General features: G+C 35.7%; 4 protein-coding genes, 1 long non-coding RNA gene and 2 pseudogenes across 5 annotated transcripts; 4 read left to right on the forward strand and 3 right to left on the reverse strand.

Annotated features, from left to right (window-relative positions):
- Window positions 1–9,268: 9,268 nt before the first annotated feature.
- Window positions 9,269–47,390, reverse strand: LOC110892545 (small nuclear ribonucleoprotein Sm D2-like). Its single transcript, XM_022139701.1, has 6 exons — window positions 47,373–47,390; window positions 47,233–47,307; window positions 46,912–47,016; window positions 46,707–46,826; window positions 13,948–14,019; window positions 9,269–9,459 (listed from the first exon to the last, which is right to left on the reverse strand). The coding sequence occupies exons 1-4, from the start codon at window positions 47,388–47,390 to the stop codon at window positions 46,710–46,712; spliced, it is 315 nt and encodes a 104-aa protein (XP_021995393.1). The 3' UTR covers window positions 9,269–9,459; window positions 13,948–14,019; window positions 46,707–46,709.
- LOC110894300 lies at window positions 29,219–30,164 on the reverse strand (annotated as a pseudogene).
- On the forward strand, window positions 30,403–31,323 carry LOC110892547 (ethylene-responsive transcription factor ERN1). Its single transcript, XM_022139703.1, has one exon. It carries the CDS (start codon window positions 30,403–30,405, stop codon window positions 31,321–31,323), a length of 921 nt encoding a protein of 306 aa, XP_021995395.1.
- LOC110892546 lies at window positions 35,670–36,649 on the forward strand. The gene is made up of 2 exons (XM_022139702.2): window positions 35,670–36,565; window positions 36,643–36,649. The coding sequence occupies exons 1-2, from the start codon at window positions 35,670–35,672 to the stop codon at window positions 36,647–36,649; spliced, it is 903 nt and encodes a 300-aa protein (XP_021995394.2).
- Window positions 47,391–52,452: 5,062 nt separating the features above from the next.
- Window positions 52,453–57,832, forward strand: LOC110894301. The gene is made up of 4 exons (XR_002566241.2): window positions 52,453–52,596; window positions 52,711–53,218; window positions 53,792–53,943; window positions 57,220–57,832. It is a non-coding gene; the product is annotated as an uncharacterized LOC110894301 (long non-coding RNA).
- Window positions 57,833–58,045: 213 nt separating this feature from the next.
- On the reverse strand, window positions 58,046–58,991 carry LOC110892544 (annotated as a pseudogene).
- Window positions 58,992–59,229: 238 nt separating this feature from the next.
- LOC110892543 (ethylene-responsive transcription factor ERN1-like) lies at window positions 59,230–60,150 on the forward strand. The gene has a single exon (XM_022139699.1). It carries the CDS (start codon window positions 59,230–59,232, stop codon window positions 60,148–60,150), a length of 921 nt encoding a protein of 306 aa, XP_021995391.1.
- The last annotated feature ends 11,939 nt before the right edge of the window (window positions 60,151–72,089 follow it).

Consider the following 72,089-nt stretch of genomic DNA (forward strand, 5'->3'; position numbering starts at 1 on the left):
GCAGCAATATCAGTATCAGTAGTATCAATAGTAGTAGTATCAGTAGTAGTAGTAGTAGTAGCAGCAGCAGTAGTAGTATTAGTAGCAGTAGCAGTAGCAGTAGCAGTATCAGTAGCAGTATCAGTAGCAGGAGCAGGAGCAGGAGCAGTAGCAGTAGCAGTAGCAGTAGCAGTAGGAGTGGCAGTATCAGTAGCAGTATCAGTGGCAGTTTCAGTGGCAGTATCAGTGGCAGTAGTAGTGGCAGTAGAAGTAGCAGTGGCAATAGCAGTGGCAGTAGCAGTGGCAGTAGCAGTAGCAGTGGCAGTAGTAGCAGTAGTAGCAGTAGTAGCAGTAGTAGCAGTAGTAGCAGTAGTAGCAGTAGTAGCAGTAGTAGCAGTAGTAGCAGTAGTAGTAGTAGTAGTAGTAGTAGTAGTAGTAGTAGTAGTAGTAGTAGTATCAGTAGTAGTAGTAGTATCAGTAGTATCAGTAGTAGTTATATACCATGATTGCAAAAATGTCTGTCGGGATCTGATTGTGAAGATTTTACACAAGCCCGGTTTCACATGAAATTCTATCTACATATTACCAAGAGCTCATATGTTCACCCACGAATCTGTTTATCGGTGAAACTTTTCTGATAGGCCCAACTTCTCTTTTGGGCGTTAAATTTTCTCCAGCTAAGACCGCGGGGTATGCTGGGGCGGGGGATTAGGGCATGGGTTGACACGTCGCTTGGGGGGGGGCTTTGCTGGGCTGACCCACATTGAAGACGGTATGGTTGGGTGGGGGTTTGGGGCGTGGCCAGCCCAAACGGCTATTTTATATTTTTTAAAACAAAAAAATTAATTTTTTAATGATTTTTAAATAAAGAAAATTACATAAAAAATTCCTAGTGCTTATATTATTTCTTTATCTCTTCTCTCGTCTCCAACATTAGTTCCAACTCTTCACCTTCATCTAATAGGTGATTGATGGGCTGGGCTAGAAATTTCATATCATCTCGTCTTTGTTTCAGGGCATCCCCAGCTTCTTTGCTCTTCCAAATTTCGGCCCTTTGTTGTTGGAATACGTTGAATGTATCTAACTTGGTTGCAATGTCATCCAACTGATCGTTGTTTACTCCCCTACGCGAGCCCAAACTCCCAACTGAAGGCGATGTCGTACCTGATCTTGATTTTTGAGCGTGCCTTTTTGCGGCATCTCTTCCGTATTCAGGTCGGTTTGGCGAATCATCCAGAAAGTCCTCCAACTCTTGATCTCGTGCATCCGATTGGGCTTGCGACGAGGGTGTCCTTGACCTTTTGGAAGACGTGTTAGTTTCGCTACCACTGGGGATATTCGCCCACTTGGGATGGAACTTACAAATGTCCCAACAATGCATGAAACGGAAGTCGCTCCCCACATTCGTTTTGTATGTAACTAATGCATTTGTCACAAAGTCGGCTTCGGTTTCACCACTTTTTGGGTTTTGCTTTGCTTTATGTAAAAAACCACTAAATTTGGTGAGTTGCCCGCTTATCTCGGTCCACTTCGAGGATAAGCTATCATTTTCACGATAAACCTCCCTTTCCATTTCTTTATGGAATGCTTTACTAATCGTTTCCCACAAATGGCTTCTATGTTGAGAATTTCCTATTTTAATCAAAACAAAATTTAATATATTAAAAAGTTATATAAAAAAAACATAAATATTAAAATAAGGGCTACAAAATATTTAAAAATACCTAAAGTTGGATGTTGAGATTGTTGAAGCCAAGCCCTCGCCAATGCAAGTTCTTCATTAACGACCCATCTTTGTTGTTTTCGTTTGGCGCTTTCAAGTGCTTTCTCGGCCTCAGTTTTTTTCTTGTGACTTCTCTTCTTGATGGGTTTGGATGCTGAAGGACCATCAATGGGGGGTTGAGTTTCGGGGACGGTTTCGGTTTGGGAAAGGTTGATGGAGGTTGGTGAAAGGTTGATGGACGTTTGTGAAAACGGGCTAGGTATAGAATCGTCGGTGTGAGGGAAGTTAGTATACACACGATTCGAGAGATACGATGCGTAACCCGCCACATCGGGCATAGTGGAGTGTATTAAAAATGGAGGATGAATTGGACGATTGGGTGGTGGGTTAGGATTTTCTTAGAATGCCCACGGGTTGTTCGGGTCAAAACCACGATTATGAGGATTCATTTTTCGTATTGTAGAATGAGAATAGAGATGATTATAGAAGATGTGGAGTGTATTGTGGTTGGATGTGGTAAAAAAAAAAGAATAGAAGTGTGAGTTTTATAGTGAAAAAATAAATTCTTTTTTACACATAACCGTTGGCCAACGGCTAGTTGGTTTGGCCATTGAGAGCCCGTCATGTCATATTGATAGACCCGCCCCACGCCCGGCCTTAAACTCCCGCCCCTTGGGCCACGCCCAAATCCAAGCCCACCCGGGGTGGTGGCTTGGGCGTTTTCAGCCAACCCACGCCCCATATCCCACAGTCTAAAAGTTGTAAGGTTTCTCTTTTGGGCGTTACGTGCCAGCTGGCTTTTTACAGCCGCCAACCAGTCATACTAAAAGCTGTAAGGTCCCTTTTTTTTGAAGTTTTGAATTTTGGTGTGTTGTGTTTGGTTTTGGTATTTTGGGCTGTAAGGAAAACCTAAGAGCGTGTTGGGTGTGTTTCTGTAAGGTCTCTCTTTTGGGCATTAAATTTTCTTTTGTCATACTAAAAGCTGTGTTTTGGCTTCTCTTTCTATAAGCTGCATATCAAACGTCTCCAAAAACTAACGCATCCGTCAACCCGTCGGTTTGCTGTGGATAGATATTGTTAGCAACAATTCCATTTCTTATAAGTGGTAATAAACTTTTGGCTCTTATGAACATGATTTAGTGTATGAATTGTCCAGGTAAATGTTAAGCTTGACATAATTGATATTTTCTTAAGAATTCGAGTGATTTTTATTTAGTAATTTGCAGCGGGTCGAAAAGAAGCAGAAAGGAAACATAAATTGCCGGACTATTTTGTTTGCAACTGTTTGTTCTTTGCTCTTTGTTTTTGTAGTTAACTAGGATTCCGACCCGCCGCAATGCGGCGGGGATTCTTTAGTTATAACTAAGTCGATCTAGGACCCGTACGTTATGTTAAACCAGTCAAACGGGGAAAAAAATACACGATGTAAAAACGTTCACCCACACACGCACGTTGCGTCGTGTTAACTCGCAAAATTTAGAACGAAACGTAAAAACGTTAAACCAAAGACGCACGTTACGATGTGTTAAATCACAAAATTCAGAACCAAGCATAAACCAAAAATTTTGCGGAAAATGAAAACTACTATAAAGGACTAAAGTTGAAAGTAAAAAAAGTTATGAGGATAGATTGCAAAAGATTTAAAAGTTTTGGGTTAAAAGTAAAAAAAAAAACAAATAGTTTTGGGTTAAAAATAATTTATGAACTACCTTTTGGTGGAATGTAAAAAAAAATCAATTTTTTTTTGGAAACCCTCCAAAGCCAAGGTTACAACAACCTTATGCATAACTATTTTTTCTTTGAAAACCCCCAAAGCACACCCAGCGTTGCGGCAGGGTGTAAAACGGTATCAAATAGTACCAATGCCACACAACCGTCATCGACCACCAACACTGACTCGACCCAGGATATGCGTGCTGCGACGAACCTGTCAACATGAAAAAATAGAGGTAAAAACGTTCAACCACACATGCACGTTGCGCCGTGTTAACTTACAAAATTTGAAACAAAACATAAAAAAGTTGAACCACAGTCGTACGCTGCGTCGTATTAACTCGAAAAATTTAGAACTATATGTAAAACGAAAATTTGCAAAAGATGAAAACTAAAAGCGACAAAAGTTGCGAAATTATAAATTGCAAATAACGAAAGTTTTGTGTTAAAATTAAAAAAACAAATTGTGTAGGGTTAAATGTGCAAAAGGCAAAAATCTTTGGACTAAAAGTAAAAAATCAAGTTTTTTTTTCTGAAAAACTCATAAAGCACAATGTACAAGTTCTATTGCATGTTTTTGTTGCTTCTTTATAGTAGTTTTAATTTTAATTTTAATAGTTTTGTAGTTTATTTTTCAAGACCTTGATACAAGTGTAGGGTAAAGTTTTTATACAAATAATCTTAAGATACTAAACATACAAATTGAAGGAAAACTCAAAAAGACAAGATGGCATTTTTGTAATTATCAATAACTATCAAAGTTACTCTACAAATATATCTAAAAAACCTAAAAAAAATCTAACCCCCCCCCTCCCCCAAAAAAAAAAGCTAAACCCCCCCACCCCCAAAAACCTAAAAAAAAACCTAACCACACCCCCCAAAAACCTAATAAAAGGGTCAATCTATTTGGACACCTTATCTGCCTATTTAGACACTCTTTGCCTCGTATAGGCCTCGTATAGGCCTATACGAGACGTATAGGGTTACATCAAAATCAGTGCCTGACCCATGTCACTTCTGGTTTGACCCCTTCAAGACGCCTCGTATAGGCCTATACTGGGCGTATAGGACCCTTCGTATAGGCCTCATATGTGACCCTTTGCCCCTTATATGCCTCGTATAGGCCTATACTGGGCGTCTTGAAGGGGTTTTTTTTTTTTAACAAACATTTTATACAATATTAATCGTTTTAGCAAACTTTTATACAAAAACAATAAAACTTTTTTTAAAAAAACAACTCAAATTACCCCACCAAAACACCCATTTTTTTACTCAAAAAACATCACCCTCCAAAAACAATCAAATTACCCTACCAAAACATCAATTTTTCAACTCAAAAAAAAAACCAACGAGGGGTCCTAATATTAATTATTTAAAATAAAAAAACTTGTTTTGTATAAAAGTTTTGCTAAAACGATTAATATTGTTAAAAAAAAAAAAACCTTATATACGCCTAGTATAGGCCTATACTAGGCATATAAGAGAGGCAAAAAAGACCAATTTACCCCCAGTATAGGCCTAAATCAGGGGCTAAATGGTCTTTTTTCCCCTAGACGCCCAGTATAGGCCTATACGAGGCAAATAAGACAAAATATGACATAATCAGAGATTCTCTTGGAAATTGAAAAAGGCTATACGCCTCGTATAGGTCTATACAAGGCGTCTTGAAGGGTGTCCAAATAGGCAATAAGGTGTGTAAATATGTAGACCCTAATAAAAACCTAACCACCCTCCCCCCCCCCCCCACACACACACACCCAAGCTAAAATGCTAAAAACTAAACCCCCAAAAAACCTAAAAAAATCTAAAAAAAAACACACACACACAAATTATTTTATTTCTTTTAACATTTTTTATTAAAAAATCGCTACTTTTAGTAGCAGCAAAAAAAAATTTTTATTTTTTTTGCTAACAAAATGTAGCGATTTTTTAATAAAAAAATGTTAAAAAAATTATGTTTTTTAGGTATTTTTGGTTGAGTTCACATTTGTATAGTAACTTTGATAGTTGGTGGTAATTACAAAAATGTCACCTTGTCTTTTTGAGTTTTTCTTCAATTTGTATGTTTAGTATGTTAAGATTATTTGTATTTGATCTTTTGCCTATGTGTATTAAGTTTATATAATCACCCTCACTTCAATACCCCTTTATTCGACACAAACACATCCAACACGCTCTCTTCACCACCCCCCTCACTCCAAAACTTCCATTTCCATATTTCAAGTGTTCTCTCATGGCACCTCCTCAAGAGAGACACTACAGGGGCGTACGGAAGCGGCCATGGGAACGTTACGCAGCCGAGATCCGTGAACTTGGAGGAAAACCCGCGTCTGGTTAGGCACATTTGACGCGTCCGAGCAAGCAGCCATGGCCTACGACAATGCGGCACGCTCACTTCGTGGTCCAAAAGACAAAACAAACTTTCCACTACAAACATAGGCGGATCTTAGAAGGGATGTGGCAGGGCCACGGCCCGGGCAAGTTTTTCGGCCGTAGTGCTAATTTTCCGCATTTCGATCGAAAATTTTTATATATACTATGTTTGGCCCGGGCTTTTTTTAGTGCCCGTGTCTTTCGGCCCTGGCACATTCAACGGGTAAGATCCGCCACTGACTACAAACACCATCATTGTCTCTGGGCCTCAACACGTTCCCAGCCGGTCAGTACATCCAATGGGTGGCGGCCCCGCCTGCACAGTTTGAGTATGTTAAAAGATCACCTATAGATTTGAATGAGCCTCGGCCTATTTGGCTGTGAAATGTTGTATGGAACGCCCGGTGTACGCATGCTATATATGTTTTGTTTGGATGAAGAACTGATATATTATAAAAACTAGGTTATAACCCCGTGTATTACACGGGTTGAATAAATAAATTTTATATACTAAATAATAAAATAATATATCTTTAAAAACCTCATTTATTGTATTGGTTGAATAAATATAATTTTATATATTAAATAATAAAAAGTTATATCTATAAGAACCATATTGTACGGGTTGAATAAATGTAGTTTTATATACCAAATAAAAAAGTTATATCTTTAAAACCACGTGTATTACACGGGTTGAATAAATGTAATATTGTTTACCAAATAATAAAAAAATACATCTTTATAAATATGCGTATTACACGGTTTGAATAAGTGTAATTTTCTGTACAAAATAATAAAAAAATATATATCCTTAAAAAACCCCGTGTATTGTACGAATTCAATAAATCTAATTTTATATATCAAATAATAAAAAGTTATATCTTAAAAAACCTCATGTATTACATGGGTCGAGTAAATGTAATTTTGTATAGTGAAAATAAAAATATTTAATATATTAATACAAAGTTTGGTTTCGTGATAAAAATAGATTATTCTGTTGTTGCAAAATTTGTTAACGAAGTCTTAATAAATTTAACATTTTATTTAAAACTCCGTAAATGTATAAATGATAAATAATATTAGAGGTAAAAAAAACCAACGCTCGGAGTGTTGTAGAAGAGATGAAGGTGTTAGGCTTTCTCTGGATCAAACACAGATTTAAAGGAGGATCTTTGGAACAATTTTGAATTCTTGTAAATTCGTTTCCTGTATGTTGTTATGTTGTTCTGCTAGCATCTTGCTAGTGTTTGGTGGAATGATATTACTCTTTCCAAAAAAAAAACATACTACGTTGATTGGTTTTTATATTTTGGAATTACTAAAAATAACGTACTTAAACGATACAATTATATTGTATATAAAGATTCTCAAAAAGTGATTAAAGTTGACGTCACATGTTATACATGTTAATATTTATTATAAATTATTATATGAAATTAAATTATTACAATTAGACTATAATATAATATATAAAACTAAATAATATTAAACTAAAATAATAATTATCTATAAGATATTAAACTAAAATAATAATTATCTATAAGATATTAAACTAAAATAATAATTATCTATAAGAGATGACCTAATATGATGACAAGTGTCCCAAAAATGGTTTCTTTTATTATATAGTATAGATGAAGATAGGAATATGTAAGATGGCATAAAAGATGTTGCGTGTTCACAACCAGCCCTGCTTCTTCTGAAATAACTAGATAGTTTATGCTCAAGTCCTTTATTAATCAACTAGGTTATAACCCCGTGTATTACACGGGTTGAATAAATAATTTTATATACTAAATAATAAAACAGTATATCTTTAAAAACCTTCTTATTTGCACAAGTTGAATAAATATAATTTTATATGTTAAATAATAAAAAATTATATATAAGAACAATATTGTACAGGTTAAATAAATGTAATTTTATATACAAAATAAAAAAAGTTATATCTTTAAAACCACGTGTATTACACGAGTTGAATAAATGTAATATTGTTTACCAAATAATAAAATAATACATCTTTAAAGAAACTCATTTATTACACGGGTTGAATAATGTAATTTTATATACCAAATAATAAAAAAATTACATCTTTAAAAATATGTGTATTACACGGTTTGAATAAATGTAATTCTCTGTACTAAAGAATAAAAAATATATATCCTTAAAAAACCTCATGTATTGTACGAATTGAATAAATCTAATTTTATACATCAAATAATAAAATTACGATTTTGGCCCCTTGGTTATATCACTTTTACCCTTTTTAGCCCAAAAAAGAATTTTTTAATATCTAAGCCCCTAACGTCTTTTTTTCTAACCTTTTTTGCCCATAACGTCTTTTTTTAACCCTTTTGGCCCCTAACATTTAATGGATGGGGTTAGTGTTAGGGGACAAAAGGGTTAGAAAAGAAGACGTTAGGGGCTGGGCTCAGATGTTAAAAAATTCTTTTTTGGGCTAAAAGGGTAAAAGTGATATAACTACAGAGGCCAAAATCATAATTTTCTCTAAATAATATTATAAATGAGAAGAAGATTAAAGTAAATAATAATTATCCATAAGATATTAAACTAAATAATATTTAATAGGAGGGTTATCTATAATTAATTAGAAAAGATTAAATTAAAATAATAATTATCTATAAGAGGTGCCCTAATATGATGACAAGTGTCCCAAAAGTGGTTTCTTTTATTATATAGTATAGATTATATTATTTTTTACTATAGATGGATATCATTAAAAAAATTATTAATAATTTAGCTTTAAATTTGTACCTACAATTTTGGTTGAACATGACCAGATTTGAATAACAGAAAAGGAGGTATGTGAATAATAAAGCCACCCACATTATTAACGTTACATGATAGCAATGTGCAGCAAAAGATAGTCACCATCCACTAACAGTACAATAGCTTATTCCACCTTATTGTTGTAATAAAAGACCAATTGAAACATACAAACGGTCTATAGTCTTTTATCATATCTAAATAGCAAAATCCGCAACGAAGCGCGGGTTACTTTACTAGTTACTTGTAAAGACTTAGATGCTTTGTCTGAAATTAAATAAACACGTACCTAAGATCTCAAATTAATTATATTATGCTTGCATGGTTTTATATTTTTACCCATATGTTATTACCTTTTTTCGTATTAATCATGTTTTAGTAATTACTAGTAGGAATGCCCGCGCGTTGCCGCAAGTACTTATGTTTTTAGCGCATGTTATGTGACGGGTTTACGCCAAAAACTTTAAAAAAAAAAACTATGACACCATACCTTTAACCGATTTAGGAGGTTTCAAACCAGACCACAAACTCCCAAGTTAAAAAGCAAAATACCATCATTTTGGATCACTAACAAAAAAACAAGGGGTCCTAAAAGCCATGCACCTTTGCCCTGCAACTCCAAACCCAACATCAACCTAAGGTATTTAAAGTAGTAATATATTTACAATTATATTCAGTCACCTAATTCTTTTTACAACTTTTGAAAACAAACGTCCTAGAAAGAGTAAAGGCCAATAGCAAGCTCATAGTCCACGATGCATATTAGAGTTTTAAGAATCAATCGGCCCATGCCTTATACAAAGTGATCCATCTCTAGCCCAATGCAATGATGCATCACATTCTGGAGCCCATACTTACACCTCCATCATGCTGGACATCTAACACTTGAACCCAATGCCATCTTATAGTCCAATCCACAGGTATGACCAAACTTCTAAAAGCTCATTGTGTACTCCCTCCCCAACCCATACAAGCACAGTAGTGCTTGTAGAACTCACAGCCAAGGCCCACACAGAACTTGTATAATTGAAAACAGGTTTCGCCCAGTCCTTTAGCATCTATATCTAACTAGTAGATGCCCCGCCCGCGTTGCGGGGCGATTGGGCGGGGCGATGGCCGAATAATTCTCAATCAATTACAAAAAGACTACTATAATTTTGCTATGGGGAAAAAAACGATGATATGACCGTAATTTTGGGCCTATCTCTGTATCGCTGTACATAGGGCAAAATCATAAATATATTTTGAACCGGAGGCGAAATCATAATTTTAAACTGCTAGCAATTAGAATTTTTAGCCGGGAGTAAAAGCGCAAAATTATTTTTAAGCGTGGGCAAAAACATAACTTTGAACTGATGGCAAAATCGTAAATTTAAGGGAAAAAAACTAATGGCAAAATTGTAAACTGAAACGGGTCAAAACCGTAATTTTTTACCGGGGGCAAAATTGAAATATTTAGCTGGGAGCATAAGCGTAAATTTATTTTTACATGGGGTGAAAACATAATTTTTAACTAATGGTAAAATCGTAATTTTAAAGAGGGATAAAATCGTAAATTTGTTGGGCCAATAAGGGAGTGCCAGGCTGCCTGGCACTATTGAACTGCCGCCCATCTTGCCCAATAAAATGCATGAACTATTAAAATCTTACGTCATCAACTTGACTTTGTAGTAGTTGATAATTAAGTGGGGGTAAAAACATAACTTTGACCTCAAAAAACTAATGGCAAAACTGTAAATTAAAACGGGGCAAAATCATAATTTTGAACCAGGGGCAAAATTGAAATATTTAGCTAGGATTAAAAACGTAAATTTATTTTTAAGCGGTAGCAAAAACATAATTTTGAATTAATGGTAAAATCGTAATTTTAAAGTGGGATAAAATCGTAAATTTGTTGGGCTGGCACTATTAGTTTGCCGCCCATTTTGCCCAATGAAAGGCCATAAGTATTGCTCTGTCTGTGGCCAGCCGCCCATATTGCCCAATGAAGGGACATAACTATTCCCTGTCGGTGGCCAAACTTGATTTTGTAGTAGTTGATAATAAAAAGAAAACTGAATGAACAGTTAATAAGGGCATTTTGGTAAATTAGGGATTTTGAAGAGGTGGAAGGTGAGTATCAAAGCAGAGGGCACGCGTCATTTGAGGGCAGTGGTGGTTGTTCAAATATGCAACAGAGATCTAGAGAGAGAGAGAGAGCGATGAAAGAGATGAGAGAGAGTGACGGTTGACGGCCATTTTCTCCGGCCGACCGTCTTAGTACTCCAACGAGTAGCTTTAATGAACTGTAGTTCAGGGCAATAAAACACCATCACACCCTGTTTATCTTCTTCAGTTGCCAAAACATAAAGAGAGGAACGCCGATGAAATCCACCGCCCCGCCGCCGTCTATGTCCTTTCGTTACGGCCGTCAGCAAGTGGCGATCGTCTCTGTTTTCAGAGGATGATGGAATGCTGATGAACACAGATCCGCCGCCCGCCGCTGCCTTTGTCCTGACATTCCGGTCGTCGGTTAGTGATGAAGGTCTCTGGTTCAGACGACGATGGATGGTGGCTGATCTGTGTATAGTTGTCACGTTTCCGAATAACAAGATACAGCTGCTCCCCCGGCGATGGTCATAATCGCATTCGGTAGCGAATGGTACAACAATTTCACTATGCACGGTCGCATTCAGCCGCTCCCCTGGTGCTATGAGTTCTCATCCGCCGTCACCTCGGAGTTGAACCACCGCCTGGTTATGAACAGAGGTCGAGTTCTGGTATAACAATTCTTCCTCTTTTGTTTACGTATTGCATCGTAGATTACGTAATTTGGCTACTTACATTCATAGGGGTTTTATTTATTTTTGCGAGTTAAGTGAAAATGTTGTATAAATGATACATTGGGGTTGCTTTTAAGCTTTAATTTCATTACGGTTGCAAATAAGATAGCTTTCACCTTCAGTTTTTATGTATTTCAAACAATTTATCAGGTTTAGATTAGATTTGGGGATGAAGGAGGTACTTATAACACTGGAACATGAACCAAGCTTCCATTGAATTACAATGTATCTGCATATAATTAATAGTTCCGTTAGGTTAACATTGTTGAATCTTTTTTGTCACCTCAATTTTCCAGCCGGTTGGTACTCATATGCCCAATGTTGAGCAGAACTTCAGGCTGAACTGAACTTGCTTCTTTTGGCGTTGGTGAAAAACGTTCCAAAGAAGGATGTATAGAGAGAGAGAGAGAGAGAGAGAGGCTGCTGACGATGGTTCGGTCAGTGTTACAACCTGCACGTCGGTGGTGGCACGTTCTGATTCATAGTCACATAAATCGCTCAGAGTCCCGTGAATTCCGTATTGGTTCGTGTTGTACCAAAACGAAATTCGTTTTGTACCAAATCGCTTCTGGTACTCGACTTCATTATAAAGGTATGTTGTTCCAATTCGATTTTGCAATCGATTCGATGATGGTGGGTTCTGTGATTTGGATCGTTTATCAAGGCGATCCGCTACACTATAATACACGACTGGTACATTCTGATCAAATCATAATTGACGTCTAAAATAGAGATAGGGGCACTATTGTAGGAAAGTTTGTTATTTATGGAAAGAATCATCGACCGAATTGGGCTAGGATATGGCGGGAATTCGACGTCTAGATTCGGATTTTAAAACTTTATATTTGTGTTTTTCTATTTGCTAATGTGAATATAGGATTTTAGTCATTTGGATTTATGAAATTAGTCATTTTTGTTTTAATTTGTGTTTACCAAACCGGTCGGAATGGTACACCGTACCGAATCGTACAGGATCGTACCGAAATGAACTTACCCCCCTCCGACCCGAATTTGTCCCAACTAGTGAATTACGAACCCGAACCGGAGCGTACCGCGAATTAGGTGACTATGTTCTGATTTCTAAGGGATGTTGCGACGCCGCGGCAGTCAGGTTTGACCACTTATGTAACTATGATTGGTTATTTTTTTTACAGATTCTTGCTTTTATTAGAGGGTTGCACGTCATTGGCTTTCAGCATGGCGATTATGGTTTCGGCTAGGGATTACATTTCAGCTAAGGGGACATGCATATTGATCCAGTTGTGATTTTCATGGAGTTGGTAAGTTCCGACCTTCTGATGTCTGCTTTCTTTCGGTTACATGTAGAGTTCCCGGCGAAGCTCAGATAACCCTTCTTATCTGCTAGAGTTCGCATAACCGACTCTTTGCTCTGTTCTTAGTGTTAACCATATATAATTGGTGTTCAATGTGGCAGATGTTGAAGATGTACACGTGGGTCTTTTAAGATATTTCCAGCCTTTAACTTAGGCCATCTATACATACCTTCCATGCATCAACATTGGCCTAAAAACATGAAATTTCTATAAAACTCTTATATTTAATTTCTAAAAAAATCTGCTAGACTAAGAAACTTGTTGGACAATATATCAAATCAAGATATCTCTATAAAACTCTCATATTTAATTCAATCTTTTTGCCATTTTTATGGAGGTGAAAGTAGTAAATTGATTTTTTATTCTAAAATGCGGGTCGAATATGGTTATAGGTTACAATTGGCGTATCCTTTAATCATCAGATGGTCATTGCAGTTTCGTTAGCTTCAAGTAAGGCAATCAAATTCTTGGTTTTTTTACTCAATTAATTCAATCATGTTTTTTTGTTTAAGTGCAGCTTCTGTGATGACAAATGGCAAGAGCAATGCAAATTCATTTGAGGGAGTTTATCTTGAGGCAAAATTGCAGCTTGAGAATGAGGAACATGAGTTAGAGATAACTATCTTGGTGCCGGTACCGTATTAATATCCTAATGATGCGAACCAATACCAACCAATTTCTCTTTGTTTACGACTGAATTCAATGTGGTTACTGATGATTTGGAACAGGTACAGGTACTATTTATTGTGTTTGAACTTTGAATTGTATCTCATAAGTTGATTTTGGAATATTAGTTATAGTTTCAAGAGAATATAATTTGTTTTGTGTTAGTTTGTCACAATTCTATTTATTCATTTTTTCTTTATCGATTGTTATAACGAGTGTATGTGTCATAACAAAAAGAATCGATACCAATCGACTTCCCGCGTTTGATCCCGCCACGAAGCGTGTTGAATCCCGGCGCAACGCGCCGGTTTGATACCACTAGTTAACAAAAAAAGCCAGAAAGTCAATGTTAAGCAGTAGGGAACAACTTCAAATTTGTAAGTAGGGAACAACTTCAAATTTGCTCCTGCTTTTAATAATTAAGCAGTAGCTTTTACTAAATTGTTTGTACAAAACAAGCATAAAAAGTGAAATATGTACTTTACCAAATTGACAGGACAAATAAGTTTGGTAATGGGTCAAAACAGTCCGGTTCAAAGAACGTACTTACTGTTGGGTTAAAGTACCTACTATTGGGTACATGTTGAAACAGGCAGAGCCAGATCACATTGAGGTGGTGACCCTAAACAAATTTTGTCCAAAGTTTAACATGCTTTAAAATTAATAAGTGTGTCAAAAATGATGCCACAAACTATATTACTTTACTAATAATTTAACCACTTTGGAAGTTTTATATAATATAAATATTATATACACTTTGACTTCTTTCCAAGGGTTAAAGTAATTTGACCCATCACCTATTTAGCTATTTATTGTTACCAACTTGAAGCAACAAGAAAACATACCTGTCACTTGGGGTTTCTAAGCACAATGATAACGGGGAAGAAACATTTTGCTAATAAATCTGTCTTTGTTAACAGGAAGAGCTTTCTTCTTGCCTTTTCCTGTCTTGGGCACCTGATGACAGACAAAACTTTTTCTTAATTAAGAAAATGGAATTAAAAAAAAGTGCTAGATAAGTTATTTCGAGAGAAGAAGCAACCTCAGTCCACATTTCCCTAATGTTTTCCAGCACCATGTTGCAGTGTCGATCGAAGGCCCTAACACGACCTAATAGCTTTTTATTGTTCCTGCAGTTAATAAGTGTCACACCCCCAAATTACCACCTAGGGTGTGTCCCTGATGGAGGTGTAACGATTCAACAAAGAGCCGCCAATCATATCAAACACAAGTTATAATATTATAAAATACCCAATTGAATTTAACGTAACGTCTGAAAAGTTAAATCAAAACCAATGTATTGAGCGGAAGCCTAAAAGTTTAAATGTATAATGTATCGAAACCAATTCAAAGTAACTGTTTATCATGACCATAACCACTTCAGCAGCATCAGACAGCAAGCTCCCAAGTTCCTTCAATAATCACCTACAAGCATGTAAACAAGTGTGTCAGACTACGCTGGTGAGTTCAAGGTTTGTGTTTGTTTACCAAGTTGCGTTACCAGTTACGTGAGTAAAACAGTTTACAAAATAATGTGTTGCTTGTTGTTAAGATGCTTAATACTTCGATGTTTTGATGTTTCTCATGTTAGATACCCTAGGGAGTGTGCCCATGTGTATCCGGGGAGTGGTTACCCCTTGTTTGCTATGCTGCCATCGTTAGATACCCTAGGGAGAGTGCCCATATGTATCCGAGGAGTGTGCCTCTAACAACCATAGCCATACCCAGATAATTAGTTCACGCCCGTCCTTACGGCCCGGTGTGAGGTTTCCCACCTAATAGCGCTATCAACTAAATACCCCCATTGCCCTCCAGGCAATAACCCAAAGCCGATTAAGTTGTTTACCCAATGTTTCCCTTCCAAATGTTTACCAGATGTCCCAAACCACCGGGACGCATGCTTGAGAAAATGCAATGAACTCACCTTGGTTTGCTCGGTAAGACTAGATACATTACCCGTTCCCAGTTGGTCTACCAAACCCTATCGTGGTTACCAAGAGTAATCAGTTTCGTAAACATATAGATCACATCTTACACATACAATTAATTCACATATTCATGTTCACATAAGGCATACTCATCGTACATGTAACGCACACCTATAGTTCAAGTCGAAGCAATTAACATACGAACCTAACATCATCGAGTAGTCTTTTAGCATGCAATCAATTCATAACCCAATTCACCTCATGTATTCATATTGACAGATCACATAATAGTTACTGCTTTGCTACCCGACCATGTGCAACAATCACTTTATAAATCCCCCTTGACTATTGCGGCCCACTCACAAGTTGTCAATAGAATTGCATGATAGTGTGTGTGTGGCCCAATTTCATGTTTTCGGTCCACTACTACTTATGCAGCCCAGCCCATCTAACAACTTAGAATTGTGCGATCAGATCACACATGTGCTATCCAAATTTATGCGGTTGACCAGTCAATACTTCAAGTTATAATGAAACTGTCAAAATCATGGGATCTTATTCCAATCACATAATTATCACCTTGCATTGTGTGTATATGATATTATAATACCCTCTGGTTATTTGATATATATATCTTGGTTCATAAAACAGCTTCACCTTCCCTAGTATTCTCAGTCATTACTAACACTATTAACAGATAGTATTAATGTCTCTCATTATCATACACAATCTAAAGCACACCTTGTTGATAGAGTTACATAGCAGTTATCATTTACATCATGCAAACCCTTCTTTATCAAATAACAAAAATCATCGATGGAAATTAATACGAAGACAACAAGTTCGTCACTTAAACAAACAGTGGGTTTAAACATTGTATATGCGCATGACCATGTTGTACCCTATGCTTAACCGGTTGTACATTACCATGAGAACCGATCACCAAGAATTCAAATGACAGTAACATATGCTCGGATCTCATGGTATGCATATCACATAATTCTCATTATCTATCTTACAAAAACTAAAAACAACTAATAGTAAAGTCATATTACACTAACATACTAACAGTTTAACAATTATACACTTTCAAGAACCGCAAGGATATCAAACACTAACCAATGGGCTATTCATGTTGTCGTCGTGAATCTGTACCGGAGTTCCGACGGTTCACCGCTGCCGTCGGCTCCCACCGCCGTCTCGACCAAACCTCTACCTGCTACCACCATCTTCTAAACCCGTGAAGTAGCGAAAACCCAACAGCACACTGCAACGCCACTCATCGGACCGCTGTCGGAGCTACGTCGGTGTTGATGGTGCTGTTTCCTAGCATTCGTTCAAGAGAGAGAGATATGAGCGAGATTGTGGAAAGAGCAGCGAGGGTTTTGGAGTGAGGGATAGATGGGGTGTTGAGGTGTGTTTGCCAGAAACCGAATTCAGGTGACCAGATTATTATGTGGGGAGAAGATGGGGCTAGGGTTTGCAAAAGAATTCTAAAATCTTATAATTGGTGTACGTAAATATGGAGATGGTGATATTTGTTTAGGGTTTGTAATTGGTGTGCATGCATATGTCCTTTTTACAAAGGCCGGCCCCAATTTCCAAATACATGTGGGCCTAGGGTGCCGCCCACCTTGGTTATGTTTTGTTGTGGCATGTTTGTTTACATCCAAGTTGACAAATATGATTGTGATCATTTATTGGACCAATTGAAGGTCCAATGGGGGGAAAGGTTTACTTATTACTACTAATTAAATGTTGAAAAGGTGGGTTCATGAGTTGTAGCCGTAGGGATGGGTGCTTGGGTTGGTGATCGGTTGTGAGGGCCTATGGGAATGAAGTTTCATGACTACATAAGTTTCTTATATAATTAACCAGTCAAACACACGCAATTATATCGTGGTGCACGAGATGAGCAGTTAAACGTAAAGATACACACCAAAGGTTGTGAAATTTTAAGTAGTGCTAACCTTTAATTATTCGGGTTGTCACATCATCCCCAACTTGAAAGAAATTTCGTCCCGAAATTGGCAAGCGTCAAATGCGAGAGGAACGAAGTGAGAAATCAGGATTGTTGCGGGTTTTGCTCAATTGTGACATCATCCCCAACTTGAAAGAATTTTCGTCCCGAAAATTGATCTAAAACAATGGTTTAAAGTAAGTTCCGACGAACTCGATCAACAGGTACTTTACAACGCCCGAGGCTAATCTCGTGATCAGTGGAAATCATGGTGTGGTGGTTAGCGTGTTGTTATATCAGTTGCCAATCAAAGAAGCAGGGAATTAATGAGGTTCGTACAAAGGATCGAGCGAAACAGGAGTCCATCAAACATCCGAAGGATTTGGTCAGCAATTTGTTGTCAAGAAGTAATTCCCGGTAGTGATGCATGGCGGCATGGCACAACAGGGAGGTTCGTTACATTGCGGTCGCGCGAGTGTATCCTTTGTTCAAAACAGGGGTTGAGTGGGTAAGGGTTAGTGTTGCAAACAACATAAGCGTGTAACTGTGACTGCTTCACTTCTAACAGTGGTGACAAGTGAAAGTGACAAGGTTCGTCTACAGGGATGCGTGGGTATAGTTCTCCTAATCTCGTGTTCGTTCGGAAGTTCCATCTAGCGATGCCAACCCATGATTATTATATCAAGCTGTGATAGTATTTAGCAAACCTAAGGGATCTCTTGTTTATTATACCAAGAATACGATCATAACATCCAGTATCAAAACAACTGTCTTATAATTCATGAACCAAACTTAAGATCATCATTTACATTAGATCAGTCGTCATATCACATATGATCATCTTATAAATTCCTCATGGTTGTGGGTGGTTTCAAAGCACATACTCAACAAAATCATGAAAGGGTTATCGGAACATGATATGCATATAAAGCAAGATTAAGAAATTAGATTATTAACCACGATTACTAACCCTATTCAATCAATGCACAAGGATTCACATATTATCACACGATTAATCAATCATATATGAAGATCACACCTTCAATATCACATATGAACAATACCATACAACGATGAATATTGCAGGCAAGAATCAAGAATTACTAACCAAAACCAGTCACACAATAACATTTTATAATTACTGAGTTCTATGCCCTAAAACATCATGGTTCTCATTCATCGAGCGTCATACTCACATGATAACAGAACACAAATCACGTATACACCATGTATAACACAATTAAATACACATATCATGCGTCAATCAATAATGGTTAACTATGATGGAACATTAACCCGACAAACGACACACGGCGACCCGTTAACACGCAAGAAAGGGTTGCGACTAGGCTGACAACTAACCCCATTCAAATTCAACCATATAAGTCACTACATCGAATATCCGCAAAAGTTTTAATCACCATGATTGTTTATACGAGAACAACTGAAAGAAAAATAACTAGATAAACGATCTGAAGATGCGGACGGTGCAGACATGCCTGTCGAGTTGATGACGCAACGCAAGTTATACGAAAGAATGCACACTCACAACGTTCCAAAAGAGGGCATTAACGCAGAAAGAGAAAAATGACAGAAAGAATAAGCACACAAGGTTTCAATCAATAGTTGCTACGTCCGTTTCCTCATCCACTCATGTTTCTATACATGGAAATGAACTAATTTAGGGGTCGAAAACGAGGAAAGTGTTCAGGTTTATCACGTTGAGAACGATTAACTACCATGTTCATACACAAATAGGGAAGAACCCCTCTCACACTCGTTAAGCCTCATTGGGATTTGCATGCACCACGCGTTATTATTATGTGTGCACCCATGATAATAAGGCGGTTTGCATGCTCCTCTCGATGTTTCTTAACTTATGTTTGAAGTTTCTTCCACCCCAATCAATCACCAAGTATGCACTACCAACAGGATTAGAATTTACTAGATGCAAGTGTTATGTTACACTACCAATGTGTCATGATGCCTACCATGTCGTATCGTGCATGCTATAAATATAATTACGTTTACTAGGCATATAATGCATAAGCTAAGGAGGAACGAACCTTGCAGTCTGAAGCCGAGTGTCATGGTCATCGTTTGGATCAATTCGGTTATAGTCTGGTTTTATGAAAACATTTTTAAAACCGAGTTCTCTATAACCAGTGGCTCTGATACCAAACTGTCACACCCCCAAATTACCACCTAGGGTGTGTCCCTGATGGAGGTGTAACGATTCAACAAAGAGCCGCCAATCATATCAAACACAAGTTATAATATTATAAAATACCCAATTGAATTTAACGTAACGTCTGAAAAGTTAAATCAAAACCAATGTATTGAGCGGAAGCCTAAAAGTTTAAATGTATAATGTATCGAAACCAATTCAAAGTAACTGTTTATCATGACCATAACCACTTCAGCAGCATCAGACAGCAAGCTCCCAAGTTCCTTCAATAATCACCTACAAGCATGTAAACAAGTGTGTCAGACTACGCTGGTGAGTTCAAGGTTTGTGTTTGTTTACCAAGTTGCGTTACCAGTTACGTGAGTAAAACAGTTTACAAAATAATGTGTTGCTTGTTGTTAAGATGCTTAATACTTCGATGTTTTGATGTTTCTCATGTTAGATACCCTAGGGAGTGTGCCCATGTGTATCCGGGGAGTGGTTACCCCTTGTTTGCTATGCTGCCATCGTTAGATACCCTAGGGAGAGTGCCCATATGTATCCGAGGAGTGTGCCTCTAACAACCATAGCCATACCCAGATAATTAGTTCACGCCCGTCCTTACGGCCCGGTGTGAGGTTTCCCACCTAATAGCGCTATCAACTAAATACCCCCATTGCCCTCCAGGCAATAACCCAAAGCCGATTAAGTTGTTTACCCAATGTTTCCCTTCCAAATGTTTACCAGATGTCCCAAACCACCGGGACGCATGCTTGAGAAAATGCAATGAACTCACCTTGGTTTGCTCGGTAAGACTAGATACATTACCCGTTCCCAGTTGGTCTACCAAACCCTATCGTGGTTACCAAGAGTAATCAGTTTCGTAAACATATAGATCACATCTTACACATACAATTAATTCACATATTCATGTTCACATAAGGCATACTCATCGTACATGTAACGCACACCTATAGTTCAAGTCGAAGCAATTAACATACGAACCTAACATCATCGAGTAGTCTTTTAGCATGCAATCAATTCATAACCCAATTCACCTCATGTATTCATATTGACAGATCACATAATAGTTACTGCTTTGCTACCCGACCATGTGCAACAATCACTTTATAAATCCCCCTTGACTATTGCGGCCCACTCACAAGTTGTCAATAGAATTGCATGATAGTGTGTGTGTGGCCCAATTTCATGTTTTCGGTCCACTACTACTTATGCAGCCCAGCCCATCTAACAACTTAGAATTGTGCGATCAGATCACACATGTGCTATCCAAATTTATGCGGTTGACCAGTCAATACTTCAAGTTATAATGAAACTGTCAAAATCATGGGATCTTATTCCAATCACATAATTATCACCTTGCATTGTGTGTATATGATATTATAATACCCTCTGGTTATTTGATATATATATCTTGGTTCATAAAACAGCTTCACCTTCCCTAGTATTCTCAGTCATTACTAACACTATTAACAGATAGTATTAATGTCTCTCATTATCATACACAATCTAAAGCACACCTTGTTGATAGAGTTACATAGCAGTTATCATTTACATCATGCAAACCCTTCTTTATCAAATAACAAAAATCATCGATGGAAATTAATACGAAGACAACAAGTTCGTCACTTAAACAAACAGTGGGTTTAAACATTGTATATGCGCATGACCATGTTGTACCCTATGCTTAACCGGTTGTACATTACCATGAGAACCGATCACCAAGAATTCAAATGACAGTAACATATGCTCGGATCTCATGGTATGCATATCACATAATTCTCATTATCTATCTTACAAAAACTAAAAACAACTAATAGTAAAGTCATATTACACTAACATACTAACAGTTTAACAATTATACACTTTCAAGAACCGCAAGGATATCAAACACTAACCAATGGGCTATTCATGTTGTCGTCGTGAATCTGTACCGGAGTTCCGACGGTTCACCGCTGCCGTCGGCTCCCACCGCCGTCTCGACCAAACCTCTACCTGCTACCACCATCTTCTAAACCCGTGAAGTAGCGAAAACCCAACAGCACACTGCAACGCCACTCATCGGACCGCTGTCGGAGCTACGTCGGTGTTGATGGTGCTGTTTCCTAGCATTCGTTCAAGAGAGAGAGATATGAGCGAGATTGTGGAAAGAGCAGCGAGGGTTTTGGAGTGAGGGATAGATGGGGTGTTGAGGTGTGTTTGCCAGAAACCGAATTCAGGTGACCAGATTATTATGTGGGGAGAAGATGGGGCTAGGGTTTGCAAAAGAATTCTAAAATCTTATAATTGGTGTACGTAAATATGGAGATGGTGATATTTGTTTAGGGTTTGTAATTGGTGTGCATGCATATGTCCTTTTTACAAAGGCCGGCCCCAATTTCCAAATACATGTGGGCCTAGGGTGCCGCCCACCTTGGTTATGTTTTGTTGTGGCATGTTTGTTTACATCCAAGTTGACAAATATGATTGTGATCATTTATTGGACCAATTGAAGGTCCAATGGGGGGAAAGGTTTACTTATTACTACTAATTAAATGTTGAAAAGGTGGGTTCATGAGTTGTAGCCGTAGGGATGGGTGCTTGGGTTGGTGATCGGTTGTGAGGGCCTATGGGAATGAAGTTTCATGACTACATAAGTTTCTTATATAATTAACCAGTCAAACACACGCAATTATATCGTGGTGCACGAGATGAGCAGTTAAACGTAAAGATACACACCAAAGGTTGTGAAATTTTAAGTAGTGCTAACCTTTAATTATTCGGGTTGTCACAATAAGAGCCTGGATTGGCAACACAATAACAGAAAAAACGTTATCTACAATCAAAAGGATAAAGTCAACAGCCGCAGGCTATTCAAACCAATACAAAGTAGTAATGACAATGCCCAATAAACATCAATGAATGCCAAAATATATTTACAAACTGATTACAGTTTCAGTTGATTTGGTGTGCAAATATCTGTAAACACGTGTATTATAGAAAACCCTAATACGGATACAAATGTGCGAGCTTGCAACAAGAATCGGAACGGAGATGAGCTCCGGTGAAATTGAAGAAAAAAGGAGGAAGGGATACATGTTCGTTCGTTCGTTCAGACGCGGGAAAGATAGATGGTGCAGCAGCAGCAGAGGATTCTAATAGTAGAACAAGTGTCTTATCTACACAGGCCAACCAAATTGAACCCCCAAGTTTTTATCTTTTGCAATCTATCCTCACAACTTTTTTAGTTTCAGCTTTGATCCTTTATAGTTTTCATTTTCCGCAATTTTTTCGCTTTATGACTTAACACATCGCAATGTTCGTCTTTGGTTTAACGTTTTTGCGTTTCGTTCTAAATTTTGCGAGTTAACACGACGCAACGTGCTTGTGTGGGTGAACGTTTTTATATCGTCTATTTTTTTCCCGTTTGATCGGTTTAACATAATGTGCGCGTCCTAAATTGACTTAGTTATAACTAAAGAATCTCTGCCGCATTGGGACGGGTCGTAGTTCTAGTTATTGATTAATAAGAAACAATGGGATACAGCCTAAGGTTTTCAAAAACTATGACACAAAGTATACTTTCAACCTTTTACATATGGAAAGTATCATATAATTTCTTGTTTCAAAATAATATATAATAAAATATAAATCAAGTTAAGTTCACGTAAAAGTAAAATAAACGTACGAATTGAAAGAAAGTCAAAAAAAGTGGCGGTGACATTTTGGTAATTATCAGCAACTTCAAAATTACTCTAATAGAGTAATTTTGAGCTTCTTTAGAGTAATTTTGTAAAAGTTCATGTAGAGTAATTTTGGTCGTGTAGGGTAGTTATCAAAATTGTAGGGTAATTATCAAAATTACACTAAGCCCCCCACCCCCCAAAAACCTAACCCCCCCCCCCCCCAACTAAAAGCTAAAAACTAAACCATAAACCTAAACCCCATAACTAAATGCTAACAAAATTACTCTACAAGACATTTTCCAAAATTACTCTACAGAATTCAAAATTACTCTACTAGAGTAATTTGATAATTACCCTACATTTCCTAAAATTACTCTACATATGCTCAAAATTACTCTACAAGACACTTTTTGCTTTTTCCCAAGTAATTTTGAAGTTGCTGATAATTACCAAAATGACACCGCCACTTTTTTGCGTTTCCCCCAATGCGTACGTTTCGTACGTTAATTTTATTTTTATTTGATCCTTTACCAATATAAATCAGCCCACTGGAAAAGAAAACCATGCCTCTGGTCGCAAACCCCAAAAAGAAAACCCATCTAAGTGTTTTATTTCTTCTCGTAAAACAATTTTCTATGGCATCTCGTGCTCATCTCGTGTTCATAAAGTGTTATACAGTCAGATGGAGAATTTGAGCATGAATTTGGATCGGATCTGGTGACGATCGCTCCCGTTTCGTAAGGTGTTCGTCGGAATCTGTTACCTTCCGAGTTCTGAGAAACGGGATATTTTACATTTTTTACAATTTCATTATTTATATCAGCTTTACACTTTATTACATATCCGTTTTTGTTTACTAAAGGTGGGCTAATAATTAAAGGAGCATTGTTACTGGGCCTGTTGCTGTTAAGTTCGCGGGCTTGTGGGCTTCGTGGACGGAAGACTGGAAGGCTGGTCATATCCCAGCATTATAAGTGGTGTTTGTGTTAAGAAAGGGCTTTTAACAATCGTACTCAGTTCCAGATTCTTCCTCTCGATTCTCTCTGTTATTTCACCTAGGGTTTCTCATAGTTTTTTTGTTTTCAGTCGATTATTGATCTTGTGTTATCATAGTTTTTTTGTTTTCAGTCGATTATTGATCTTGTGTTAAATCTTGCGTCTGTTAGTTCTTGTGAGAGTTTTAGATCATCGGTGCCTCATTTGTTTGTTGTGACGGAGATCAAGAATTGAAAGTGTAGTTTTACTATGGTGGCTGGCGACGCGGTTGATGTCATCTAGGGTTTTTACTTACAGCAGCCAAAGTCCAAATATTCAGATTCATGGGTTCATAACTGCTGAAAGCCAAAAGAAACCATGGCGTTTGATTTCTACATCAACACAATCTTCGTCTATGTTCAATGACGTTTTCCTAAGCTTTAGATTCGAATCGACACTGCGATTGTTTCCGGTAGGTACGTGGTATCTGTCCCTTTTGTTAATCTGATAATAATTGCATCACGATTTTGGCTTAGTATGTAAATTAGATTCGATTTATGCTTTAATCCGTCATTTTGTATTTGATCTAAGAATAAGCAATAAATCGTCATTCTGTTTGTTTGATCTCTAAGTTTTGACAAAAGGAAGAGAGTTTATAAAATCTCATTATTCTTTAATAGAATAATACTTCAGTCAATTTGGCTTTATTTAGAATTTAGTTCATTTTTAGTTTAGGTTTATTCTGTAGAATGAAATTTCGTCAATAAGAATTAATAATTAAATAGAAATAAGAATAAGGAGTCTCCGGTTGACACCAAAGTTATCAAACTTAAAAAGTAAAGAAAATAACAATTATTATAATATTAGAATAATAAAATATAAAAAAAAGTGTATCTAATATTTTATTATATTATTATAACATATTAAAAAAACATTGTTAATTCCGTTGGGGTTTTAGTATATATAGATAATAATAATTATTTTATTATTTAATTACCTATGAGTTTAGAAAAAAATGCTCCTGTACATCTTTAGGGACCTGAAAAAGCTGAAACACAAGCGTATCTACCACCCGGATTATAACACATTGCTTGCGGGTGGGCAAAGGTCGTACGAATATGCGGCAAGGATTGGAGAAGAGATTGGTGGGTTGAGCAAGTTCTGGGCCACCAGCCCTCATCCGAAGGGTATGTTTTCTGGTTTATGTTCTTTTTAGGGTTTATGCGGTTAGGGTTTATGTAAAATGAATTTTCTGTTTATATCTATCAACGGTGTTTTTAGGGTTTATGTGGAAAAGGAAGATAGTTTATGTTTCTGTTTATATCAACGGTGTTTTCAGGGTTTATGTATATTTTTTTGGGTATAGTACTTGTTGTATAATACTTGATGTTCCTGCAATCTTATGTTGTTTAATCTGTACAGAATGTGTTGAATGTTAGTCTGTCTAAATGTGTTGAATCTTTTTTATGTTTTAACTATTGAATCTAATGAAAACTGATGAGAAAAGTCTTTTTTTTTTTTTTTTTTTGATGTTATAAATATAAGAGACGTAGAGATTGGTGTTGAAAAAGAGAGGTTCTTAGTGAACTGAATATGGTTCTGAGTGAGCCGAACAAGAAGATCTTAGTGATCGAAGAAGGGTTCTGTGTGAGCCGTATGAAGTTAATTCAAACTTGATAAAAATTGTTTATTTTTTAAAATTTGTTGTTGTTTAGAAAACATTAATTTTATTTGAATTATTTTGTAAAGTATGTTAAAAGTGTACTTACTTTGTTGTTGGTAAAGTAATCTTTGAAACACTAACAGAGATATCTTTTTATGGTTGGTGATCTTGATATTTGGATCTATTTTGTGAATGTGGTGTTGGATGTTATAAGTTCGTTGACTTTTTTGTTGGTCAAGATATGGAAATTGAATGATGTTATATGAAAGTTATTGAAACTGTTTAGTGTTTGGTATGCTGTTGGAGCACAAAAACTGCTACTTTTTTTAATATGTGTTTGGTGAAACAGTTTCACTTGACTGTTGCCATAACATAAAAACGAGTATTAGATACTGTGTTGTTTAGTATGTGGGTCCACCTCTGATCAAAAGTTATATTTGTTCTTTATGATTTGCAAATTGAAGGCTGTTATTTGACTATTGTGGTAACTGTTTAGTATGTTGCTGAACCACAAAAAGCAGAATTTTTTAGTAAATGTTTGGCGTATTGATTTTACTTGACAGTCGGATATGTAAATAACACATAAAAAACGAGTGTCGAATACTATGTAATGCATAATTAGTTGTTTAGTATGTGGGTCCGCCATAGTTGTCAATAGCGATCGTAGTTCGTAGCGATCGATATAGCGCGCTATGTAGCGTATAGGTCTAGTGTCGCTATTAGGGTTGTAGCGATGGATAGCGAGAATAGCGACACTTTATTTATTTATTTTTTTGTTTTTTTTTAATATAAATAGCAATTAAATATATCTATAAAATAACTGGATTTTAGGTTTTTGTTAAATATACATGTAAAATAGCATATATATATACCGGGGTATTTTGTTAAATATACATATACAAATTATTCTAGTGTATCGCTATTCGCCCGCCATTTCTCACTATACACCATGCTGCATATAGGTAGGTACCTTATCGCTATTCGCCAATCGCCATTAACAACTATGGGGTCCGCCCCTGCTCAAAAATGATCTTGATATTTTATGATTTGCCGATTGAAGGCTGTTATTTGAATGCTATTGAACTGTTTAGTATGCTGTTGGAGCATAAAAAAATTAATTATTAGGGTTTTTCTTTTAATTAAATGTTTGATGATTCAGTTCCTTTATGATTTGCAAATTAAGGCCTATTTTTGACTGTTATTCGAACTGTTTGCTATTTTCTTGGGAGCTAAAAAAAGCAATTATCAGAGGAGTTTTTTTACTGGTGTCACTCTTCGATAATGTTTGATGAACCGGTATCACTTGACTGTCTGATGCGCACATAGCACATGAGAACGCGTATTTTATGTGACACCTATGCTTAGTACGTGGGTCCGCCCTTGATCAAAAGGGGTCTTTTTTCTATAGGATAATAATATCGTGGACAAATTCTCAATGATTTCTCAACGTGCGATGCGAAGGATAGTAAATCGCGCATGTTATAAAAGTCAAACTCTAATCACTCATGAACAAAATTTTACATGTGTGATTAGGGTTTACCCGATGCGTGATTTTTCTGATCTCTTCATGCGTGATTATGTGGTTTTGTTCATGCGTAATTGGAGTTTGAATAATATAACATGCGTGATTTTAATCGTACGCATCGCACCATGGTTTAAAAAAACGGCCAAGGCGTCCGTACAGAGGCGCGCCTCGAGGCGGAACGGAGCAAAATCGTATATGAGGCGGCGCCTCAGGGACACATATTATACGTACGCCTCAGTGGTGTGAGGCGCACGTTTCGTTTCGAGGCAGAACTATTTTGTCGAGGTGTACGCGTATGTTTTAGGCGGGATAGATTAGGGGTTTTTTAGGTGCCAAACAATAAAACTAGCGCGACTTTTTTTTTTTTTTTTTTTTGCTTTGTTTCTTTAAATATCTTCATAGGGTTAATCAGTATCTATATCCAAAAACACAAAATCCGATTTGCAATCTTGAAATCGTGATTCTTCTTCAATCTTCAATACATGTAAGTTTTCTTTAATGCTTTGTTTACTCGATCATTCTTAATAATGGATGATGATTGTTAATTGATTTATGGCTGATTTTAATGATACTTGCTGCTCTTAATTGATTCTGTTATGGCTGCTTTTGATGATTGTTAATTCATTCTCAATGCTACGTTTAATCGATCATGTTTTAATCTGATTCTGATGTTAATGATTCCGATTATTGCTGCTGGTCTTGTTTTAATCTGATTCTGATGTTAATGATTCCGATTATTGCTGCTGTTCTTGTTTTAATCTAATTCTGATGTTAATGATTCCGATTATTCTTGCCGTTCTTGTTCTAATCTGATTCTGATGTTAATGATTCCGATTATTGCTGCTGCTAATGATTCCGATTTTGCTGCTGTTAATAATACTTGCTGTATAATCCTGTAATCTGTATGTTTACTGTATAATACATGCTGTTCCTGTAATCCTATATTCTTTATTCCTGTATTATGTATTCAGCTTATTCGTTTAGATAATATTTGATGTATAATACTTGATGTTCCTGCAATCTTATGTTGTTTAATCTGTATAGAATGTGTTGAATGTTGAATGATAATCTGTCTAAATGTGTTGAATGTTTTGATTTCAGGGTTCATCCCTGGTGCTGAGCACTGGGAAAGGATTATAAAACAAGGCAACGGACGGTGCTTTTACGATGTTAAGCCTCGGAATATAAGCGAAAATGAGAACCTCAAAGGCCTCCAATTTCAACGGGTCGTTTTTTTCATGCCAAAAGAGCCTAAAGTTGATGAGGTTGAGAACCTCCTTGACCATGGCAAACACCTACTCGACGCCAAAGAAAACGCACAACTTCACTTTTTTGCCAACGCAAAGGCCAAGTATCACGCTTGGGACCTTGAGAAGACCGCCAGGAAATACGGCTTGTTTTGCAACAAGCAAATCCGTATACCATGGGGCGGGTTAAAGCGGATTGATTTATATAACATCGTTTCATTTTCGTTTGAGGAGGAGGAGGAGGAGGAGGAGGAGGAGGAAAGTGATTTCGTTTTCGGAAACTGTCTTTTGTAAACGCGTAGTAGTAGTAGTAGTAGTTAACTGCCTTAGTACGTGTATATATATGACTTGGTCAAAACCATTGTGAAGGTAGTTAAGAAGTTGTGATTAATGCTACACTTGCATCCTTCAGTGGGTGAAATTTGTTCCGAGTAAAGTTTTACTACACTTTCTTGCATTTTTGCGCCAGTTAGTTGATAGTGAAAGTAGTTATGAACTTGTGATTAATGTTGTCGTGTTCTTTTTCTTTCTTTCTGAATGATGGTTTCTTAAGTTATTTCAGATTAGAGTGTTCTTGGTGAATTAATTTCGTGATGATGGTTATCACGCAGAGAAAAAGTTCATCTGTTACATGTGAGTATAATGGAAGTTCTTTTCAACATGTTATTAATCAGAACTTGGAGACTAGGTAAGTTAAGTTTATATATACTACTATATAACATGGCACTAGAAGCTCCCCATCAAAGCTCTCGGGTTTACCCGATGCTACAAGTTCTTTGAGCGTAAAAAGAAACGGCACATGCTCACCGCCCGGAAGCTGAACGGTCACTGCAGCGTTTTTTCTTCGAACTTGATGGTGCCATCTTGAGATACTTTCAACGGGCCCTTAATTTCGTCAACAGGGCAGGTTCAAGGGGTCATCAATTTGGGTTTTTGGATGTCAGTTTTGAATACAACTTTTTGGCATTTGTATCGACCAGGTTTGACCGCAAAGCCCTCGACTCCGCCTTCAATGGTTGGGCACTGGTTGGTTGTATATGTTCTTTTGACTTCCATGTATATCTTACTTTTGGATTTCAAAATACGTTGGCCTTTTTGGACCTCCTTTAGCACTGGCTCCTTGTTTTAACATCAAGAAATATAAATAACAATATAAGTTTTTGAATAATAAGATCAAGAACCTGAGAAATATACTGAAACGAGGGCAAATGTTGCAAGAGCAAAGGCGGCGATCTTGGCTGCATCGATGCATTTGTGTGCAAGGTCCTTGAGATCAGCCTGAAGGGAGTGGCCCTGGCTTCATTCGACTCGACACCGAAGGCCTAGCAAAGGCGAGCTCTGGGAAGACTTGAGTTGCAACTGGTTCGCTAGACCAACCTTGGTTGGCTGCATAAATGTGGCAGCAACTTGCAATGAGGTTGTGAAAGTGAATAACCTTTCCAATTTCGACTATTCATTGTCCTGTTTAGATTGATGCCACCTCTTTGCTTTCTAGGCTTCGATTTAATTAAGTAAATAATAACTCTTGATTTACCCATAAAAATGATGAATCATCAATCACGCATACACGTTAGAGCGTGTTACCTTGCAAAATATAGATCGAAAAAGTAAAACATAGAAAAGAATAACTAATTCGGCTTAGGACTCGGGAGTTTCGACGGAGCTGTTAAACCATAAAAAATAGACGTAAGAACGTTGAACCATATGCGCGCGTTGCAGCGTGTTAACTCACAAAATTTGAAACGAATCGTAAAACGATAAATTTGTAAAAGAGGTAAAGTATAGGGACCAAAGTTGAAAGTGGAAAAGTGCTGTTAGAAAATGTTTGTGATAAATACGTAAAAGACGAAAACTATGGGGTTAATATCAACAACTTTGTCATGCAAACGGCCCTCAGGAAGATGGGTGGCCGAGATTAAAGACACGATACAACAAATAAGAGTATGGTTAGGGACGTTTGATACCGCTGAGGAGGCTGCTAGAGCTTATGATGAAGCGGCGTGTTTGCTTCGCGGATCAAACACAAGAACCAATTTTTGGCCGTGTAATCCGTCTAACAAGTCTCCTGCTCTTTCTTCCAAAATCACTAATCTTCTGCTTCAAAGACTTAAAGCAAAGAATGGTGGCAGTCTTGAAAATATTGGTGCTTCTTCACATTCTTTACAAAATCATAGACTTCAAGAGTCAACCCATGTTCAAGATTCTGACTTTAACCAAATCTTTGACATCCCAGATGCCACTAGTGATAGTTTTAGTGCAAGTTCTGAATATTGTTCAAGAAATGATGTTTTAGGTGAGAATTATTTAGTTGGAGATGAGCCTAAAGTGGAGGAAAACAAAGAGATTGACTTGGGTTTGACCGATTTATTATGTGTTGACAATGTTGTTGACTCATCCATCAACTATTCTCTATTTGAGATTGCAGATGAGATAACCAAAGAAAACTACATTGAGGACCCATCCATGCTTAGTGAAGCCATGAAGAGAATGAAGTTCGAAAGGAATGTTTCGGCTTCTCTTTATGCATTTAACGGGATATCTGAATGTTTGAAGATGACGGAGAACCCAAAGCATGAAAAGTTATCAACGCTTGGTCCGAATCATAACGTAGAGAATGATTTAGGTAACGTAGTAGAAGAGAAATCCGAGAATGGGCATAGTTTCACTAGTATGGAATCATTTTCGTCTTCGAGTAGCAAGGAAGGAGATGAAGCTTATCTTTGGAGTTCTTTTGATCTTGATTCGCTAGATGTGTTCTTTAGAGGATCAAACTAATTAAGGGTCTAGATATCATCTTTCATGGGTTATACTCATATTATTCAACATTGTATTATTTATATTTCTTGATTTATTGATTTTTATATGCTAAAGATATGATTTTAATATATTCAGTAGCCATCTTGTAACCTTTTTGTAGCATATTTGACAGGAAACTACCAATCTTTTCCATTATTAGGTTCACCTAAGCCAATAAAAGCGGTGTGACAGTGGCAGATCTAGAAAAAACCTAAAGAGGCAACGTTTCTATAAAAAGGGACAGCGAAATCGAAAAATCGTCAAATTTTTCCAAAATTACACTAATTTTACACTACCGCCGGAGCGTCAAGAGGCAACGGGGGTTACCCCTTGTTCTATGCTAGGTCCGCCCTTGGGGTGTGAGTCGCTAAAATATGTACTAATAATGAGTCTAAACTAGTTACAATGGTGCATTTAAATCATTTAGAGCAATGTTTATTGCGAACAATGGTGTTTTAAATTTAATTTTCTACGTCTGCCACCAAATGAAGTCTTAGCTGATTATAATTTATAATGAAGTGTTTTTAAGAGACCGTTTATCTAACAGACACATATATCCTTGTCCTAAAATACATGTGTTATGTCCTAACTCCTAAATACTTTGTACTCTTCACACGGAGATATCACTTCGATATTGAACCCACCTTTATATTAACAAAACCAATGTAATAATGATGCCAAAAAAAATTTATTTCTATATATGAAAAATATCAGTCAACCTTATATACTTCAAAATATAAATTAATTTTGGTCCAATAATTCAAATTAATTATTACAACCTGATAATAATTGATAGCAGCATATTTAAACCTTCCTAATCACTAAATACTCCTTGTTCTCTACTACAAAAAACAGAAGCTTCCAACACAATGTATATTATAAGTTAAGTAGTTATATTTTTTCTTAATTTCAGTGATTAAATTAAATACTTTGTAACTTGTATCAACAGTCAAGTCGTAGTATAGTGGTAAGTATTCCCGCCTGTCACGCGGGTGACCCGGGTTCGATCCCCGGCAACGGCGATATTTTTTAAACCCGTAACTAAAACCAGTATATCTTGATAAAGATTAAACATTAAAACAGCAGCTTTTAATATCAACAACTTTGACATGAAAAATGGAAACATATTGATTTTTAAATGATTGTTTAACAAAAACGAAATTTGAAATACTTTCTAACGCATTATTATATTTAGAGTAAATTTCAAAGTTCGTCCTTTATGTATGTCTAATATATCAAAGTATGTCCTTTGTCTTTAATAACCTCAGAAAACATCTTTAATGTTTGAAAAACCAATCAAGTTATGTCCTTTACCCTAAACCTTGTTTGTTTTCCCAGTTAAGTCAGGTCACATGTGAAGCACATGAGGGCATTAATGTCATTCTACCTACCAATATATATATACACCCACACATACATACAGAACACACACTCATCTTTCTCTCTGCTCTCTCTCTCTCTCTCTCTCCTACCACCACCAAACCACCACCACCACCACCGCAAAATCCGCCGTTGCATTTTTCAAAATCCGGTAGTCTGTCAATAACTGCCTCCACTACACCTGCTTCCACGAAGTTTGGGGCAAAACAGTAAATTGATCTACAAAGTCAGTTACAAAACACGCCTTTCGTCTAAGAACGAGGGTTTGGGGCAAACAATACAACCAAGAAATGAGGCAGCGAAGGGAAGGTTTCTGAAGGGTGGTCGCCGCCCTACGCCGCCGATGACTTTCGATTTGCCCCCAAATCGACAACCCTTTTCTCTGTGTGTGTGTATATATAAGAGGATGAGACAGGCTTTGTTTTAGCAAGCCGTTCAAAAAAAAAAAAAAACAAAAAAACAGTTTTGGTTCCTGTGATTTGGCCAGAGTCTGCGTTCAAAGAGAGAGAGAGAGGAAGATCTGAATTTTTTATAATTTTTTTAGTATTTAGGGTAAAATGACCAATATACCCTCATGTGCTTCACATGTGACCTGACTTAACTGGGAAAACAAACAAGGTTTAGGGTAAAGGACATAACTTGATTGGTTTTTCAAACATTAAGGATGTTTTCCGAGGTTATTAAAGACAAAGGACATACTTTGACATATTAGACATACATAAAGGACGAACTTTGAAATTTACTCTTATATTTATACAATTTTTTTGGCGATAAATTATATTAGGGAAAAATTGATATACCAGCCACTCAACGAGAAAATCTTTGCTCTATTTTTGACTCACAAGAAAGAATTTGCTTTTAAACAAGTAGCATACAAGTTTTGGCTCACAAGTTTAACCCATAAACTGAATATTTTATGGCATTCCTTACTTCAATATGATAAAGAATCTCAAATACTTGGAGTGTGTACATGATGTATCAAATCAATTGTAAATAACATTTATTAACTTTTGATATAAAGTATCCCAAACACTCCCAAATTGAGATGGCCGATTTATATGTTCATCCAAATTTTTATGTTCACCATTTAATTAAATAACCACGTTACACATTTGTTTCACATGGGTTGCAAAATGGTACTTTATAATCAATATAATACTAGTATACAGGATCCATGCTTTGCGGTGGGACCGTTAAGCCGAACAAAAAGTAAACGTAAAAATGATGAATCATCAATCACGCATGCACGTTACAGCGTGTTATCTTGCAAAATATAAACCGAAAAAGTAAAACGTAGAAGAGAATAACTAATTCGGCTTAGGACTCGAGAGTTTCGACGAAGTTGTTAAACCATAAAAAAAACAGACGTAAAAACGTTAAACTATATGCGCGCGTTGCAACGTGTCAACTCACAAAATTTGGAACGAATCGTAAAACGATAAATTTGTAAAAGAGGTAAAGTATAGGGACCAAAGGTAAAAGTGAAAAAATGTTGTGGTTAAAAATAGAAAATGTTTGTAATAAATATGTAAAAGACGAAAACTATTGGGTTAAAAGTGTAAAAGATGAAATCTATTAGGGTTAAAAGTGTATAAGATATGAAAATCAAAAGGGTTAAAAGTAAATAAAAGTTAAAAAGAATCAAAATTGAATAGTGTTTGTGTGAGAGGAGGGTTTTTTTTTTTTTTCTTTGCAAACTAATATATAGGTAATTACATGTTTTGTGGTAAGATTTTACCGGGCATCTCATACCCGTATCATTTTTCAAACAGTTGTTTAACGTTGCACCAAACAACAACCATCTAACATTTAGGGCTTGCGTCATACACATTGGCGCAACTTTGAATGGGCCGGGAGGGGCGTCCGATCCCCCGAACTTTTCATTCAGTAGTGTTATATATGTAGTTTTCGTATAAAATTTTTTGGGTATATACGTTTTCGACCCTCCGGTTCTATAGACATTTTTCGGTATATACGTTTTCGACCCTCCCGTCGAAAACGTCAAGCTTCGCCACTGGTCATACACAGCCTCCACCCCTACCTTTAAATACTTGTTTGAGAATTTACCGAACGTTTGTTTGAAAGTTATGCCTTACGTCATAGTGACACCTACCTTTAATCAATCGCTTAAGGATTCGTCAAACGTCCATTTGGAATGTGGGAATAGTATGACCCAATTTTATTCAACAACTTCTAGAAAAATGAGAGCAAATTCCAGCTCATCTAAAATGCGATAAAACTTGAATATTCAAATGCATAATTTTATCAGTAGCCACTAATAATAGCGATGTAATTTGAATATTCAAATGCATAATTTCTCAGTTGACTTCTCCTTCCATTTGAAACTTAACTTTAAAACTTAAAAATATCTTGAATCTGAGTCTCTGTGGTTTCAATTTTGTTGTCATTTTCATAAAAAACAAAATCTTGTTAGATTTTTCAGTTAATATCCAACTTTTTTTTTGTCTTTTTCCTCCCTTTTAATGAAGGACAAAATGGTCAGATTTTTTAATTTGTTATAATAAAACGTTAAAAGACCATTTTGCCCTTCATTAAAAGTGAAGAAAAAGACAAAAAAATTGGATGTTAAATGAAAAATTTGATAAGATTTTGATTTTGGATAAAAATTAACAACAAAACTGAAACCACAGAAACAAAGATTCAAAAGATTTGAGTTTTGGACTAATATGCAAAAAAATAACTAAAAGAGAACTATTTTGGCAGTTTACTAAAAAATTAAAGAGTAATATACAAGATATATTAAATTTCTAAACAAACCTGACCCACCTAGAGAGAACAATTCCATAACTAGTTCACGTTGTCAAGATTCAACATGGCAGATAGTCATAGGATAAACCTGTCCTATAAAACACACACATGAAGACAACTACATATAGATCCTGTCGCCACCACCACCACAACCACCGTGATCTGCAGCAGCCACCATGGAATTAACACAGGTGCACACCCTCAACTTAAGAGGCGTCCTCTCCGTCTCAAAAAGGATCATCTTAGCCAGATACTGGCACTTTGTCTCCTTATCTCTCCTCTTCTTCCTCCCTCTTTCTTTCTATCTCATCATCAGCCCCACCCTCATCCACCTCCCCAACCACCCCTTCACCTACGATCATCTAATCGCTTATCTCGTCTACACCCTAATCGTCTACGTCCTCGCCCTATGCGCCATCGGCACCATCACCTACAGCACACACCATGCTTTCTTCGGTGAGCCTGTCAGCTTCTTAAACTCCCTCAAGTCCCTAACCTTCTCCTTCTTCCCGCTTGCTTCCACTGCGGTTGTAGCTCATGTTCTTATACTTGTTACCTTGTTAACCTTCCTCATGTTCGTTGCATCAGTTCTTATGTTCATGAATAACTTAGGGATTGTTATAATTGATTACAATTCAGTTCACTTCATGTGGTTTTCGGCCATCATGGGTGCGGTTTTAATCGCGATTGTTATATATTTCTACGTGGAATGGTCGTTGGCTTTTGTGGTGGTTGTTGTAGAATCGAAATGGGGATTTGCGGCTTTGATGAGGAGCTCGTATTTGGTTAAGGGGATGCGATCGGTTTCGTTGTTGGTGATGTTGTATTTTGGTGTTTGTGGTGTGCTCTTAGTGGGGATGTGTTCTGAAAATTTCTATAGAAGCTGGCCGTTCGGTCCGCTAGTATTTATTACGACACTTGGTTCGGTCTTTCTAATGATGTTTATGCTTCGGATTACTGCTGCGAACACTGTGTTGTATAATTACTGCAAGGCTTTGCATGGTGAATTGGCACTTGAGGTTGCTGAGGGGTTTGTTCAAGAGTACATGAATTTGCCTGTCGATGCTGGATGGTGAGAAGATCATTAGCAGTTTCTTTGGCATAAAGTAATGTGTTTGTATTTATAAAATGTTGTAATTTTTGTAACAGGTTTTGAAATGTTTTAATTATTACTGTTTTTTGATTTATTAAAGATAGGGTTCATTAACAAACTATTCACGACCAAAGGACATCCAATGCACGACAAAGTAAAAATCAGGATAAGTCTCCAACGCATGCATTTCCTTTTTCTTTAACACCAGTTAATTAAAAAAAAAATAACCAGAATACAAATATATTCTCCAAGGATTATAGTATTATACCAACAAATTATCGACTAAACCTACGCACCATAAAAAATACGATCAATTAACTACATTTTAGCACCTCTAGACGGTTCAACCGGATAGTGAAGTCACACAATTCGTGAAATCTTGGGTTTCAATATTAACACAAAAGCCATGAGAATATACGAAGTTAAATGTCATACTTAGGTTGGTAGTTGTGAGTTAACTAAGGCTCTGTTAACGGTGCCACTGCCACGTAGGCGCTCCGCTGAAAAGGTAATGATGGTGGGGCCCACCCCAATTTCAACTAATCATATGTTTTGCTTTATTTATTATTTTTTGGTGTTGAGGGTTTCATTAATTCACAACACATTGTTGTTGTTAACGGGTATTTAGTTCCATAATGAGGTATTTCAAAAAATATTATATTAGACCCTTGTAGCATAAATATAAACAAAAAAGTTCCACCTATAGTGGGTCCGGATCAGTTTTCCCCTTCAATTCTCAAGTTCGAGTTTGGTTGATAGGGGTTTTTCATTGAGTGATTTAAATCGGGCATCTATTGTGCTAGAGGGCCCTCTAGCACGGACCCGGTTAAGTCAACGTATGCTGGAACTCTCGACATTCGCGAATAATTCACATCTTTAAAAAAAAGTTAATTGTCAAATTCTTATATGACAGTGACGTGACGGTTATGTGACAATGCGTTTAGTTAACCCATAACACATAGCCTTAATCTATTTTAATCATGAACCACCTTGTTAAACAATGATCTGAATTATTGTCTAGAGTGTCTATCTAACCTCGAAAGTATTACATGGCAAATTATTGTTCACATACAATTTAACGTATTACCAAAAATGATACTTAGAGATTGCGGGGTGGGTATATTATCACGGAAACAACATCCACGCGTTATACTCCACCGCCGGGTCCGAGTTCAACGCGTTATATTTCCACGAAATCCGATTTTCGTTATCTTTATCACGTGTTATTATTTGGTTTTGTGAGTGTAATTGTTGGTTGGGGGAAAATTGTTGGGTGTGGTGATGAGTGATGACCACCCCCACTAAAAAAGGTTATGAGTGATGGAAAAATGGTCGATGACATGGCGGAACTTGATTGATGCTTGTGAGTGATAAATTCTATCACTAGTGAACCACCCCCCTCCCCTTATTGAATATGAAATTAGGACGATCGATTATGGCGACATTTATAGGTATTTTACTTGAGAACTCTAATCAAGTACGCCCATACAAAAGAAGTTTGTTAACGCACCACAAATAAGAAAAAGAGAATAAATATTGCCCAATAGGTAAGAATATCTCAGGTGAAAGCAAATGAGCTTCCGCTTAGGGGTGCTGGCGGTCATCACTCATCACTCACAACATCCAATCAAGTTCTTATGTCATCAATCATTTTTCCATCACTCACAACCTTTTTTAGTAGCAATGGTCATCACTCAGAACACCCAACAATAAACCCTCACACCCCCTCACATCCATTTATCACTCACAGCCCATCACTCGTTGATTTTATCACGCCAAACCTTCCATCACTCGTGGAATTAGTTGGTGGCGGTGGTAAGTTCCATGCTATCACGCGTGGATTTGTTCCATCACTCGAACACCCCCACTGCCCTTAGAGAAGAACAGGAACAAACATCTCAAATCCCACATCATCTATCTTTGCTAAGCCCGCATCTCAAGTCCCCTGATCCGGCCCGACCCAAAGCTTTAAAAGTCTGCCGAAGCAAAGGTTAAAACATGTGATTTCAATGTAGTGCTGAAAGATTGTGATGAAGCAATGCATTGTAGATCCAGAACACCCATTTCAAAACCATAATGCGTAAAGGTAATACATTGCTCATTCTTGTTAGATACAGTATGGGTTAAACTCCGGGACGGATCTATTTCCTTTAGTTGTGCATCATTAGAAGTTACTTTAAGAGAGTTAGTAGTCATGGGTTATAGTGGTTCCAGTCATGTTTGTCAATTATCCGTTTGTTTGTATGCCTATAAAAGGCTCTTTGATTTGAGATTTGATGAATGAATGAAGAAAATTGTTAGTAAACTTAGTCTTGTTTCTTGTTCATTTCTTTGAAAGACTAGCCATCTCGAATTGCGGCATACCCACTCTTTGAGGAAAGGGGGCAGTATAAATAACCTACATATCATAAACATAATAAAACATAACTTAAGTTTATGATTAAAGTTTAATACTATAAACAAAATGTCTAAATACAAATTAATAAGCTGCAAAAAGCAGTCCAGTAGAAAGTAAATTAACTCGATTCACTTCCTTCTACTGGAATAATCATCATCATCACTAGGACCCACACCATCAGCAATAGCATCCTCGTGTGTATACTCCCTAAATTCCCAAAAAAAAAAAGGATTTTCATGTACTGTGTAGCAAAAAAGAAGTTGTAATTTAATATATAGTAAGTATAGGATATAATAGCAAACTCCTCCGATTCAAATGCCAAATAAACCAATGCTAAGGGGGTTTCTTTGCGTAACGTGGTGGGAATTTTATCGATTTTGTTTCGGCTCATCACGTTCGATAGGTTTTGTTTCGACTTGTTATGTTTGCTATGGTAACATACTACGTGTCGGGACTTGAGTTAATTCCACCAAAACATTCACAATCCTCCTAAAGCTCCTGTTATTATTTTTTTGAGTTAATTTCTATTTGACTCCCTGACATTTACCTATTTTAATCTGAGCACGAATTCTTATTTTTTTTCTCAAATCATGGCCTCGGATTTATAAATGTGAACTATTTGACTCCTTATGACTAACTCTGTCCAACTTTAACGTTAGTTCTTGAGGGTAGAGTTGTCCATTAAGTTTTAAGTGTTTAATAAATCAAATTCAAATACAAATTCATACTTAGCTTTGGCTGATGATTATTTCAACAGCAAATATACATTTTATTCATGAAGAATTAAAATTCTATGTGATAGAATTAATCGACGGAACTTGATTACGTAAGCAAGAAATCAAATTTAAATATTTAATGTGGTTGGATGGTAACGATGTTAAAATTCAACAGGTTAAATAATAAAAATAGGTGATATTAAGAAAATCAAAGTTAATACCCAATTAAAAAAATAGATGATATAAAAACCCATGTAATACACGAGACTATAACCAAGTTTTTATACAAATTAGATTCCATTTTTCTGTTCCTAATGTAATCAAGTTACACCAATTAATTCTATCACATGATCTTTAATAATTCATGTGCAAAATGTATATTTGCTTTAGAAATAATCGTACACTAGTTAGTATTATTATATTATATATATTGTTAGTGATGGACGATGAATAGTAATTTTAATTTTATAATAATACATAGCTTTCTACTATTTTTTTTTATTTTTAATAACAAATTTTTAGTTTTTTTTCCCTTTTTTAAAACCATATATTTTCTATACCATTTTTTTAAGAATTCTTTTTTTCTTTTTTTTAAAACATATATTATCGATTAATTTAATTTGATACTTCTTTAATATTTACGTTTATAACTTTTTCTAAAAACTTAAGTACGTAGTTATGCTTGATTTTTCCCCGACATTCCGTTATAAGTTTTGTTAAAAACGAAATTGTACTTATAATAATGTATGTATTTGGTATCATAAAATACCACTACGATGATAAACTAAACTGTTTTAATGGTTTAGCTTTCTAAACAACATGTTTTATTTTCATATCACATTTGTTTTACATCATCATTTGCTCGGTTTCGACGCAATGCGCGACGACAAAAAAACTAGTTTTATTTAAATCTATTAAACATACTGAAGTGAAAGAACAATTATACCCTCAATAACTAACGTCAAAGTTGGACGGAGTTAGCCATGAGGAGTCAAATAGTTAACATTCATAAACCTTAGGCCATAATTTGAGAAAAAAACAAGAATTTGTACTCAGATGGTAAAAATAGGTGAACCTCAAGGAGTGAAACCGAAATTAACTCTATTTTTTTCTTTTTATTATTTTAACGTTTAAGTTTACTAGATAGATTAATAATCTTGTTTGTAAAAAAAGACTTGGGAAAAATATCACAAACTTTATAATTTTTCTCCCCGGTTAGTTTCCTATTAAACAAAAACAACTGTTATTATATTATTATTTATAGATTACCTTATTATAGTTCGTAATTATGACAATGAATAATAATAATAAAGAATATGAGCTTAGAAAAAAAAAAGAATACATGCTCTTGTATATCTTCTTCCTTCCTTTGTTTCTCACACACACTCTCTCTCTCCAACACACCCCCTGCATAAGCTCCAGCCGATAATTTCCAACCACGCTTCACTCTTCCTGCAACTCGGCTTGGTATATAACATGGAGTCACACCCTATTTCGTTTCACCCTCGTTCAAACCAACACCATGAAACCTACAAGAATTCTCCTACGGCAAAAAAAAATGCCCCACCAAAACTTTTATCCATCATCAAAACCCGCATCATCTCCCCATCATCCGGAGATGTGTGTGACAGTTCTGCCAAGACGCTCGACGTTCTGGAGATGAGTCTAACAATTTTTCTAGGAGGCGCGCCATTCCAAAGATGTGGGTAACAGTTCCGTAATACCTCCGCGCTCTGTTTAAACCGTCAAGTGTAAACAAAGAGCACTGGTTGATAATTATTTTTTTTAAATGCAATAGTTACCTGCCATTGTACGTGTGCAAAATGTAAACAACTCTCGCGCACCTGGATTCTTGTAATGAGCAGGTAGGCGCCGATCAGCAATGGTACGAAGGCAGATGTCATAAAGGTTAATGAAGCGGAAAACTCAAGTCCCGCCGTCGTGTAAATGCACGGTCCAAAGAAGGTCTGATGGGCATGGCAACAAAAGCTGTAAAGCGGGGAACACTTTGTACCTTTTGCCTGCCAACATCAGAGTGTTTTGCTCCTCAAAAGAATTATATGCAATAAGGGTTATACTGCGTGCAATGTGGAGTGTATGTAAATTACACTTTTTGGTAAAAAAGGGATTGTGCACGAATTTGCAAAAGTATGTTGATCGGAAAGGCTCATTTCGAGATCTTGATTTTTATGGAATCAAGATGAATGAATTTAATGAGCTCGGATCTTAAAAGTCCATCAATATCAAGTGGTGCTTGAACAAGGTCAAATCTAAGAGCTGTGGCCCAAGGGAAACTCACAAATAAAGCCTCAACAAGCATAGATCTGGACCCTTTTTGGCTTTTGAGTTTGTCTTTTAAACTGGATAAATAAGCCCAGATCTGACCGTTGTTGACGGAAAACGTCTTGTATCATTGTTAGGAAGAAACTCAGATCTGGCAGTTTACTTTTTATTTAAAAATTCATGTATAGAAACTCAGATCTGGCAGTCTATTTTTTATTAGAAAAATCATGTGTGGACCTTTGAAAATATGAAACTTCGAAACATGAGTAATTGAGCACAGATATTTGGATCTATTAAATAATCACACATCCCAATACATGGAGGGAAGCTTCAGTGGAAGAGAAATGTGTACAAATCACCTTAAAAGGAAAACCGATCTGTAAGATGGATGGTAGAAAAACCAGTTGTGATTCTAAGAACACAAATCTAAAGAGCAGAGGAGAGAACGAGATGTGATCATGTATAACATATATACGATGGGCGCCATTGTCGAAACACGGAATCACCGCCGGGATGATTGGACCGCTTTCTCTGAGAAGATGGAGAATCATACCTTGTTCTTCCTCTTGAACCTAGATCTGCAATGGAGAAGAAAAGAAACATGGGGATGTAGAGATGGCCGGTAAGAGAAGAATCTCTTATTTCCAGCAACAAAAGTGTGGCGGCTCCATATCTTGTGCCCTAATAATGAGGTGGACACCTCTTTATATAGGAGACATGGGCTTCCCCTAACCTCAACGGGCCAGGCCCAGTTAGGGGTTATCTCTACAAGCCCACAACCTAGTGTAGTGTAAACTACAATGTGCTAGGCTTCGCATGTTAGTACGCAATAATAATAAATATTATAATAAAAGGCGATAAGTAACAGATATGTCCGGTCGTTCGGGTTGGGTCTAATACCATACCCCATCAATCTCAAGCGAAACTGAACTGAAAATGAAAAGAAGGAGAAGGTGAAGCTAATTTTCAGGCCAAGGAAACACCCGATCATCAGGGACCTGAAGAAGCTGACGCACCTGCGGATTTACCACCCCTATTATAACACCTTGCTTGCGGGGGAAAAAACGTACGAATATGCCGTAAGGCTTGGAGAACAAATTGGTGGTTTAAGCAACTTTTGGGCCACCGGCCCTCATAGTAAGGGTATATTTTCTGAAACTGAGAGTTGAGAGGGTATATTATTTTGGTAAACAAAAAGAATGGTAACCATAGTATAGTGAAAAAAGAACATGAAACTGAGAGTTGTGAAGGTGAGTTTCTAATTACGGTGGTGTTTCTCTGGTATGTATGTATAGAGAATGAGGAGGAACTTGTATAAAAGAGGAAGTAGAGAGACATAATACTTTTTGGGAGAAAATGCGACTATGGGTGGAAGCAGAGACAAAATACATTTCGGCAGTGTCAAAAGGTTTTTTGGTTCCACCAAAACATTCACAATCCTACTAACACTCCTTTCATTATTTTTTCTTTTTCTTTTCTATTATTTTTAATGTTTAAGTTTACTAGATGGATTAATAATATTGTTTGCGAGTTAACACCCCGCAACGCGCGCATGTGGTTTAACGTTTTTATGTCTAACACCCCGTAAATTTTATTTAAATTTTACGGTACCCGTAAATACAAACTTGTGGTACTCAAAACTACACACACGACATTTTTTTGAATTTCTTTTACAAATGTGTTTATAATACACGGATCTACGTTTATGAAAAAAATTTTTGGTTCAACTCGCCCCGGATCAAAAAGTTCTCATGGTTCTTACAACTGGAGGTGGTTTTCATTTTAGCGGTCCCCAATATATATATATATATATATATATATATATATATATATATATAATTTAAGACTTAATCCGGGTCTTAAATCCGGTCAAACCGGTCCAACCTTTGACCCCGTAAGGTGACCGGGTCAACCTCCGGTCCGGTCCTGAAAACATTGATTTGTACACAGATGATGATAACATGAAAAATAATAAAATACAGTTATGTTATATCAAAATTACATGCACACTTTTTTTAAAACACTTTGTCTGATATCATTTTTGGACAATAGCAACAACATTAACCCAAGGTTTCATCCAGCAGTTTGCTTATTAGATGTGTATATTGATTTCAGGGTCCATCCCAGGTGCCGGCTACTGGGAAGACATCATAAAAGTAGGCAATGGAAAGTGCTTCTATGAGGTTAACCCTTGGGATATCAGCGAAAACGAGAACTTTAAACACCTCCGATTTCAGCGTGTCGTTTTTTTCATGCCATTACAGCCTGAGGTTGATGAGGTTGGGAACTTCCTTGACCATACCAAACACCTACTCCAGGACTTCTTCGACGACAAAAAAAAGGCACAAATTCACCTTTTTGTCAGCAAAAAGGCTACGTATTACACATGGGAGCTTGAGAAGATTGCCATGAAATATGGCTTGTTTTGCAACAAGCAAATTCGTATACCATGGGGCGGCGTTCCGAAGACTAGTCTAAGAGTTCTTCTAGGAGGCGCGACATTCCAAAGATGTGGGTAACAGTTCCGTAATACCTCCGCGCTCCGTTTAAACCTTCAAGTGTAAACAAAGAGCACTGGTAGGTAATTAATTTTTTTTAAAATATAATAGTTACCTGGCATTGTACGTGTGCAAAATGTAAACAACTCTCGCGCACCTGGATTCTTGTAATGAGCAGGTAGACGCCGATTAGCAATGGTACGAAGGCAGATGTCATGAAGGTTAATGAAGCGGAAAACTCAAGTCCTACCGTCGTGTAAATGTCCGATGTGCATTATTAACAAAAGATGTAAAGTGGGGAACACTTTGTACCTTTTGCCTGCCAACATCAGAGTGTTTTGCTCCACAAAAGAATTATATGCAATAAGGGTTATACTGTGTGCAATGTGGAGTGTACCTTGTATGTAAATTACACTTTTTGGTAAAAAAAAGGATTGTGCACGAGTTTCCAAAAGTATGTTGATTGGAAAGGCTCATTTCAGGATCTTTATTTTTATGGAATCAAGATTAATGAATTTAATGAGCTCATCTCGTAAAAGTCCATCAATATCAAGTGGTGCTTGAACAAGGTCAAATTGTGGCCCAAGGGAAACTCACAAATAAAGCCCCAACAAGCACAAATCTGGACCTTTTCTGGCTTTTGAGTTTGTATTTTGAACTGGATAAATAAGCCTAGATCTGATTGTTGTTGACGGAAAACGTCATGTATTATTGTTAGGAAGAAACTCATATCTGGCAGTTTACTTTTTATTCAAAAATTCATGTATAGAAACACAGATCTGGCAAACTATTTTTTATTCGAAAATCATATGTGGAGCTTTAAAAATATGAAACTTCGAAACATAAGTAATTGAGCACAAATATTTGGATCTATTAAATAATCACACATCCCAATACATGGTAGGAAGGTTCAGTGGAAGAGAAATGTGTACAAATCACCTTAAAAGGAAAACAGATTTGTAAGATGGATTGTAGAAAAAACCAGTTTTGATTCTAAGAACACAGATCTGAAGAGCAGAGGAGAGAACGAGATGTGATCATGTATAACATATATACGGTGGGCGCCAATGTTGAAACACGGAATCACCGTCGCGATGATTGGACCGCTTTCTCTTAGAAGATGGAGAATCACACCTTGTTCTTCCTCTTGAACCTAGATCTGCAATGGAGAAGAAAAGAAACATGGGGATGTAGTGATGGCCGGTAAGAGAAGAATCTCTTATTTCAAGCAACAAAAGTGTGGCGGCTCCATATCTTGTGCCCTAATAATGAGGTGAACACCTCTTTATATAGGAGACATGGGCCTCCCCTAACCTCAATGGCCAAGCCCAGTTAGGCCAATAGCCAGCTCATAGTCCACGATGCATGTTAGAGTTTTAAGAAGCAATCGGCCCATGCCATATACATTATACAAGGTGATCCATCTCTAGCCCAATGCAATGATGCATCACATTCTCGAGCCCATACTTACACCTCCATTAAGCTGGACATCTAACACTTGAACCCAATGCCATCTTAGTCCAATCCACAGATATGACCAAACTTTTAAAAGCTCATTGTGTACTCCCTCCCCAACCCATACAAGCACAGTAGTGCTTGTAGAACTCACAACCAAGGCCAACACAGCACTTGTATAATTGAAAACAGGTTTGGCCCAGTCCTTTAACATTAACAAAAAAAGCCAGAAAGTCAATGTTTGATCAGTAAACCAACAATGATAGTGTTTTCCAGGAAAAATTTAGACCAGTAGTACCATTGAAAGAACTATTTCCAAATTTGCTCCTGCTTTTAATAATTAAGCAGTAGCTTTTACTAAATTGTTTGTACAAAACAAGCATAAAAAGTGAAATAAGTACTTTACCAAATTGACAGGACAAATAAGTTTGGTAATGGGTCAAAACAGTCCGGTTCAAAGAGCGTACTTACTGTTGGGTTAAAGTACGTACTATTGGGTACATGTTGAAACAGGCAGGCAGAGCCAGATCACATTGAGGTGGTGGCCCTAAACAAATTTTGTCCAAAGTTTAACACGCTTTGAAATGAATAAGTGTGTCAAAAATGATGCCACAAACTATATTACTTTACTAATAATTAAACCACTTTGGAAGTTTTATATAATATAAATATTATATACACTTTGACAACTTTCCAAGGGTTAAAGTAATTTGACCCATCACCTATTTAGCTATTTATTTTTACCAACTTGAAGTAACAAGAAAACATACCTCTCACTTGGGGTTTCTAAGCACAATGATAACGGAGTCACCTCGAAGAAATATTTTGCTAATAAATCTGTCTTTGTTAACAGGAAGAGCTTTCTTCTTGCCTTTTCCTGTCTTGGGCACCTGATGACATACAAAACTTTTTCTTAAATTAAGAAAATGGAATTAAAAAAAGTGCTAGATAAGTTATTTCGAGAGAAGAAGCAACCTCAGTCCACATTTCCCTAATGTTTTCCAGCACCATGTTGCAGTGTCGATCGAAGGCCCTAACACGACCTAATAGCTTTTTATTGTTCACGCAGTTAATAAGAACCTGGATTGGCAACACAATAACAGAAAAATACGTTATCTACAATCAAAAGGATAAAGTCAACAGCCGCAGGGTATTCAAACCAATACAAAGTAGTAGTAATGACAATGCCCAATAAACATCAATTAATGCCAAAATATATTTACAAACTGATTACAGTTCAGTTGATTTGGTGTGCAAATATCTGCAAACACGTGTATTATAGAAAACAAATGTTACCTGAGTATTGTTTTTGACACTCAACATTAAGACAGAGAGAGGCCCAGTGTTGAACTCCTCTTCCTCATTCTTCGTCTGCAACAAAGTTTAACATTATAATTTATACGGCGATAACACAATTTAGTCAAAAAATAGTGAACCCCCAAGGTCCAAACCATATTTTTACATATCATATAAATTTAATAGATGCTAGATCCATAAACATGGTTGTTGTATTTGACTGTTATTTAAATACATAAAAATCGAACTGTGAAACCCTAGATATTGATAGATTTGAACATATAAACATCAATAAGTCACAATCAACTTGATCTACATGACAGTATGAAACTAAAACTTGAACGAATCGAATCTAACTTACATGATAAATTTCTAGGGCACAAACAGATCATGTCCCGACCGTCTGCGTCGCAATGTGTGCTTCAACTACTGAGCACCACAAACATAACATACACAACAACAGTATAACACAATAAAAACCTAAACAATAAAACATCAAATCATCATGATACAGTTGAATCGAATAACAAAAAAAAAAAATCGAACCTGTTTGACGGATTCAGCGATCTCGGGACCGATTCCGTCGCAGGGAAAGGGAGTAGCGCGAATCAGATCGGAAGAGGTGGAGGAAAAGCTCTGATCAACGGCTGAGAAAAGCGCGACGGTAGGGGTTGTGGCGCGGGTGCGGAGGAGGCGTTTGGCGATTGCAGAGCCATCGGAATCGGAAAAAGTGGTCGGAGAGATGATGGATGGTTTTGATACGAGTGGAGGTTATGGGGTCAACAATGGCGGATGAGAAGAACAAAGAACAGGGAAAGAAGAAGATAGGGAGAAGATACAACAGAATTCACAACCCAAAACTAACTTCCATTAACTGTCATTAACAGTATATAACAACCATTACCTACTAACTAAAATTTTACACTTTTAACCCTTGTATACTATCTATTACAATAATGGTCCCTGACCCTTCATTTTATTCATAACAGGTTTCACACTAACGGCCGATGAAGGTAGGATTTCTGTCTTATGGTTTTCTCTCCTAATGTCACGGTGAGAGGAACCAGAACATGAATTAAAGTAGGATAAAGGAATCGAATGGATCTGAAACTGAATCATTCAATCATCCATACACTTAAATTCCCAAGAAACCCCTCTAGTGTCTTAAAACTTTGGTTTCAACCCATCTAAACATGCTTCATTTTCTTGAACATGTTATAAAATTTGTACGTGATGTAAAATTACATTTCAGTACATCACATTTCCTTTATATAGTATTATAGATTACAAATTGAATATCTTGACATGTATTAATTTGTTTATATATAGCGTGGATATATGCTATGGTCTAAAAAGTAATTATATTCAGAATAAATCTTTTTAACATTACAAAATAATATGCCCCAACTATCAAAGTTCAAAACAATATGCCATACTCCATCCAACTCTATACTCTCCAACCACATGTGACAAAATCAACTGCACTAAAGATAACTCGTTCAGGTCATCATGGGTCACTTCTTGTGTCCAGATCTTCGATTTAAGGACTGAAATTTTTACACAATCGCTCTCATCTCATCCTTCACTCAAGACCTTGGAGGTTGATACGTGCCCAACCCACGAAACCCGTGTGAAGACTCAAAAACCAGCAGCACGAGCTATTTCCTTCATGTCCATCATGCAGTAGCCTTTCTATTTCCTTTAATTGCGCATTGTTAGAAGTCATGGGTTATAGTGGTTCCATTCACGTTTGTCAATTACCCGTTTGTTTATATGCCTATAAAAAGGCTCTTTGATTTAAGATTTGAGGAATGAATGAAGAGAATTGTTAGTAAACTTAGTCTTGTTTCTTGTCTACTTCTTTAGGAGACTAGCCATCTCGAATTGAAGTGAAGCGTACTCACTCTTTGAGGAAAAAGGGCAGTGTAAATAGCCTATTATATAAATAAACATAACCTAAGTTTATGATTAAAGTTGCATACTAAAAGCAAAATGTCTAAATGCAAATTAACACTTGAAGAAAATAAGAGACCATTATTAGCTGCAAAAAGCAGTCCAATAGAAAGTAAATTAACTCGATTCACTTCCTTCTACAGCAATATAATGGTTAGTTTCCTTTTAATATAATTGAGCCCAACGTTCTTTGAAATAAAATCTAACAATTTGCTGAAAAATTAACCGGGCTTTGTAATATATTTGAGCTCATACATTACAGAGGTGTTTTGCTTTGAACTGGTCAAGTACATCAAACGGCCTTTGTAATATAAGTTGTGATTTGTCGTTTCAATTGTTCTAGTGATGCTTAACAGTCAAGATTTGGGATTGATTTAATTGGATTCCCTTTTTTGGGGCACTTGAATTGGACCGAGGATAACGGAAGTTTTTTGAGAGGTTTGATGGGTAAGTCATGGAGCATGACAAAATATGAGGCAAATGTGTAGGAACATGATAAGAGATTAGATATCTTGAAAAGCATTATTTGAGGAATGGTTAAGCTACCCGTTCGTTAGGACTATCACTTATCCCTAGAAGTGGCAAAATGGGTGGGTTGGGTAGTTTGGGTAATGGGGTAGGATGGGTATGGGTTAGAATGGGTTTAGGTTAGGATGAGTTTATTAATAAATGGGTTAGGATGAGTTTAGGTCAAGATAGGTTGTTGTCAAGATAGATTTGGGCATGATAAAATATCTAAAAAAATCTAAAAAATTCAAAAAATTTTAAAAAACAAAAAAATCCTAAATATAAAAAAAATATAAAAAAATAAAAAACCTACAAAATAAAAAAATAAAAAAAAAATCCAAAAAATATTCTAAAATATAAAAACAAATTCTAAAAAATCAAAAAAATTATAAAATTCTAAAAAATCAAAAAAATAATAAAATTCTAAAAAAATCAAAGAAATTCTTAAAAAAAGATTCTAAAAAAATAACAAAAAAAGCCAAAAAAAACCAAAAAATAATAAAAAATTCTAAAAAATAAAAAAATCTAAAAAATAAAAATATTCTAAAAAATAAAAAAATTTTAAAAAAATCTAAAAAAATAAAAAACAAAAAATCAAAAAAAAAATCTAAAAACAAAAAAAAACTCTTAAAATAAAAAAATAATAAAAAATCCAAAAATTCTAAAAAATCTAAAAAAACTCAAAAAAACACAAAAAATTCAAAAAAATCCAAAAAATTGTAAAAATGATAAAAATAAATAATAATAATAATAAAAAAATCTAAAATTTTTTATATTTTATTAATTTTTATTTTTTTAGAATTTTTTGATTTTTAATTGTTTTTTTTATTTTTCTGTATTTTTTATTATTTTTTCATTTTTTTTTCATTTTTTATGTTTTTTATTATGATTTTTTTATTTTTTAGAATTTTTTTAATTTTTTTTTATTATTTTTGAAATTTTTGTTATTTGTGAAGCCAACGTCTACGAACACTCAAATAGAATGAAGAATTTGCCTGTGATGCTCTTTTTTGAGTTACCCATTTACCTAGCGTAGTACCCATCGTAACTCACGAATTATTTTAAATAGATATCATATAACTCATCCTGACCCATCATTAGTTATTTATTAACCTATCCTAACCCATCCTCATTTTTTAAATAACCCAAAATAGCCCAAAAACCCCAAATGGGTTTTATTTGCCAGTTATCCCCATAGTACATATATTATTTACCATAGTACATTTGTTGGTATTTTCAGTAGCTTTTTCATTTTGCAGTCGATGTGATGCCCTTTTGGTGTATTTACTCGGCTTGCTGCTTCTTTTGAGTAAGCACAATCATATCTTTTGCTATATGCCATCTGTATCTTCTTTCTAAACTTCAGTCGATGTGATGCCCTTTTGGTTGTTGTAACCTTGGTTTTGGGGGTTTTTCAAAAAAGAAAATTGATTATTTTACTTTTCACCCAAAAGTATTTCATAAATTACTTTTAACCCAAAACTATTTGTTTTTTTTTACTTTTAACACAAAACTTTTTATCTTTTGCAATCTATCCTCACAACTTTTTTACTTTCAGCTTTGATCCTTTATAGTTTTCATTTTCCACAAATTTTTCGCTTTATGCTTTGTTTTAAAATTTTATGACTTAACACATCGCAATGTGCGTCTTTGGTTTAACGTTTTTGCGTTTCGTTCTTAATTTTGCGAGTTAACACGACGCAACGTGCTTGTGTGGGTGAACGTTTTTATATCATCTATTTTTTTCCCGTTTGATCGGTTTAACATAATGTGCGCGTCCTAAATTGACTTAGTTATAATTAAAGAATCTCTGCCGCATTGGGACGGGTCGTAATTCTAGTTATTGATTAATAAGAAACAATAGGATACAGCCTAAGGTTTTCAAAAACTATGACACAAAGTATACTTTCAACCTTTTACATATGGAAAGTATCATATAATTTCTTGTTTCAAAATAATATATAATAAAATATAAATCGAGTTAAGTTCACGTAAAAATAAAATAAACGTACGAAACGTACGAATTGAAAGAAAGTAAAAAAAAAAAAGTGACGGTGGCATTTTGGTAATTATCAGCAACTTCAAAATTACTCTAATAGAGTAATTTTGAGCTTCTGTATAGTAATTTTGTAAAAGTTCATGTAGAGTAATTTTGGTCGTGTAGGGTAATTATCAAAATTGTAGGGTAATTATCAAAATTACACTAACCCCCCCTCCACCCCCAAAAAACCTAAACACCCCCCCCCCCTCCCAAAAAAAACCCATAAAAAAACCTAAAACATTGTAAATGTTCATGTAGAGTAATTTTGGTCGTGTAGGGTAATTATCAAAATTACTAACCCCACCCCCCAAAACCTAAAAAAAACCTAAACCAACCCCCCCCCCCCAAACTAAAAGCTAAGAACTAAACCATAAAGCTAAACCCCATAACTAAATGCTAACAAAATTACTCTACAAGACATTTTCCAAAATTACTCTACAGAAGTCAAAATTACTCTAGAGTAATTTGATAATTACCCTACATTTCCCAAAATTACTCTACATATGCTCAAAATTACTCTACAAGACACCTTTTGCTTTTTCCCCAGTAATTTTGAAGTTCCTGATAATTACCAAAATGACACCGCCACTTTTATGCTTTTCCCCCAATGCGTACGTTTCGTACGTTAATTTTATTTTTATTTGATCCTTTACCAATATAAATCAGCCCACTGGAAAAGAAAACCATGCCCCTGGTATTTCGCAAACCCCAAAAAGAAAACCCATCTAAGTGTTTTATTTCTTCTCATAAAACAGTTTTCTATGGCATCTCGTGCTCATCTCGTGTTCATAAAGTGTTATACAGTCAGATGGAGAATAATGAATTTGGATCGGATCTGGTGATGATCGCTCCCGTTTCGTAAGGTGTTCGTCGGAATCTGTTATCTTCCGAGAAACGAGATATTTTACATTTTTTTACAATTTCATTATTTATATCAGCTTTACACTTTATTACATATCCGTTTTTGTTTACTAAAGGTGGGCTAATAATTAAAGGAGCATTGTTAGTGGGCCTGTTGCTGTTAAGTTCGCGGGCTTGTGGGCTTCGTGGACGGAAGTCTGGAAGGCTGGTCATATCCCAGCATTGTAAGTGGTGTTTGTGTTAAGAAAGGGCTTTTAACAATTGTTCTTAGTTCCAGATTCTTCCTCTCGATTCTCTCTGTTATTCACCTAGGGTTTCTCATAGTTTTTTTGTTTTCAGTCGATTATTGATCTTGTGTTAAATCTTGCGTCTGTTAGTTCTTGTGAGAGTTTTAGATCATCGGTGTCTGGTTTGTTTGTTGTGACGGAGATCAAGAATTGAAAGTGTAGTTTTACTATGGTGGCTGGCGACGCCGTTGATGTCATCTAGGGTTTTTACTTACAGCAGCCAAAGTCCAAAAGAAACCATGGCGTTTGATTTCTACATCAACACAATCTTCGTCTACGTTCAATGACGTTTTCCTAAGCTTTAGATTCGAATCGACACTGCGATTGTTTCCGGTAGGTACGTGGTATCTGTCCCTTTTGTTAATCTGATAATAATTGCATCACGATTTTGGCTTAGTATGTAAATTAGATTCGATTCATGCTTTAATCCGTCATTTTGTATTTGATCTAAGAATAAGCAATAAATCGTCATTCTGTTTGTTTGATCTCTAAGTTTTGACAAAAGGAAGAGAGTTTATAAAATCTCATTATTCTTTAATAGAATAATACTTCAGTCAATTTGGCTTTATTTAGAATTTAGTTCATTTTTAGTTTAGGTTTATTCTGTAGAATGAAATTTCGTCAATAAGAATTAATAATTAAATAGAAATAAGAATAAGGAGTCTCCGGTTGACACCAAAGTTATCAAACTTAAAAAGTAAAGAAAATAACAATTATTATAATATTAGAATAATAAAATATAAAAAAAAAGTGTATCTAATATTTTATTATATTATTATAACATATTAAAAAAACATTGTTAATTCCGTTGGGGTTTTAATATATATAGATAATAATAATTATTTTATTATTTAATTTCCTTATTAGAATTCGTATGAGTTTAGAAAAAAATGCTCCTGTACATCTTTAGGGACCTGAAAAAGCTGAAACACAAGCGTATCTACCACCCGGATTATAACACATTGCTTGCGGGTGGGCAAAGGTCGTACGAATATGCGGCAAGGATTGGAGAAGAGATTGGTGGGTTGAGCAAGTTCTGGGCCAACAGCCCTCATCCGAAGGGTATGTTTTCTGGTTTATGTTCTTTTTAGGGTTTATGCGGTTAGGGTTTATGTAAAATGAATTTTCTGTTTATATCTATCAACGGTGTTTTTAGGGTTTATGTGGAAAAGGAAGATAGTTTATGTTTCTGTTTATATCAACGGTGTTTTTAGGGTTTATGTATATTTTTTTGGGTATAGTACTTGTTGTATAATACTTGATGTTCCTGCAATCTTATGTTGTTTAATCTGTACAGAATGTGTTGAATGTTAGTCTGTCTAAATGTGTTGAATCTTTTTTATGTTTTAACTATTGAATCTAATGAGAAAACTCTTTTTTTTTTTTTGATGTTATAAATATAAGAGACGTAGAGATTGGTGTTGGAAAGGAGAGGTTCTTAGTGAACTGAATATGGTTCTGAGTGAGCCGAACAAGAAGATCTTAGTGATCGAAGAAGGATTCTGTGTGAGCCGTATGAAGTTAATTCAAACTTGATAAAAATTGTTTATTTTTTAAAATTTGTTGTTGTTAATTTGTGGGGTTGTTTAGAAAACATTAATTTTATTTGAATTATTTTGTAAAGTATGTTAAAAGTGTACTTACTTTGTTGTTGGTAAAGTAATCTTTGAAACACTAACAGAGATATCTTTTTATGGTTGGTGAATGGTGATCTTGATATTTGGATCTATTTTGTGAATGTGGTGTTGGATGTTATAAGTTCGTTGACTTTTTTGTTGGTCAAGATATGGAAATTGAATGATGTTATATGAAAGTTATTGAAACTGTTTAGTGTTTGGTATGCTGTTGGAGCACAAAAACTGCTACTTTTTTTAATATGTGTTTGGTGAAACAGTTTCACTTGACTGTTGCCATAACATAAAAACGAGTATTAGATACTGTGTTGTTTAGTATGTGGGTCCACCTCTGATCAGAAGTTATATTTGTTCTTTATGATTTGCAAATTGAAGGCTGTTATTTGACTATTGTGGTAACTGTTTAGTATGTTGCTGAAGCACAAAAAGCAGAATTTTTTTGAGATTTTTTTAGTAAATGTTTGGCGTATTGATTTTACTTGACAGTCGGATATGTAAATAACACATAAAAAACGAGTGTCGAATACTATGTAATGCATAATTAGTTGTTTAGTATGTGGGTCCGCCATAGTTGTCAATAGCGATCGTAGTTCGTAGCGATCGATATAGCGCGCTATGTAGCGTATAGGTCTAGTGTCGCTATTAGGGTTGTAGCGATGGATAGCGAGAATAGCGACACTTTATTTATTTATTTTTTTGTTTTTTTTAATATAAATAGCAATTAAATATATCTATAAAATAACTGGATTTTAGGTTTTTGTTAAATATACATGTAAAATAGCATATATATATACCGGGGTATTTTGTTAAATATACATATACAAATTATTCTAGTGTATCGCTATTCGCCCGCTATTTCTCACTATACACCATGCTGCATATAGGTAGGTACCTTATCGCTATTCGCCAATCGCCATTAACAACTATGGGGTCCGCCCCTGCTCAAAAATGATCTTGATATTTTATGATTTGCCGATTGAAGGCTGTTATTTGAATGCTATTGAACTGTTTAGTATGCTGTTGGAGCATAAAAAAAATTAATTATTAGGGTTTTTCTTTTAATTAAATGTTTGATGATTCAGTTCCTTTATGATTTGCAAATTAAGGGCTATTTTTGACTGTTATTCGAACTGTTTGCTATTTTCTTGGGAGCTAAAAAAAGCAATTTTCAGAGGAGTTTTTTTACTGGTGTCACTCTTCGATAATGTTTGATGAACCGGTATCACGTGACTGTCTGATGCGCACATAGCACATGAGAACGCGTATTTTATGTGACACCTATGCTTAGTAACTGTTTGCTATTTTCTTGGGAGCTAAAAAAAGCAATTTTCAGAGGAGTTTTTTTACTGGTGTCACTCTTCGATAATGTTTGATGAACCGGTATCACGTGACTGTCTGATGCGCACATAGCACATGAGAACGCGTATTTTATGTGACACCTATGCTTAGTACGTGGGTCCGCCCTTGATCAAAAGGGGTCTTTTTTCTATAGGATAATAATATCGTGGACAAATTCTCAATGATTTCTCAACGTGCGATGCGAACGATAGTAAATCGCGCATGTTATAAAAGTCAAACTCTAATCACTCATGAACAAAATTTTACATGTGTGATTAGGGTTTACCCCATGCGTGATTTTTCTGATCTCTTCATGCGTGATTATGTGGTTTTGTTCATGCGTAATTGGAGTTTGAATAATATAACATGCGTGATTTTAATCGTACGCATCGCACCATGGTTTAAAAAAACGGCCGAGGCGTCCGTACAGAGGCGCGCCTCGAGGCGGAACGGAGCAAAATCGTATATGAGGCGGCGCCTCAGGGACACATATTATACGTACGCCTCAGTGGTGTGAGGCGCACGTTTCGTTTCGAGGCAGAACTATTTTGTCGAGGTGTACGCGTATGTTTTAGGCGGGATAGATTAGGGGTTTTTTAGGTGCCAAACAATAAAGCTAGCGCTACTTTTTTTTTTTTTTGCTTTGTTTCTTTAAATATCTTCATAGGGTTAATCAGTATCTATATCCAAAAACACAAAATCCGATTTGCAATCTTCAAATCGTGATTCTTCTTCAATCTTCAATACATGTAAGTTTTCTTTAATGCTTTGTTTACTCGATCATTCTTAATAATGGATGATGATTGTTAATTGATTTATGGCTGATTTTAATGATACTTGCAGCTCTTAATTGATTCTGTTATGGCTGCTTTTGATGATTGTTAATTCATTCTCAATGCTATGTTTAATCGATCATGTTTTAATCTGATTCTGATGTTAATGGTTCCGATTATTGCTGCTGGTCTTGTTTTAATCTGATTCTGATGTTAATGATTCCGATTATTGCTGCTGTTCTTGTTTTAATCTAATTCTGATGTTAATGATTCCGATTATTCTTGCCGTTCTTGTTCTAATCTGATTCTGATGTTAATGATTCCGGTTATTGCTGCTGCTAATGATTCCGATTTTGCTGCTGTTAATAATACTTGCTGTATAATCCTGTAATCTGTATGTTTACTGTATAATACATGCTGTTCCTGTAATCCTATATTCTTTATTCCTGTATTATGTATTCAGCTTATTCGTTTAGATAATATTTGATGTATAATACTTGATGTTCCTGCAATCTTATGTTGTTTAATCTGTACAGAATGTGTTGAATGTTGAATGATAATCTGTCTAAATTTGTTGAATGTTTTGATTTCAGGGTTCATCCCTGGTGCTGGGCACTGGGAAAGGATTATAGAACAAGGCAACGGAAGGTGCTTTTACGATGTTAAGCCTCGGAATATAAGCGAAAATGAGAACCTCAAAGGCCTCCAATTTTAACGAGTCGTTTTTTTCATGCCAAAAGAGCCTAAAGTTGATGAGGTTGAGAACCTCCTTGACCATGGCAAACACCTACTCGACGCCAAACAAAACGCACAACTTCACTTTTTTGCCAACGCAAAAGCCAAGTATCACGCGTGGGACCTTGAGAAGACCGCCAGGAAATACGGCTTGTTTTGCAACAAGCAAATCCGTATACCATGGGGTGGGTTAAAGCGGATTGGATTATATAACATCGTTTCATTTTCGTTTGAGGAGGAGGCCGAGGCCGAGGAGGAGGAGGAGGAAGCGGGAGGAAAGTGATTTCGTTTTCGGAAACTGTCTTTTGTAAACGCGTAGTAGTAGTAGTAGTTAACTGCCTTAGTACGTGTATATATATGACTTGGTCAAAACCATTGTGAAGGTAGTTAAGAAGTTGTGATTAATGCTACACTTGCATCCTTCAATGGGTGAAATTTGTTCCGAGTAAAGTTTTACTACACTTTCTTGCATTTTTGCGCCAGTTAGTTGATAGTGAAAGTAGTTATGAACTTGTGATTAATGTTGTTGTGTTCTGTTTCTTTCTTTCTGAATGATGGTTTCTTAAGTTATTTCAGATTAGAGTGTTCTTGGTGAATTAGTTTCGTGATGATGGTTATCACGCAGAGAAAAAGTTCATCTGTTACATGTGAGTATAATGGAAGTTCTTTTCAACATGTTATTAATCAGAACTTGGAGACTAGGTAAGTTAAGTTTATATATACTACTATATAACATGGCACTAGAAGCTCCCCATCAAAGCTCTCGGGTTTACCCGATGCTACAAGTTCTTTGAGCGTAAAAAGAAACGGCACATGCTCACCGCCCGGAAGCTGAACGGTCACTGCAGCGTTTTTTCTTCGAACTTGATGGTGCCATCTTGAGATACTTTCAACGGGCCCTTAATTTCGTCAACAGGGCAGGTTCAAGGGGTCATCAATTTGGGTTTTTGGATGTCAGTTTTGAATACAACTTTTTGGCATTTGTATCGACCAGGTTTGACCGCAAAGCCCTTGACTCCGCCTTCAATGGTTGGGCACTGGTTGGTTGTATATGTTCTTTTGACTTCCATGTATATCTTACTTTTGGATTTCAAAATACGTTGGCCTTTTTGGACCTCCTTTAGCACTGGCTCCTTGTTTTAGCATCAAGAAATATAAATAACAATATAAGTTTTTGAATAATAAGATCAAGAACCTGAGAAATATACTGAAACGAGGGCAAATGTTGCAAGAGCAAAGGCGGCGATCTTGGCTGCATCGATGCATTTGTGTGCAAGGTCCTTGAGATCAGCCTGAAGGGAGTGGCCCTGGCTTCATTCGACTCGACACCGAAGGCCTAGCAAAGGCGAGCTCTGGGAAGACTTGAGTTGCAACTGGTTCGCTAGACCAACCTTGGTTGGCTGCATAAATGTGGCAGCAACTTGCAATGAGGTTGTGAAAGTGAATAACCTTTCCAATTTCGACTATTCATTGTCCTGTTTAGATTGATGCCACCTCTTTGCTTTCTAGGCTTCGATTTAATTAAGTAAATAATAACTCTTGATTTACCCATAAAAATGATGAATCATCAATCACGCATACACGTTAGAGCGTGTTACCTTGCAAAATATAGATCGAAAAAGTAAAACATAGAAAAGAATAACTAATTCGGCTTAGGACTCGGGAGTTTCGACGGAGCTGTTAAACCATAAAAAATAGACGTAAGAACGTTGAACCATATGCGCGCGTTGCAGCGTGTTAACTCACAAAATTTGAAACGAATCGTAAAACGATAAATTTGTAAAAGAGGTAAAGTATAGGGACCAAAGTTGAAAGTGGAAAAGTGCTGTTAGAAAATGTTTGTGATAAATACGTAAAAGACGAAAACTATGGGGTTAATATCAACAACTTTGTCATGCAAACGGCCCTCGGGAAGATGGGTGGCCGAGATTAAAGACACCATACAACAAATAAGAGTATGGTTAGGGACGTTTGATACCGCTGAGGAGGCTGCTAGAGCTTATGATGAAGCGGCGTGTTTGCTTCGCGGATCAAACACAAGAACCAATTTTTGGCCGTGTAATCCGTCTAACAAGTCTCCTGCTCTTTCTTCCAAAATCACTAATCTTCTGCTTCAAAGACTTAAAGCAAAGAATGGTGGCAGTCTTGAAAATATTGGTGCTTCTTCACATTCTTTACAAAATCATAGACTTCAAGAGTCAACCCATGTTCAAGATTCTGACTTTAACCAAATCTTTGACATCCCAGATGCCACTAGTGATAGTTTTAGTGCAAGTTCTGAATATTGTTCAAGAAATGATGTTTTAGGTGAGAATTATTTAGTTGGAGATGAGCCTAAAGTGGAGGAAAACAAAGAGATTGACTTGGGTTTGACCGATTTATTATGTGTTGACAATGTTGTTGACTCATCCATCAACTATTCTCTATTTGAGATTGCAGATGAAATAACCAAAGAAAACTACATTGAGGACCCATCCATGCTTAGTGAAGCCATGAAGAGAATGAAGTTCGAAAGGAATGTTTCGGCTTCTCTTTACGCATTTAACGGGATATCTGAATGTTTGAAGATGACGGAGAACCGAAGGCATGAAAAGTTATCAACGCTTGGTCCGAATCATAACGTAGAAAATGATTTAGGTGACGTAGTAGAAGAGAAATCCGAAAATGGACATAGTTTCACTAGTATGGAATCATTTTCGTCTTCGAGTAGCAAGGAAGGAGATGAAGCTTATCTTTGGAGTTCTTTTGATCTTGATTCACTAGATGTGTTCTTTAGAGGATCAAACTAATTCAAAAAGGGGTAGCGGCGCAACTTGTAGCCCGTTTACCAACTATCTCGATGTAAATTATTATTCACCTTTAATAAATTAAGATTCCAATTCCAAAAAAAAAAAAAAAAAAAAAACTAATTAAGGGTCTAGATATCATCCTTCATGGGTTATACTCATATTATTCAACACTTTATTATTTATATTTCTTGATTTTTATATGCTAATTAAAGATATGATTTTAACATATTCAGTAGCCATCTTGTAACCATTTTTCAACAGTTTTCTATTTTGCAACTCTGTCATGCAGCGGCGAGTTTTTTAAAACCCATAACTAAAACCAGTATATCTTGATAAATATTAAACATTAAGTATCAACAACTCTGTCATGCGAAAATGGAAACATATTCATTTTTATAAACTTTGTCAGTTCATAAGTGTTCTATCGACACCTTTAAATCAACAAAATCGAAATTTGAAATACTTTTTTTTTATTGAACGGTGACTTTCTTTTTTGAGTGACTCAATGTCACACCGCCTAATCGGCGGCCTTAGCCAAGTCTGCCCAGACTTACGTTGTCTTAACCGGGCCCGCGCTGGGTTGGCCAGATTTGGTTACGTCGTTCCCCCGGAAACCATACTGCCTCTACACGAGTTGGCTCGCTGAAGTAACAGCCGGATGAAAACCGGGGTGCGGCTCAGGATCTAACCCCTCTCGGTGGGTTTGACACCATCATTGCCCAATATCCACCCCTATATGACATAAGTGAGAATTGAACTTGAGTCTCCATTGGAAAACCCAAGTCTCTTACCACTAGGCAACAAGTGTGGGGATATTTGAAATACTTTCTAACGCATTATTATATTTATACAAATTTTTTGGCGATAAATTATATTAGGGAAAATTTGATACACCAACCACTCCAACGAGAAAATCTTTGCTCTATTTTTTACTCACAAGAAAGAATTTGCTTTTAAACAAGTATATCCCAAACACTCCAAAATTGAGATGGCCGATATATGTTCATCCAAATTTTTATGTTCACCGTTTAATTAAATGACCACGTTGCATATTTGTTTCACATGGCCATGGGGTGCAAAATGGTACTTTATAATTAATATAACAAGTTATATAAACTAGTGAAATTCCACCGCGCTTCGCGGCGGAAATTCAGTTGGTATTCGTTCAGTTCGTTACGGTACTTGCAGTCGCTATTTTGATAGAAAAAGAAAACCCTACATCCATCAAAAACAATAAAAATAAATATTGATACCCCGATAATGATGATGTTCAATTGATATCGGTTTTGTTCGTTTGTGTTCTATTTTTATTTTAAAAAAGCGATATAGATTTTATTGAAACGAATATTGTGCCGATATCGTATCAAACCAAACCGAGATCAGCTTAACACTAACAACACAGGTATCAATACCGATATTCATTTTTATTGTTTTTTTGCTTTTGATTAACTTACATCTTATTGCTACCATACTGTACCAAACCAAACCGGGCAATATCGGTACCTGTATGTATGCAATTTATGCTTTTCGGTTTGCTAACGGATATCGTGTCGCTACCATAGTGAACTGAGCGAACTACAACGGTCTCTGTATCTGTATTTATTATGTTGTTTTCTATTTCGATAAACTGACACTGTATCACTATCGTAACATATATTAAACAACATCGGTACCTGTATTCATTGTTTAGTTTCCGCTTTCGAAAAATTTTCATTTATACATCTCTGTCTGCAACGATAAATAAATATCGGCACTAATATTGTGAATCTCTAAACTGTTCGATACCGATGATACTGATTGAACAACATCGCTACCGGTACCGGTGTTCGTTTTTATATAAATCCCCAAAAAGATTAAGTGTAGGTTCTACACGAAATAGGCTGGCCACTCCTTAGCATCGTTAGAGTCTCGCAAACTTGGATGCCACTATCTGTTGAACAATTTTCTCCTTTTTATTTCGATCCGCCTGTGGATCTATTTCAGCTACTATGTGATACTTGGATATTACATTTTTATTGGTTGAAATAAATCTATTTTTATTGCTTCCGCTGTGCATTATGATTTGTGTTGTTTGACTATGATGGTATAAACTACGTCACGATACTCCCCCACCGGTGACACGTGGAAATTAGGGGTGTGACACAACCGATCCAACGTAAAGGTGCCTTGCTGGGAGAATTGGAATTCTTTTGTCATTTTAGATATGTTGTAATTCGTCTTGTTTTTGTGGTTTCTGTTTTGTTTTGTTTTCTCCCAATTTTTTGCTGGCTCTTTATATATATATATATAGGATCAAGATCATTTCAGAACCAAAAAAAAATTTCAGAACTTGCAGAACTATTTATAGCCACTCATTTGATTTCATTTAATTTTTTATTTATTCTCTTAATGAAGGTTATAAAAGTAAATTTCTATATCCCAAATCATCACATGTTTTTATATCTCCTTATTTCTCTCAGATTGAACATACTAATTAGTGTGGATGGTGTATATTGAATTTTTCCATTTTCACATGAAATCGTTTTCATCTTCCTATTTAATATTTAATGGTCTGAACCATACACTTTACAATTTTGAAGGGGTAGTAGACTTGAGTAACAGTTTGAGTGACCAAGAGCCTGAAAAGAATTTTGTAGCAATCATGTTATATAACTTCAATAGAGTACATATGCATATGATATATTGACATATATATGTAAATGACACATTTACATTACATATATGAAATTCAGTTATTTGCATATATGCAAGTTATCTATTCATATTGTATTTACATTTTTACACATTATTTATATAGTAAATTATGACATAACTTGTGTCTTGAAATACCAAATTAGTTGTTTTAAGAAACATAAATCCCATATGTATATGACCTATTCATTTAACAAATACAATAGTATTTACATATATGTAATATCAGGGTAGGGATATGGTAAAAAGTGTCTAAAATGTAAGAAGGGTAAGAAGTGTTTTAAACCATTGGATATTTGATCTAATGGTTGAGATCAATAGGGTATAAAATGTAAATTGTGTTTTAATTAGAAGGACCTTATGTAAAAATTGAAGGGCAATAGTGACTTTTCCAACATTTCAAATATGGTAACCGTTTCAAAACCACCCATCAAACTCCTAAAGATCAGCGAATTATATGTAACCGCCATCAATCTCCAAAAAAAATCAGCGAATTTCTTCATACTTTAAAACATTCCCAGATTTTTAAAACGTAATCGCAGATTCAAGTCATGGTGTTTTATCTGGAGACATTGTTGATGGCGTGGTGTTTTATCTGGAGACATTGTTCATGGCGTAGTGTTTTATAAATACAAAACATTCCCAGATTTTAAAACACCATGACTAGGATTCAAGTCATGGTGTTTTATCTGGAGACCTTGTTCATAGTGTGGTGTTTTAAACATCTATGATTCAAGTCATGGTGTTTTATCAGGAGACATTATTCATGGCGTGGTGTTTTATCAATACAAAAACATTCCCATATTTTAAAACACCATGACTATGATTCAAGTCATGGTGTTTTTACATTTGGGCAATCAAATACAAAACATTCCCAGATTTTAAAACACCATGACTAGGATTCAAGTCATGGTGTTTTATCTGGAGACCTTGTTCATAGTGTGGTGTTTTAAACATCTATGATTCAAGTCATGGTGTTTTATCAGGAGACATTATTCATGGCGTGGTGTTTTATAAATACAAAAACACCATGACGGTGAATGATTTGTGGAGACGAAAGAAATTGGTGACGATGGTCGGAGATGCAGACGATGGTTGGAGAAGATGATCTGAGAATTAATGGCGAATTTATGATGAGAATTTATGATCACCATCCTAAAAAAACTCATCAGCGGTTATTTTTTTTTAGCAATTATCTAGGAAATCAATTAATTGATAAGAATGGACAATTACTAATATACCCTTTTGAATTAATTAAGATTAGGGACACTTGTCATTCTCACATTATTTCTCACACTTCTTACAAAAGTTGGACTTTGTACAGGATCCTTTACCTGTAATATCATATTTACATATATGTAATTGGCCTATTTAGACATAAAATTCAATTATTTGCATATGTGTAAGTGATCAATTCATATTACATTTACATTTTTACACATACTTATATAGCAAATTACCACATACTTATTCAGCAACGATCACAGACCTCCAGACTCCATTTAATATATTCATAAAATAAATATATGGATAAAGAACGAGGATATCTAACAAGGTGGAGAAAAAAAATGAATATATTTGGAGGTTATTTGAATTCAATTAAAGCCTTTTTACGATTATACCCTTAGACCATCTATAACTAACTCCTCAAAATTTCAATTAATTACAACTTTACCCTAATATATTTTCTACCATTGATTAATAGATCAATGGCTCTAAAGAGTTCTTAGTAGTTCTGAAAAATTGTGAGTTCTGCATTGAACTCAACATATATATATATATATATATATATATATATATATATATATATATATATATAGGACAAAGATCCGTTAGGAACCACCCTTTATTGCGAGAACCGCGAGAACCAGTGTGAACACAAACAGTAATACCTAAAAAAATCTAAAAAACACCCAAAAAAAAATTTTTTTTTTACTATTTTATATATAAAAATCCCTACTTTTAGTATCCAAAATTTTTTTTTTCTTTTTTTGGCTACTAAAAGTAGCGATTTAAACATAAAAAATAGTAAAAAAATAAAAAAAAATTTAGATTTTTTTTTGATTTTTTAGGTTTTTTGGGGGGTTTAGTTTTTAGCATTTTAGCTTGGGGGGGTGGGGGGTGGGGGAGGGGGTTTAGGTTTTTGAGGGGTGGGGGGGGGTTAGGTTTTTTTTAGGTTTTTTGAGGGTTTTAGTTTTTAGCATTTAGCTTGGGGGGGGGGGGGTTAGGTTTTTTTTTTTTTTTGGGGGGGGGGGTTAGTTTTTTTTTTTTTGGGGGGGGGGGGTGAGGGGGTTTAGGTTTTTGGGGGGTGGGGGTTAGGTTTTTTTTAGGGTTTTTTTAGGTTTTTTAGCTATTTTAGCTTGTGTTCACATTGGTTCTCGCGGTTCTCGCAATAAAGGTGGTTCTCGCATGAACCTTACCCTATATAGGGTAAGGTTCATGCGAGAACCACCTTTATTGCGAGAACCAATGTGAACACAAGCTAAAATAGCTAAAAAACCCTAAAAAAACTAACCCCCCCCCCCCCCCCCAAGATAAAATGCTAAAAACTAAACCCCCAAAAAACCTAAAAAATCTAAAAAAAATCTAATTTTTTTTAATATTTTTTATGTTAAAATCGCTACTTTTAGTAACAAAAAAATTATAATTTAAAAAAAAAAAGATTTTTTTGGCTACTAAAATTTTTTTGGCAGTTATCTTGGAAATCAATTAAATGATAAGAATGTGAAATTACTAATATACCCTTTTGAATTAATTAGGATAAAGGACACTTGCAATTCTCAAATTATTTCTCACACTTCTTACAAAAGTTCCACTTTGTACAGGATCCTTTACACACACACACACACACACACACACACACACACACACACACACACACACACACACACACACACACACACACACACACACACATATATATATATAGGGAGGGGCTCATGCGAGAACCACCATTATTGTGAGAACCTTGAGAACCAATGTGAACACAACCTAAAATAGCTAAAAAAACCTAACCCCCACCCCCCCCCCCAAAAAAAACCTAAACCCCCCACCCCCCCCCCCCAAAACCTAACCCCCCCCAAAAAAACCTAAACCCCCCCCCCAAGCTAAAAAAAACCTAACCCCCACCCCCCCCCCCAAAAAAAAAAAACCTAAACCCCCCAACCCCCCCCCCCCCAAAAAAAACCTAACCCCCCCCCAAGCTAAAAAAAACCTAACCCCCACCCCCCCCCCCCAAAAAAACCTAACCCCCCCCCCAAGCTAAAAAAAACCTAACCCCCACCCCCCCCCCCAAAAAAAAAAACCTAAACCCCCCCCCCCCCCCACCCAAGCTAAAATGCTAAAAACTAAACCCCAAAAAACCTAAAAAAAATCTAAAAAAATCAAAAAAAAAATCTAAATTTTTTTTGATTTTTTTAATATTTTTTAGGTTAAAATCGCTACTTTTCGAAGCAAAAAAAATTTTTTTTTTTTTTAAAAATTAAATTTTTTTTTTGCTTCGGAAAGTAGCGATTTTAACCTAAAAAATATTAAAAAAATCAAAAAAAAATTTTTTGTGTGATTTTTAGCTATTTTTAGGCATTTTTGGTGTGTTCACATTGGTTCTCGCGATTCTCACAATAAGAGGTGGTTCTCGCATGATCTTCTCCCTATATATATATATATATATATATATATATATATATATATATATATATATATAGGGGAGAGTTATCTTGAGAACGCTAAATATTGCGAGAACCGTGAGAACGAATGAAAAAACCAATCAAAACCAAATTTTTTTATACAAACCTCATTGTAATTAAGATACATCATCAAAACAAGAATTTATAACATCAAATAATTCATTTCTCTTTTCAAAATCGTTCTTTTTAGATTTTTTACACATGTGTAAATATAGCAGATTTACACATGTGTAAATGGCAAACTTACACATATGTAAATTTTCTTTATTTATGAATTCACGTAAATTTAAACGTGTAAATTGAATTTCTAACATTGTATTCGAATAATAATGATTAGTATAGAAAAAAAATTTGAATTTGAATTGTTTTTGACCAAGTTCTCATAGTTTTTTCATTTGTTCTCACGGTTCTCACAATATTTAGCGTTCTCATTTAAACCCTCCCCTATATATATATATATATATATATAGTAAGGATAGTGTAAAAAGGGCCTAAAGTGTGAGAAGTGTAAGAAGTGTATTATAACACTATATATAATATTATATAACACCATATAAACATCGTATAACAATATGTAACACCATATAATACCATATAACACTATGTAACACTATATATCATTATATATCAAATATAACACTATACATCTATCATAGACATGCCATCAGACAACCTATAGTGTTATATTTGTTATATAATGATATATAGTGTTACATAGTGTTACATATTGTTATACGGTGTTTATATGGTGTTATATAGTATTATATATAGTGTTATAATACACTTCTCACACTTTGAGCACTTTTTACAGGATCCTCTACCTATATATATATATATAGGGGCTGGTTATCGCACAAATGCGCTTATCGTACATTACGTACGCCACAATATCACCCGTCAGATCATCTTCCCGCATTGAAAATCGCATGCTGTTTTTTTGTAACAATTTCGCATGTTGGTTTTTTAACATGCGATTTAATCAAAATTACCACATGCGAAATTGTTACAAAAAACCAACATGCTATTTTATCAAAATTATCACATGCGAAATTGAATTATCACATGCGAAATTGTTACAAAAAACAACCTGCTATTTCATCAAAATTATCACATACGAAATTGAATTACCACATGCGAAATTGTTACAAAAAAACAACCTGCTATTTCATCAAAATTATCACATGCGAAATTGAATTACCACATGCGAAATTGTTGCAAAAAAACAACCTGCTATTTCATCAAAATTATCACATGCGAAATTATTACAAAAAAAAAACAACATGCAATTTTCATTGCGGGAAGATGATCTGACGGCCGAGATTATAGCGTACGTAATGTACGATAAGGGAGTTTGTACAGTACCCTTTACCTATATATAAATATATATATATATATATATATATATATATATATATATATATATATATATATATATATATATATATATATATATATATATATATATATATATATATATATAGGGGGCTGCTAGAATGAAAACCACCCCGAGTTGTAAGAACCGCAAGAACTACACCCCACGGAGCGCCGTTCGCCATGATTTTTTACAAGTAGATGTGTGTATTATAAACACAGCCGTAAAAAATCATGGCGAACAGCGCTCCGTGGGGTGTAGTTTTTTACACCACAAGTTTGGTGTTTTTAATTTTTTTTCTTTTTTCTTTTTTTTTCACCAAACTTGTGAAATCTCGGCCGGCAAATGTACAGTACACTATATATAATGATATATAGTGTTACATAGTGTTACATATTGTTATACGGTGTTTATATGGTGTTATATAGTATTATATATAGTGTTATAATACACTTCTCACACTTTGAGCACTTTTTACAGGATCCTCTACCTATATATATATATATAGGGGCTGGTTATCGCACAAATGCGCTTATCGTACATTACGTACGCCACAATATCACCCGTCAGATCATCTTCCCGCATTGAAAATCGCATGCTGTTTTTTTGTAACAATTTCGCATGTTGGTTTTTTAACATGCGATTTAATCAAAATTACCACATGCGAAATTGTTACAAAAAACCAACATGCTATTTTATCAAAATTATCACATGCGAAATTGAATTATCACATGCGAAATTGTTACAAAAAACAACCTGCTATTTCATCAAAATTATCACATACGAAATTGAATTACCACATGCGAAATTGTTACAAAAAAACAACCTGCTATTTCATCAAAATTATCACATGCGAAATTGAATTACCACATGCGAAATTGTTGCAAAAAAACAACCTGCTATTTCATCAAAATTATCACATGCGAAATTATTACAAAAAAAAACAACATGCAATTTTCATTGCGGGAAGATGATCTGACGGCCGAGATTATAGCGTACGTAATGTACGATAAGGGAGTTTGTACAGTACCCTTTACCTATATATATATATATATATATATATATATATATATATATATATATATATATATATATATATATATATATATATAGGGGGCTGCTAGAATGAAAACCACCCCAAGTTGTAAGAACCGCAAGAACTACACCCCACGGAGCGCCGTTCGCCATGATTTTTTACAAGTAGATGTGTGTATTATAAACACAGCCGTAAAAAATCATGGCGAACAGCGCTCCGTGGGGTGTAGTTTTTTACACCACAAGTTTGGTGTTTTTTATTTTCTACTTTGAATGTATTTTTTTTAAATTTAATGAAATGTCTTTTATTTAATTTATAAACATCCATAATTTTACAAAAAAAAAATAATAATTTTGAACTCACCTAATAGGGGAGTGCCGCCATCAAAAATGGGTATTAGGGGAGTGTTAGAGGGGAGTTGACATGGCACTTTGTGGTTGGTTGTGTGTAAGAGAGGGGACTCACCTAAGAGGTGAGCACCCCTTACGTCCTTAGTGGAAGTAATCATTAGTTAAATGGTTGATTAAACCATTAAAAGCAAATTTCATTTTGCCGGTTGATTTGATTGTTTGCAAATAATAAAAACGTCAACTTAATTTGATTGCAAAAAAAATTAAAAACACCAAACTTGTGGTGTAAAAAACTACACCCCACGGAGCGCCGTTCGCCATGATTTTTTACAAGTAGATGTGTGTATTATAAACACAGCCGTAAAAAATCATGGCGAACAGCGCTCCGTGGGGTGTAGTTTTTTACACCACAAGTTTGGTGTTTTTAATTTTTTTTGCAATCAAATTAAGTTGACGTTTTTATTATTTGCAAACAATCAAATCAACCGGCAAAATGAAATTTGCTTTTAATGGTTTAATCAACCATTTAACTAATGATTACTTCCACTAAGGACGTAAGGGGTGCTCACCTCTTAGGTGAGTCCCCTCTCTTACACACAACCAACCACAAAGTGCCATGTCAACTCCCCTCTAACACTCCCCTAATACCCATTTTTGATGGCGGCACTCCCCTATTAGGTGAGTTCAAAATTATTATTTTTTTTTGTAAAATTATGGATGTTTATAAATTAAATAAAAGACATTTCATTAAATTTAAAAAAAATACATTCAAAGTAGAAAATAAAAAACACATTCAAAGTAGAAAATAAAAAACACATTCAAAGTAGAAAATAAAAATTACATTAAAACTAGAAAATTAAAATTTTAGAAATCGCATGGCCACCCGTAGGTTGTTGGAAAAAAAACGGGGGTTGTGAAGTGTATCCGAAAGGGGGTTGTGGTTGAGCATTTGCACCGCTCGAACCATCTCGAGACGGTTTCGAGACCCGTCCCTTAGTTTTTTTCTTGGCCTCGCGGGGTCGGTTTTCCATTGCTCGGTGTATAAAAAATAAGAAGTGAAGGGGGTTTGGTTGGAGAGTATAAAAAATAAAAAGTGAAGTGGGTGTGGTTGGAGAGTTTAAAAAATGTGTGAGAATGAGATGGTTTGAGTATAAAAAAAATGGTGAGAATGAAATGGTTATTTATATTAGTTTAAAAAAAGTGAATTTTTTTTTATATAATTCGACCGTTACAATCCGACCGTTCCTCAATTTTCGTGCCTTTTCACTCGGTGAACCCACACCCAAAACCCACCCCGAATCGGGACCCCGCGGTGATGGCGGGGGTGTTCCCGATCGGGGAAACCCCTCACCGAATCACCTCCCCGAGAACGCCCCGTACATTGTACTTACTCTACTAGCTAAGGGTGTACGGGACGTTCTTGGGGAGGTGATTCGGTGAGGGGTTTCCCCGATCGGGAACACCGCCGCCATCACCGCGGGGTCCCGATTCGGGGTGGGTTTTGGGTGTGGGTTCACCGAGTGAAAAGGCACGAAAATTGAGGAACGGTCGGATTGTAACGGTCGAATTATATAAAAAAAAATTCACTTTTTTTAAACTAATATAAATAACCATTTCATTCTCACCATTTTTTTATACTCAAACCATCTCATTCTCACACATTTTTTAAACTCTCCAACCACACCCACTTCACTTTTTATTTTTTATACTCTCCAACCAAACCCCCTTCACTTCTTATTTTTTATACACCGAGCAATGGAGAACCGACCCCGCGAGGCCAAGAAAAAAACTAAGGGACGGGTCTCGAAACCGTCTCGAGATGGTTCGAGCGGTGCAAATGCTCAACCACAACCCCCTTTCGGATACACTTCACAACCACCGTTTTTTTTTCCAACAACCTACGGGTGGCCATGCGATTTCTAAAATTTTAATTTTCTAGTTTTAATGTAATTTTTATTTTCTACTTTGAATGTGTTTTTTATTTTCTACTTTGAATGTGTTGTTTATTTTCTACTTTGAATGTATTTTTTTTAAATTTAATGAAATGTCTTTTATTTAATTTATAAACATCCATAATTTTACAAAAAAAATAAATAAATAATTTTGAACTCACCTAATAGGGGAGTGCCGCCATCAAAAATGTGTATTAGGGGAGTGTTAGAGGGGAGTTGACATGACACTTTGTGGTTGGTTGTGTGTAAGAGGGGGGACTCACCTAAGAGGTGAGCACCCCTTACACCCTAAGAAAAATGCGAAACATTTTTAAACTTTTTTTTTTAACGGTCGACATAAAATTTTATTAAAAATGCGAAACATTTTTAAACTCTATTTTTGTTCGGCACTTTGACGTTGTTCAATAGTCCTCTATTTTTGGGGTTTAGCTTAGCTTGATTAAAATACGCGTATTTTACCTTTATAACTAAAAAATAGAGACGCACTAATTGAGTGTGTGAGGGTTTATGTATATAAAAAAGGTTTAAACGGTAAAAAAAAAATTCAAATGGTCAAAAATCCTTTCCAAACGGTCGCTTTCAACGTTTGAATTTTCAAAATCAACGCGTGATACATTCAACGTGTTGATAATATAACGCGTGATACTATAACCGGCGGCGGTGTTCTGTTCTTGTTTAACGAGTGATGGGGGTGGTATAACGGACCACCCCGTGTACCCTAAACCCGTTCTCTTGTGATATTTCTCTAGTTAATTTCTCACTGATCTTCTCTTGTTAGAGCCTTCTCCTGTTAGCTATTCACATTGATTTCTTATCACTATAATGTAACTCAAAATCGAATATAATTTAACT

This window comes from Helianthus annuus, chromosome 12 (assembly GCF_002127325.2).
Source record: "Helianthus annuus cultivar XRQ/B chromosome 12, HanXRQr2.0-SUNRISE, whole genome shotgun sequence".
Classification (NCBI taxonomy): Eukaryota; Viridiplantae; Streptophyta; class Magnoliopsida; order Asterales; family Asteraceae; genus Helianthus; species Helianthus annuus.

Coding starts and splice junctions, on each gene's coding strand:
- LOC110892546 (XM_022139702.2), top strand. CDS start 35,670: ATGGAATTAACACAGGTGCACACCCTCAACTTAAGAGGCGTCCTCTCC.
- LOC110892547 (XM_022139703.1), top strand. CDS start 30,403: ATGGGGTTAATATCAACAACTTTGTCATGCAAACGGCCCTCAGGAAGA.
- LOC110892545 (XM_022139701.1), bottom strand. Junction 47,017..47,232: donor GTGTCAAAAACAATACTCAG/GTAACATTTGTT, acceptor TTGCCAATCCAG/GTTCTTATTAACTGCGTGAA. Junction 46,827..46,911: donor TTAGGGAAATGTGGACTGAG/GTTGCTTCTTCT, acceptor GTATGTCATCAG/GTGCCCAAGACAGGAAAAGG.
- LOC110892543 (XM_022139699.1), top strand. CDS start 59,230: ATGGGGTTAATATCAACAACTTTGTCATGCAAACGGCCCTCGGGAAGA.